The sequence below is a fragment of the Cryptomeria japonica genome, chromosome 3 (genome assembly GCF_030272615.1).
Source record: "Cryptomeria japonica chromosome 3, Sugi_1.0, whole genome shotgun sequence".
NCBI lineage: Eukaryota > Viridiplantae > Streptophyta > Pinopsida > Cupressales > Cupressaceae > Cryptomeria > Cryptomeria japonica.
Window position 1 is genome coordinate 917,854,682 of NC_081407.1, and position 72,089 is coordinate 917,926,770.

The 72,089-nt window shown below is 33.6% G+C and overlaps 2 protein-coding genes and 1 pseudogene across 2 annotated transcripts; 1 reads left to right on the plus strand and 2 right to left on the minus strand.

Moving 5' to 3' along the window:
- The first annotated feature begins 15,056 nt into the window (after positions 1–15,056).
- Positions 15,057–15,524, plus strand: LOC131079634 (glucan endo-1,3-beta-glucosidase-like). The gene has a single exon (XM_058017674.2). It carries the CDS (start codon positions 15,057–15,059, stop codon positions 15,522–15,524), a length of 468 nt encoding a protein of 155 aa, XP_057873657.1.
- Positions 15,525–36,445: 20,921 nt separating this feature from the next.
- LOC131077080 (glucan endo-1,3-beta-glucosidase) lies at positions 36,446–37,982 on the minus strand. Its single transcript, XM_058014537.2, has 2 exons — positions 37,826–37,982; positions 36,446–37,569 (listed from the first exon to the last, which is right to left on the minus strand). The coding sequence occupies exons 1-2, from the start codon at positions 37,914–37,916 to the stop codon at positions 36,623–36,625; spliced, it is 1,038 nt and encodes a 345-aa protein (XP_057870520.1). The 5' UTR covers positions 37,917–37,982; the 3' UTR covers positions 36,446–36,622.
- A 23,082-nt stretch (positions 37,983–61,064) lies between these two features.
- Positions 61,065–62,506, minus strand: LOC131077752 (glucan endo-1,3-beta-glucosidase-like; annotated as a pseudogene).
- Positions 62,507–72,089: the final 9,583 nt, after the last annotated feature.

Here is a 72,089-nt window from a genome sequence, read left to right on the forward strand (position 1 = left end):
GTGCACTGGGTGTTTGCACTTCATGTTTCCATTGGCCCGCAGTGATTAAATCATCTTCTAGTTCAACTGCAAGGGTTTTGGTAGCATTCAAATTAGCAACCCTTTGCCTACGAATCAAGAAACTTATTTCAAAGGGCATTGAGCTAATAAAAAATCATTTGAGATTATCATCTGAAGGTTTCTGGTTGACCGGAATCTTGTGCAGAATTTTATCAAATCTAGCAACAAAGTCTCTCATAGATTTGGGGAGTTCCTTTTTCAACTGAGATAACTAAACCAAAAGGGAGTGCTCATCTTTGGCTACCTTGAATCTAGCTTCAAATCTTGTTTTCAAATCTTGTCAGGTCGCTATCACATTATTTGGCAAATGATAAAACCAATCTGCTGCCACTCCTATCAATGTTTGAATAAACAACCTAATAGCCACATCTTCATGTTGAACCGCTATCACTCCATAGGCTACACTGAAAGCATTCAAATGCTCATCCATAGTGACCATCCCATCTCCACTAAACTTAGGCAGATGATCTCTAGCAACCTTTGGCAAGGGGTTAAGGTTCAAGCCTAGATTCAACTGGCCTACAGTTGCCCCCCAAGGGTTATTGGTTGTCATTGGAAGTATAATATTAAGGGGAGTAGGGTTGAATGAAATGGGTATAACAACACTGTGTAGGACCAATGCCTGACAAATTGGAGACGTAGGTGATAATGACAAAGGAGATGGAGGTCTACTTTTTGCCTTTCGTTGGGGCGAGAAGGTGGATTGGAAACTTAGATTCTGCAATTCCTCAAAAATAGGATCAAAAACCCCCCCTCTCCTCTGGGATCTAGTATATGGTCTGGTGTCCAATGTGGAATAATCAAGGCAACAAACGTCTAGGAATATTGAATGGATTATCAGGGACACGAATAAAGAAAACCCTAGGAACCACTATTCTTTCAATTTCACTAAGAAGAGCACTGATTCTATCATATTCTGCTCAACTTCTTCTATGCCTCCATACTTGAGTATCCAACTCTGAGGTAATGTTACTTTGCTCCTCTTGTACCCAATTTAGATTTGGTTGTAGGAAAGGAAAGAACCCTTCAAGAGGCAATACCATTTATAGAAAACAAAGTACACTATAAAGACGATCTGGTTTTACCATCAGTTATTCTCTTTGTTCCCCAGCAGAGTCACCAAAAATCTGTTGGTAAATAGATTTGTCTTTCTTATCTAATTAAATTATAGCAGTGTGAAACACAAGAAAGCAGACAAAATCTTCTACCAATCAGTTGGAAAATCATTTAATTGATTAACCTCTGAATTTAGGTACAGCGCCCTCTAGTAAATATTCATTTGGCTCCAAATTACATAAAATCAATGGAATGCTTTTCACCAGAAAGCACTTAAAGGCAATTGCATACACCAGTCAATACATAATGAATGCAAGTAGTGATTCATATATAATGTTTTATATAAAGCCGATAGACTTCATACGATCACTAAAACAAAAAGAAAAAGCCTTCAGAAATGAACTTAGCCAATAGTTTTCTCCACATATAGAAAGTATAACAGCCCCTTCCTCAAAATAGAATTACACAGAAATCAAATTTTGAAATCAAACACACAGATTTTGAGACATAAAATAGCTGTTAAATAGATTCACATTCACAGATGATCCTCAACTTCCTTCATACACAAAATGTATTTAGCTAGCTTTAAAGATAGTCTTTTTCAAAAACTTAGCGAACGCTTTCAAAGTTATTACATCAAATACTTATAGGTCACCAGACCCAATAGACTTTTAACCAAAGTAAAATTAACTCCTAAGAGTTAATGAAAATCAACCCTAACGGCAATAACCAAATTTTAAAGAAAATAACTAGGCTTCCTGGCAAACAACTACCAGCAGCACTAGTCATGCAGTCTGCTCTGCTTCGATGTGATCGCTCGGGTTAGTGTCTTGAATAGACACCATCACCACCTTGGTCGCGCTCCACTCTCGGTGTACTTTTGAAAACTCCTGAATTACTGTTACGTGCGGCAAACTAATATGAATAACTCTCTGCTTCCAGAGCTCCTCTTTCCTCTTCACCATTTGTACTTTATTTTTGTGAGAGTCTAGATGATCGAGGTAAACGGTGAGCATTGATTCCACCTTAGAGATTCCTGTGAAATATTCCACAAACAAAGATTTCTCCATCTTGATCTGTCTGATGTGGCTGCTGAACTCGTTAATCATCTTCGTGGTGTCCTCCAACATTTCACCGTCTTCCTTAAGTAGTTGAACATCCACATAGCGTAAATCCTTCTGCATGGTCACTCTCAAGGCTATTAATTCTCCAAACAGGTTGGCTGACTCATTATAACACTGCTCAATAATCTAATTGTGCCACTCAATACTCTCCTTGCAAATGAACATGATATCTTCATTCAAACCTGACACTTGGTTTTCAGCTAGAAAGTTCATTAGCCCATAACGTTGAATATCCCGCATCTACTTTGAAATCACAACCCATTTAGATTTCTCCTTCTGCCATGAGACCAAGTCAGAATCTAAGGCTTTAGTAACCTCATTTGCATCCTTAAAAATCTAGACCAAGTCGGTTATGTAATTGGTTGCCTGGCACATGATTGTGGTGAGCCATTCTAAGAAGACTTCAGCGATCATCCTGTTCTGTTGAACCTCATCTAGGAATTTTTGATTGCTAGGGGACTTTGGACTAAAGGGACCTAAATGTTGGGATAATAGCAACGGGCTATTCTGCAAAGTGTGGATATATTGAGCCATTTGTGTTAAACTTTATTTCAACTCAGCCTTGTCCCTCTCATCCTTCCAGGTACGGGAGATGATTCGTTCGGTGGAAGTCTCTAAGTGCTTAACATCCACGGCTCTGGTTTCGATTCCCAAATCTATTCGTTGAATAGCATAATCTGCCTCTGAAGCCATAACAGCATCTTTGTTGGGCTCGGGTCTAGCAATATCGACAGTCTAATGCTCTGTGTTTTCATCAAAGTCAATCATTTCCTCTATTTTTAACTTTTTGGGCTTCGTAAACCTTCCCAAACATTTTCTTATGACGTCCTCCATTGATACTCAAATCAGAACTACATTCCTTTTCCTGGTGATGGAATCATTTAGCCATTTTGGTGCTAGGGTTAGGTCTTTTGAAGGCATGGATGGAAGCCCTACTGAGAAGGGAGACATGGTATGGTCAATGTGAGACTGAAACTCAAGAGTTCTTGAGTCCTGAAAAATAGTGTCTATGTCAATTGAAAGCTTGTCCGCTTCAGAAATAGGGGATGTCATCTTGCTCGATGTTCCCTCTGGGTCCAGATCAAGAATAAAGTGAGAAACCAATAGTTTGAAAACCTTCTTGGATCTCAATCTAGTAACTCGACCAGCAAGAGAAAGCTCAAACCTAATATTAAGTTTCTCCTCCTTAATCCTTCCCTATGCTTTTCCTGCATCAGAAACAGGAATGTTAGACACAACAAAAATTTTATTTGTAGTACTCTTCTTCCCACTTTTTCTTCTTGAGCTGGTGGCTCGTGCTGGGTGAAAATGGTGACCCCTAAGCCAATTTTCTGTTCTTCGGATTACACCCAAAGTGCGTGTCTGAACACTATCGCCCATCATCTTGTTCCAATCTATTTCTAGAAGAGGTTCATCATGAACCCGATTCATAAACTCGGAGTCAAGTGTGTCCTCATCGTCACCGGTGACATCTGAGGTATCCATGGGTAACATCATATCATGAATTTTCTTCAAAGTTAGTCTTGACCAAATCCTTCTCTATACTTCAAACTCATCCCAACAACCCTCCCAATAATCTTCCAACTGAGGAACATGTTGATCAGGTACCGCTTTCTTTACATACAAAGCAATAAAACCCCTACTATCAAAGTTATCCCTCTTTACAAAAGACTTCAAATGGAACCTTTTAAATTCATGTTCAAGGTTCAATGCATCGGAAACTGATCTACAGCTATAATGTCCAAAATCAATGGGGAAAATGTTGCTTGTGTCAGAGTCCTCACCATAATCTTTGGCAACGTAAGCAAGTTGTCTTGATACTTCGATCAATATGAAAGAGTTTGAGACATACCTAGGAAGTCTAAAGGGTTCACCCTCAAATCCTCCAACTCTCAAATAAGTGAAATGGTTGAACTGTATGAAGAAACTGCCATATATGTTGACGAGTTCAACTGCTTTTGCAGACATTCTTCTATGCAAATTTCCCTGTAACTCAAAGGTCAGCCTTCCAGCAAAAACATCATTCCAATGAAGATAATCATCAACATGCCCTTTCAAACTTAAACTAGGATGATAATCATAAATCCTCATGCCTTGAACCCATTTTACATGTGACAACCCTGACCACTCTCTAACACAGGCAAGCATGTATAGCAGATAGGATGACATATAAAAATTGGACATCCCAAGATAATTAATCATACCCTCATGCAATCTCTCCACAATAACATTTCCCCAATCAATGAACCGATTTCTATCTAGTGTAACCTGGATGAAGAAATACATCTAGTCTTCCCAATTAAAAGAGTGAGAATTACCCTTCTCAGCAGTATGACTAAATCTTGGATTGTTGGAATTAAATGTTCACGAGTTAAAGGTCTCGGAAGCCCTCTATTTGGAATTTTACAAGCCAATTCTAGGCAATCACTGTTCTATAATATTGCTTCTTCTTAGAGAAGATCCCATAAGATTTACCTATAGTCCAGTCTTCATAGGGTTCCTGGTGTGGAATACTCATAGCTGCCATTACCGTCTGTCTATCACTAGACAACAAGACTTCACCATCATTTCTCCTTATACACCTATTACCCTTGTTGTAATGATTCATGCATTCTAAAACTAATTCTATGTAGGAAGTAGCAATGGGGAAGGCGGCGGCTTCTAATAATCTGCTCTAAGCCACATCTTTCATCATGTCTATGGTTGAATTCTTTACTCTTTGCAGAAAAACCTCCAAATCTAGTTGAACCATGGCTGTGTCACCCAACTCCAGTAAAGAGCTTACTAGGGAAGATGAGCTCACCAATTTGGGTAAAACGGGCCTCATATTTTAATTCGTGATTTTCCCCAAACCAATCTGAGGCGAAGAAGGAAATTGAAAACAAAAACAAGAAGCTAAAGAACAACTCGATCTTTTAAAACAAACTACAACAATTTAGAAAATTATTGAACATACCTTACTCTGCTCTCTGTAACCCTCTATCACTGCCTAATTTTCTTGCTCCGTGAACTCCTTCTCAAAATCTTCTCGCGAAAATAATAATTCTGACGAGACAACTACTGAGTTTTAAAGCGGAGAAAATCTTACCCATCATTATTGAAGCTGCCTTCATTACCCCTTTTTCGTGTGAAGTTACTTTGAAATGATTACGTTGAGGTACACCTTAACCATTAAGCCACTTCTCTTCTGACATAGCCGATCTTCATACATACTTTCCATAAATGGCAGATTTCAAATTATTAGAAAAAGAATATTCCTTCCCTCAGCGGCCGTCTATCATGTTCTGAAAGTCCGGGCCAACACGACGTGGCAAGTCACATGCCTTCCAAAGAATACCTAAACATAAAACTCAGAGCCTTGCGCAACCATCACAAAAAGACATTGACAAGATGAATGTTGAACTTGAACCTTGAACCAAAAAAAAATTCAAGTTCAAGGTTCAAAGAATGTGAAATGCTAACAAGACTAACAAAGCTTAAAGTTGCGTGGATAAGAAAGACACTTGAAACAACGCCCGTTGAACTTTGAACCTTGAACCAAAAAGGTTCAAGTTCAAGTTCAAGTTCAAGTTCAACGCAGTGAAACCTAGCAAGGACCAAATGACAAGAGCAAAATTTAAGCAAGTTCTTGACCGATGAACAAACAAGCACGACTTCTTACAGGGACGCATATGGAATGCAAATTGTATATGGACCCAACACAAACAAAAGCGAATCAATTTTTTGAAAGGTGGGCGTGATACGAAGACAACACTACTAGAGCTTGTATATTTGGATGTTTCTAGGCCTACCGAGGTAAGATCCATTGGAGGAGCTAACTATTTTGTCACCTTTATTTATGAGTTTACAAGGAAATTATGGATTTACATGCTCTCTATGAAATCTAAAGTTTTTTCAAAATTTAAAATTTTTAAGGCTTTAGTTGAAAATCATATTGGGCATAAGATTAAGTTTCTAAAAAAAAATAATGGTGGAGAATTTGTTCACAAGAATTTGATGGTTTTTCTATTGATAATGGGATTAGATGGATTAAGGTTGTTCCTTTCACTCCTCAAGAAAATGGTGCAGACGAGAGGATGAACAGGACAATCCTTGAAAGTGAATGTTGTATGTTATCAAATGTAGGTCTAGGCAAGGAATTTTGGGCAGAGGCTTGCAACACAAAAATATACCTGATCAACCGAAGTCCCTCATCTAAATTAGATTTTGGTATTCCTGAAGAGGAATGGCAGGGGAGGAGGATTTCCTACTCACATCTTCATGTTTTTGGATGTGAAGCCTTCTCGCATATACCCGAGGAGAAAAGAACTAAATTGGATCCCAAGTCACAGAAGTGTATTTTTGTTGGGTATGGCGAAGAGAAATTTGGTTTCAGGTTGTGGTATCCGGTTCATAGAAAAATTATTTGCAATAGGGATGTTATTTTTTACATGAGACTTCTTTTCCTGTGCTGCAAGTTCCAAATAAATCAGAAACTGAGTATGTTCCTCTATCGGTTTTTGGAAATTATCCTTCACCAGATTAGAATAATGGTGGTTTACATCAGTCTTCCCATCAAGTGGGAGCTCCAATGCTTATTAATCTACCATTTGATTCCAGTTTATAGTCACCTAGGCAGACTCTCAATGATGAAGAATCTAATAGCACCTCTATTGCATCACTGTTTGGAATAGGGCCAACTCGGCTTCTAACCGATTCCTCATGAGTTGAAACAAGGGAAAATAAAGAGAACCATGGATCTGTTAGTGAGCAACTTTCACGGTATAGCGACAAGGCATCTCCCTCTAGGTTGTTTCTTACCCCACGGCCTGCATCTCAAGACATGGTGGTTGGTGGTATCCCATGGCTTTCATCATAGTCCATGTTGCTTAAGCAACCTTCACTATTAGCAAGACAACTAACACAACTTCCCCTCCTCTCTCCCTCCACGGGCTCCCTACAGCAGCGGTATTCACATGCTGTGGATGGTTTATTCATGGCAGACCACTTATGTGGTCTCAATAAAATAAATCATCTCCTCTATATGCCTTTGACTGATTTCCCCCAAAATTTATAGGTTATGAGATGCCATTCTAAGAAGAAGTGAGCCCACCTTGTTAATCTCTGAACAAACAAAGCCTACAACTTATAAAGAAGATTGTAAAACTGTAAATCATGATAAATGACACATTGCAATGTGCGAAGAAATGGATGCATTATTGAAACCAGACATGGGATTTGGTGCCACTTCTGACAGAAAGGCATTACGTAATAAGTGGGTGTATAAATTGAAGGATGAAGTTGGTGGTCGAAAATAGTTTCGAGCAAGACATCGATTTTAAAGAAATTTTTTTGCCTATAGTCAAAATGACTACCATCCAAGTAGTATTACGATTGGTTTGAGCCTGGGATCTTGAGCTTCAATAATTAGATGTGAGGATGATATTTGTCCATGGCGACCTTAATGAGGAATTGTTTATACATCAACTTGAAGGATTTATCAAAAAGGGTTAGGAACATATCTATTGCAGATTGAAATGGAGTCTGTACGGGCTTAAGCAAGCCCCAAGGTAGTGGTATCTTAAATTTGATAAGTTTATGATTGATCACAAGTTTACTTGTTGTGAGCCTGATCCTTGTATCTATCTATAAAAGCTTCCCAATGGCAAATTTGTTGTACTTCTCCTTTATCTGGATGATATGCTAGTGGCCAACACAAGCATGAAAATTGTTCGTGAGCTTAAATCTCACTTAGCTAATGATTTTTCCATGAGATTTAGGGGTAGTGAAGAAAATCCTTGGGATTACCATTCTTCGAGATAGGAAAACAAGAGAACTCAAACTATCTGAACAAGACTACATTAAAAAAATATTGGATAGATTTCATATGGCAGATGCTAAGTCTGTATGCGTCCCCTTTGCCTCTCATTTTCAGTTGTCTTCTCAATTATGTCCAAAAACACAAGAAGATAAGGAGTGTATGGACAATATTCCATATAAATCTGTAGTTGGGAGTCTTATGTACGCTATGGTGTCTATTCATCTAGATATTGCTCATGTTGTGGGAGTGGTGAGCAGATTTATGTCTAATTCGAGAAAATCACATTGGGAGCCGGTCATGTATATTTTATGGTATCTCAAGGGTGCTTCATATTTTTGTTTATGTTTTGGGAAGAGAAAGGCACACTTGCAAGGGTTTACTAATTCTGATTTTGTTGGGGATTTAGACAAACAAAATTCTACTTCAAGTTATACTTTCACATTTGTTGGTTCAGCGATCAGTAGGGCCTCTAAATTGCAACATACAATTGCTCAATCAACTATAGAGGCTGAATACATAGCTCTTTCGGAGGGAGCCAAGAAGATGGTATGGTTGCAACTCTTGTTCAGCGAACTGGGTTTGAAACAATCAGATTTTACCTTGTTTTGTGATAATCACAGTGTCATTTTTATGACTAAGCATTAGACATCTTATCCATGGTCAAAACACATCGATGTACGTAGTTATTATGTTCAATACATGGTCAAAGAGGGAAAGTTTGATGTAGAAAAAATTCACATCAAGGATAACCCAACTAATGTGCTCACCAAAAATGTTAAATGGGAGAAGTTCGAGTTCTGTCGAGATTCTCTCGACCTTTGCAACATACGATAGCAAGACTGAGTGGAGGAATTGCTTTGTTGCAGCAGTTCATTGGCCTTCAAGTGGGAGAATGTTGGAAGTAAAATCCAATTGACTTCTCCTTTACTTCTCGCCAAACATTGGCCTTTGAACTTCTCTCATGTAGCTCTTTTAAGAGTTGTTTTGTATATCATTTATGTTAGCTTTTTTTAGTGAATCCAAGATGTTGAGTATGTAAAATCAGACATGATCATAATCAAATGATTCCCCTACTTTGTGTAGGTCCCAGGGACAACTGAGAGGGGGGGGTGAATCAGTTGTCTAATAAATTCAAACCAAAATCTTATTAACCAACTTAATGCTTAATACCGGTAAGACAGTTAAATGTGCCGGTAAACAGTGTTAACAGGAAATGTTGTACCGCTAAGAATTAATGCATGAAATATAAGCACAAAGTCAACCACAACACATGACAAAAATATTTGTATGTGGAAACCCTATAAGGGGAAAAACCACAGTGGGAAACCTTACCCACAATCAGATGATACTACTGCAGATAGTAAGTGTACAAAGAGGGGTCTGCACATGTAGAAAGGCCAATAGCCTAGAGATCACTACTCAAACAGAAATGGGAGTCACATTGACTACAGTTGGATGGTTAAATCCAATGAGAATGTACTGCACAAAATAGCATCTTCATATGCTAGATTCAGTATCGGTGTAATGCTAATATGCTTCTACAAAAACCTAACTTCACCTTCAAATGATGTCTTCGTGTATATCTCTGCTTGATCTCACATATATCCTTCCTTAAATCTTTTTCGCATTCCACATTTGATCTTACAAATAAGATCTTACATTTATACCATACCCTAAGACCAATTTTAGTAGGTCGGCTCTACAAGATATTACAATAAAACATTTTACAAATAATACAATATCCGATGCAATAACCAATTGAACATGTCGGCTTAATGCTTTTATAACAATAATAAATCATCTCCATAGTGTGCCATGCTGATCTGGAAAAGATAAACCTGCCAGTGTAACCCTAGATAACCTGGACCTATTTGCCGGTAAAAGAAAATATGCAAATAAGAATATACCAATGATATTACTTCAAGGAAAAGTGTCCACATGATGTCTTCAACATTACCAAGTGTCTTCCATGTCATTGCAGGTACCGGTGAACATTATATCCTGCCGGTTAACCATATACCGGTGATTGTTTGAATAGTTTACTGATTGCCGGTGAATGTTGCTGGATCTCCAAAGTAGGTGTATTTAGCAGGTGTTGACATCAATGACAAAACCATACCAAAATACCAACACTTTGAGTGTGGATGTAGGCAATCTGTCAAACCACAATAAAATTGTGTGTTTCCTTTTGTCTATGTCAGTGAATTCTCTATTTAACTTCTGTATTTCTAATTTGCATTCAATCCTAACATTTTACACCTCAGAGGATATGACTTGAGGCTCGGCTGCAATGGCAATTTGTGGGGAATGAAGTATTCACAATTATGAACATGACATCTCTGCTAATCCTCATTCTATGATATCTCTCTTTCGGTGTCCAACAACTTTAATGACTATAACACTCATATTTCTTTCTTCATATCTGAAAAAAGTAGTAGATAATAATACTTCATAGAAAATTATTCCATTCTCTTGCGTAGGGAGTAAACGTCATGACTGTAACGATTGGAAATGTTCATCCCTTCCATCACGACAACCTCTATTTACATCTCCATTTCTATTCCTTTTTATGTCTTTTCTAGTATTGATGAAGTGACGAAACTATTTATTTGGTTCAAACTTTGTTTCCACATTGACCAACTATGTATATGGGTAAAACTAATGAATGACAAACTAAATTGTTCTCCAAGTCTCTCGTATAATGGGTTGGCAGTTGGAGGAATGCCTGAAGTGGACATCATCATACATATGAATTTATCTCATCGCTTAAAAATGTTCAACTATTTTGAGATGGGCTATTTTAAAACATGATCTAGTTTAAATGGAAAAAGTCATTGGTCCTCAGAAAAGGATAAATAGTTTTGATTTGTTAGTATGTATTAGGCATATAATTACTTTGATTATTTGATTTTTAAAGTGAAGTGTTTGAGATGTGAGATTATTGTTCTTACCTACAAAATTAACTTGCATGATGGCACCTCTCTCCTATTATTGTGGGGTCTTAGACTTTGTGGATTTGTCATGAACACCTCATTTTCGCAACCCTTTCCACAAAATATGGAAGAAAACATCTCAAGAAAATATCGACAATGAACACTCACGAGTCAAGTCTATTACTAATCCTAAGATGGCAAATACTCAACGCAACTGGTCATGTTTAGGCCGCAGCACTTCCAAACAAATTCTTATATAGCAAAACAACATGGCATCCTTTTTGCATTTTCTCGATCTCAGAGAAAGAATATAATCGTTATGGCTCTTCTCAGGCATGATAAATTTATGTTTATTATAATCTCTTGTATTTCCATCCTCCTTAGCTCGATGCATGCAGGTGAATTACATATCAGTTTACTTAGCAATATTTACTTACAATTTCATATGCAGAAAAATATATATTGAAGCAATTGTCTATTCCATGTGTTGGCATGTGATATTGAAGTCTCATTGTCATTGAACTCAAACTTCACTAGCATGCACCGACCATGCACTGTAGTGCAAGTATTTCTTCCCATCCTTAGTTATAAATCTAGACAGTTGTTTAGAAGTAGTTTGCATATATAAATAATAGTAAGTCAAGCTTCATTTCACTATTTATTTGCTAGTCATCACATTGAATGAATTTGCATGTAAAGGCTATGACTTCTATAAAAAGAGAGGCTTATTATTGTTTTAGATACAACCTGAGGAGAAAGACCTATGTCAGAGACACTTGATGTAATCCATTGAACTGTGAATAAAGAATTTTGTATGTAAAATATTTTTTGTTCTTCATCTCTATTTCTTTGGTGTAATAGTGCTCTGTTTCCTTTGTTTTATTTGGTTTGGTGTGTTTAAGATTCTTCAAATTGGTATAAGAGCAGAGTAGAAGATCCATGGATTGTTGAAGTCTTCAGTAAAATCATTCTAAGTTTTTTTCATTGTCGAAGTGTGCAAAAATCGTGAAAGGAGAAAACCTGATTTGAGAAATCGTGAAATGGAGATCGTAGTTCACAAGTTCTGGTAAAGCGAAAGGAGATAGAACAGTTGAAATCAAATTTTTATTAGCTGCCAAGAAACAACAAGTCACAGTCCAAAGTAAAAGGTGAAGGTAGTTTTGTTTTTTAAGGATAATTATTATATTTTAGAATCTTTTAACAGAAAGTGTGTAGCTATTTGAGAAGCTAACTTAACAAGTCTTGAGGAAGATTTCAAACTCACTGAAGTTGTATCCAGAGAAAGGATTGCAAAAAGAAATAGGAATCGCCTATTTAGAGGTGTAGATTTTGAATAAGAAGATCGATTGATATGAAGGAGCATGCAAGAAGCCCGATTTGAAAGATCCTGTAGAAAATTTTAAAAAATCAGATTGATGTTGAAGATCAAGTAGCATCAGTTGGAGGAATTTTTAGAAAATAATTGGTGTTTGTCGTTGTTCAAGGAGAGAAGCCACTAAAGTTGCAGATCAAGACTAAAAAGTGTGTTTTCTTGATTTCGTGAAGGAAATTATTAAAGCAGTTATAAAATGTGAGTTCAAATCATTTATTAATGGGAAAGTCCAGTAAAAAATGAAGAAAGAAAATATTTGTTTGGTATGTGAATAAGATTGTTTAAAAGATGAATTGGTGAAATTAAAAGAGTGTAATTCAGAATTGATAGAAATTCTAAGGCAATTGAGAAGGGATGTCTATGAAAGTTCTTGTGAAAATGATACTCTTGAAAATGAATTGTTGAAAGTTAACAGGGCAAATAAAGATTTGGAAAATAAGTTAAAATTATTGGAAAATGAAAATGAGATATTCAAATCAAAACCAATAGTGTATGATGTCGCATGCAATACAAGTGAGTTGTGTCTGTTTGATATGGACAATGTATCTAAAGTTTCATCACAAAAAGAGTTTGAAGTTGAAGGTAAGGATATGTGTAAATCTCTAGGTGTGATTTATGATTTTAATGACAACTATTTTTTTGAAATTAATGTTGGTTGGAAGATGATGTAGAAAATGGGTTATAAAGGAAGAGGACTAGGAAAGCATGGGAAAGGAATTCAAGAGCCCATTCAGCCAATTATGGGACCAAATTATGAAGGTCTTAGATATGGTAAGAAAGATAAATCAGAAATTGCTAGTGTAGACACCTAAAATTGTCCTGTTTAATTAAATAAATATTTTTATTTATTTAATTATTTGATCTTAATTCATCTATTAATTAAATAAATCTTTATGTATTTAATTAATTCACTTTATCCCTTTCAATCATTTTCTCATATAAATGAATATTATTATTTATTTAAATTATCCCTTCCTAATTAAATAAATGTTTTTTATTTATTTAATTGATCCCACTTCCTCTATTAATTAAATAAATCTATATTCATTTAATTAATTCATTAGCTTTTTCCTCTATGACACATGTCACTTATCTCTTAATCCTTTCCTACCTACCCCCTTTATCATTTAATTATTTCTTCTACTTACCTTTTAATCCTAGCTGACCATTTGTTTGTATACCTCTTAATCTGATCCTTCCATTTCCTAAAGTGTCTTCTATATAATAGGATGCTTCCTTTATTATCAACCCTAATGACCTAATCAATCTTATGCAATCAAATCTTTCTTGTGATCAAGCTATCAACCATAATTTGTTCTTTGTTGAGCTCTTGTGCACACATAAAATCTGAGAGCAAATATATCAAACAAGATCAACAGAGATAGGAGACAATGGAGATTGAAACCCTACTTGACATGTGAATGGTAATATTATTTTTTTTAATGAATTTGCATGATCTTAGGTATCTCTATTACTATTGGTGAATGTTTCATTTTAGGACCTAGATTGTTTGTGGTTTGTTCTTTATGGTTTTACAATACTTTATCATCATCACTCTTCATCGTATACAACTAGTATTTCAAGGTCAAGAAAATCAGTTGTGCTTGCATTGTCATAGAGAATGACACAAAGAAAAGAATTGTTGGGATCTACATCCATACAAAATCATTTGTGCTTGCATTTCTATAGAGAGGGACATAAAGCAAAGAATTGTTGGGATCTACATCCATGCAATATTTTTGGATTGAAGAATCATTGTGATAAGAATTTGTTGGTACAAAGAGTCAAAGATTAAATGCTTGAAAATGCATTAGCGATGGAGTTATGGATCAAACTGGCAAATAGTTACAATTATGATCAAAAATTTGTTCGGGTATAAAATTTCATATGTGAATATAAGTAATCATCAAAGGTTTGAATGTCTGAGTCAAAGGAAAATATTGTCTAGCAAGACATCTACAAATAGTGAGTTTGCAAGAAGTTTCAAATTGAGGGTTTGAAGGACTATCCTAGCAGTTGGAAGAACCCAAAAGAAAGGAAAGATCTAAAGATCAAGAGATGGTTAGAAGTTATCAACCAAAGAAAATATTGGATAAAGTCTGAAGACTTGGTTATGGATATCCTAAAGAGACAAACGAAAAGGTTGTAGTCACTAGCAAGAGAATTTGAATGTTGAAGCATTAATGGTCCAAATTAATGGGGAGTTCGTTAAAACTTTAAGATCATATTGTGAGTCTAAGCATCAAGGAGGAATATGTTGGCATGTGATACTGAAGTCACATTGTCGTTGAACTCAAACCTCACTAACATTAACATGTACCGACCATGCACTACAATGCAAGTAATTCTTCCCATCCTTAGTTATAAATTTAGACAATTGTTAGAAGTAGTTTGCATATATAAATAATAGGCTTGTATATATAAATAAAAATAAACCGAGCTTCATTTCACTGTTTATCTGCCAGTCATCATGTTGAATGAATTTGCATGCAATGCATGTTATAGTTTATTGTAAGGGCTATGACCTCAGGCGATGCACTTCAGGCATTTGCAAATTCTGGAATTGATGTAATTGTATGAGTGGACAACAGCGAGTTGCAGGTCGTTGATTCTAGCCAAGATTCTACAAATGGGTGAGTTAATGAAAGTATTAAGCCTTCTACCCTTCCACTAATATCAAATACATATATGTAGGAAATGAGGTTTTGGGAATGGCAGGGTATGTCCCATATCTTGTTCATGCAATTAACAATATTCAAATAACGTTTGAAAACGCCAATCTGCAAAACAACATCAACGTCTCCACAGCCCATTCCACGATCATCCTTGGCACCTCCTTCCCTCCGTCAAAGGGAACGTTCAGTGACATAGTGAAAGATAGCATGAACTTTATTCTCCAATTTCTTCAAGACCATGGCTCTCCTTTCATGGCCAATGTCTACCCCTATTTCAGCTACGACAACAACAAGGATTCCATCAGTTTAGATTTCGTTCTTTTTAAGTCCAGATCTCCCATGGTGACAGATGGAGATTTGTCCTACACCAACTTGCTTGACATCACATTCGATACTCTTCTCTTTGCAATGGAGACCATGGCACATGCAAATGTGCCAATTGTGATAACTGAAAGTGGATGGCCTTCTATAGGCAAGGATGTGGCAACCATTGGGAATGCCTAGACTTACAACAATAATCTAATCCAATATGTATTGTCTAACGCAAACACACCAAAGAGACCTGGATGTGGCAACCATTGGGAATGCCTAGACTTATCTCTTTTCAATGAGAACCTGAAGGTTGGCAATGAGATGGAGAGAGATTTTGGCCTTTTCTACCCTGATGAGCAGCTCTTATGTGTCTAAGTGTTGTTGAGACATCATTCAATCATTTGTAGTCAAGCACTTTCTATAAAATTAAAATGTAAACAGTAATTAGTAAGTGAAGTTGATCAATAATCATATACTTAACTATTATCCATTGAGTCATTAATCATTTTATTTGAAATATAGGGTACAGGGTTATCATTGAGCTAACATACATTCGTCCATTTTTCTATCTATTTTTGGTCAATTTTTAACATCTGTGAACACTCTATGGTGTAATTTTCCCAACTCAGCATAGGCCAACCATAGAAAGCATTGTGTTTGACACAATTGCATGTCATAATTTTATGAAAATAAATAAACTTTTAACGTTCTTACACATTAAAACTGTTTTTTTAATTGCAAATAATCTTAACGTTATATTTTATTATTCATTAATTACATGTATTTATCATATTTATTATCTATCATTTGATATTGTTTATTTCAATTGTTATCATTATATATAATTAATCAATTAATAAAAGAATATTTTATTATTTAAATATTAATGTAATTAATATTCCACTTTTGATAAATAAATAAAATTTCAAGTTATTGATTAGATTGACTCGTTCTTCTAATAGTAATTTTTTTTCATTAAATATATTTGATGAATTAATTTAATTATTAATTATAAACTTAAGAGTTCAAAATAATAATTTTTCATAATAACTAATCAAGCCATCTTCTCCAACTCTTCAAGTTCACTCCACAAGCAATTAAATTAACTTCTACTTGTTGAGCATAACCATACTATTCATTTGATCTCCTAGAAAAACCATAAATGCTATCAATACCTTCATAATTCATATGTCTAATCTTTAATGCAAGTTTATTCAACCAAAACTCAATATCATGATAACATAATGTTATTCTACTAAGTAGCATCCACATGCCCTAAAGGGAAAGTCATCACATTACAATCATTCTTGAGGTTCGCAATGAAGTTTGGTAATTAAGACACATTTTATTTATTTGTATTTTTAAGTTCAGGTTTTTTTATTGTTTTCATTTGCTAGTTTATTATTGCAGTGAACCTTATGTGAACATGCTAACCTATTTGAAAAACTATGGTGTGCATAATTGTTTTAGTATTTTTTATTTAGCAAGATTTGTTTCCTTTTATGTGGTTATCAAGATAATTTTTTTAGGAGCCTCCTAGGACACAATAAATTTCATCATTGGATCTAGTTATGATTGGAGATGAATTTTCATAATACAACATCTTATATTTCTTAGGAACCTTTTGATATTATTGTACAACACTTGATGACTAGGTGGTAAAAAAATTGTGTAGCCATAAAAATAATTTATGCCCATACCACTCATACCATATGAACTATGTCATACCCTGACATATACTCAACATCTACTTTTTGTTTAACTTTTAACAAATATTTATTGTTAGTATTATGGTGCCATTCAACGTTGTAAATCATATGCATCTAATTATTTCAAAATTGTCATTGTAAATGTAAACATAAGCATTGAAGATCAACTAGTTGTGATAAATTATTTTTACTCAGGAAGTAATTAATTACTTCCTAGTAATGATAAGTTAGTTACTTATTTGTACTAGTTAGTATATTCATGTTTACCATGAAATTGACTATGGATTTATATGGATAACTCATAATATATTATTAGTGTATGAAATTTCTGTGAAAATCTATTATTCTTGGTCTCTTACAATTGTAAGAGAACTCACTATTGTTAGATTGTAGGTTATGATTATTTATGAACATGTAACAACATCTTATGATAGATATCATAAGTCTATATGAGAAATAATGATTCTATTTTTCATCCTATAAATAAGAATCCTAGTATTGGATTATATAGATTTTTACCATGGTATATCGGAACCTTGATTTGACACATGTTAACAATTTGTGGTGGTATTTTGGGCCTCCATAAGTTTATATAATGATGGATTGAGATGGAGAGATTACAAAAAGTTTATAAGTACAAAGATGTTATTGGATGAGTCTTGGGAATGAGAGAATTTTATGTATTATAATCTTTGACTCTAGTAATAAGGATTTCCCCTACTCTTTGGTTTTGTCTTTTTTATCCAACATCCTCTCCATATAAATATTATTATGTGAGATAATATTCTAATGGTTATTGAATTAGGAGCCTTTGTTTTTTCTATCTTATTGTCATAATATCTTCTTCTTTTTTTGTCAATGTAGAGAGGCATTATATAATGGCAGAAAGGGGTGGAGTGTGATAGTGTGAGTGTGTTAATATGAGCATGTTCACAAAAACTCTTTCCTTTTATTTTAAATTTGATAACCATTTATATGTTAGAATATTAATATTAACTACAAACATAATAGTATCAAAATAAATACCACATACAAATAAATATATACCCTCATAAAAACTATAAGTGTTAGATAGATCTATAAAAATAAAATTAAAATAAAGATATTTCCCATTTAATAATTACAATGCATATCAAATATTATTTTTTAAATTATTAGTAGATAGTAAGTAATTTTGTTGAGGCCAATGCTGTCCATTTAGGGATACACATGGCTAAAAGGGAAGAATTTAGAAAGGTATGGCTAGAATTTGACTCACTTAACATTATCAACTATTTGAATGGGCGTACGGATCCTAACTAGACTATTGCCAACTTGATCAAGGATTGTTGTGATATGATGAAAGAGTTGGATGAATTCAAAATATCTCATGTATTTTGGGAAGGCAATAAAGTGGCAGATTTATTGGCCAATATGGTGGTGGGCTACGTGGTGGCAAAATGGTGGAGCAATCGGGACTCTTTCCCAAAAAACTTGTGTGACCTGGCATATGATGATACTATCCACTTGTGGTAATTAATGAAGAACAATCATGATTTGATTAAGTTGTTGGGCAAGTGGTTTCCTTTCGATTTCCCTATTCGAAGATCTAGAAACTTCCCTTGTGCTTGGATTTTTTGTCTTCTTGTGTGGCCCCTGTTCTGCTTCTGTTTAGAGACTTGTCTTGTGTGGCCGATTTCCTACTTCTATTTGGTGATCTGGACCATTATCGGTGGGGACAACAATAGGAAAGAACAACCCACTTTTGATAAATGGATGAAAAATAAGGAGGTGTGGCGGTAAATTGTTGATGGGGGGATGGTTCCCTTCTTGGAAAGACTCCATGGCCCTTCTCCTCTTCTCACGTAAACATTTGTCAATGGGTGGAAGAAAGGGGTTTTGAGGGATTATGGTGCTAAATTTTAGGTGGATGAAACCCTGGTGCCTACATTTACGGGTTTGGATATGAATGGCGGAAGATTTTAGAGATACCTAATGGCAGATGGTGGCTACAACAGAAATGACCTAATGGCTCCCTGGGTGAATATGGTTGAATTCATTATGAGGTACATTATGCTTGATGGCAGATATGTCAGTATCTTTTCTTATCATTTTACCATCTTAAATCACTTTAGGAATGACAAAGTTATTTTGATTCCATTCTATCTGGTTTCTTCTTTGGAGAATAGTCTAGAAAAACATGTTGAGAATCTGAATAATCTAGTCCTCCATGAAGGGCTTATGGTGCTCATTATGGAGTACGCCAAAGCCCATGAAATTGTGCCCTCTCTCTCTAAGAAAGGCCAAAACCCTAATAGTGATGTTCAAGATGTCTCTGATACGAATATGGAGATGGGGGATACTGGGAGTGCCAAACCTCTTGTTGACCCTGATTACAAGCCAGTTGAAGAGGGTGAGATGATGGTCACTCCAGGAACCCATAGCAGCAAGACCCCCCAGATGGGATGCAAGTAAATATAAATCGACCAGTAAGATGGTTTCTCAAACTGAGCCTTATTCCAAAAAGAAGAAGTTGGTTGCTAAAGACTATGGTCCTAAGACCTTGGACCAGGAAATCAAATTGGACATTCCTCTTCATGTCCAGAAGGAGAAGCAGGGGACTTTGCCTAAAGATGTGGATAGTGGCTTACAGAAGGAAAGTACTCTGATGAATCTGGTGATTGAAGTGACTAGAAGCTAGGAGAACTGCTGGAAGTGGGTGGGGAAGGAGATTGATACCCTCAAAGAGGGGATTAAGGAGATAATTGATATCTTCACTAGTTTTCCTGAGCCTAACAAAAAAGAGAAGCTCATGATTGTGACCCAGAATCTTTCCCATGATGTGGAGGCTATGAAATGTAATCATGAGCAATCTATGGAGGAGATCAAGAATAACCTTAAGAATCTAGTAGACATAAGCAAGGAGGCTATGAGAAATATTATGGAGGGGATGGAAAAGATCGATGCCATGGTGGCGGAGTACAAATCCAATCCTATTGACAGTGATTATCCTGATGACAGTAATAGAAAGAAAGATCTGGGTGGTGAAGACTTTGATGTGGGTGGCAATAAAACTATAGGCCCTAGTTCCAGGACCAGAAGAAGGAGAAACAATAAGGGTATGTCCAGGTTCATTATGGAGGACTTGGAGGAAATAAACAAGGTCATCATCCAGAAGAATAAGGAGATGGTGCACTCACTAAATTGAGTGTTTGTCTGTGCTTTGTTTTGTTGCCTGTTGTTTCTTTTTTCTTTTGAGCTCAGTCTAGGGTGTTCCCCTGTTTTGCTATTGGTTTCTATTTGGTTGGTTGATGGCCCGTTTCTGTAAAACACTTGGTTTTGGGTCCATGTAAAACCTATTTATCTTTATCAAAAACTAATTTAGTTAAAATCTATATTTAATAAATTTTAGTTTTAATTATTTATTTGAATAATGGTAAGAATTTTAAAATTTAAATATAACAAATAAAATGTAAATAATTAAATTTTAGAAATTAGAATAAGAAAGTTCTATTACTAAAAAAATAAACAATGTAAATACAATATTTTTTTGTTATTTGTATGTTGTAAATATGATTTAAAAGTAAAATAATATAATTTTAAGGTAAATAAAATAGTTCCAATTGATATCTCTTAGGATTTCTTTAGATAGATGTATCTACGATATCTATACTAGTTGCATTAATTTTATCTGAGGTGGTTTTTTAAGCAAGTTGATGTGGTTGATTTTGACATCATAAAAGAGTTGAATATTTTGTGGTATTTAAAAGATTAAAAAAATATAATTATAGATTTAATACATAATGTTAATATTATAGTAGTCAAAGTCTTGAATCTATCAATTTTACTACTATAATAGAGATTAAATATTTTTCAACATTTGCTATCAAAGAAAAAGGTCAGTACATGGCTTTCATGTCAGTATGTAGTTGCATGTGTTTGAATGTGATTTTCTTGTACTTGCATGATCTTACATATTTCATTAATGTGTTTTCATATTATTGCATGTGAAGGATTCATAGTAATTTAATTTTTTTTGTTCCTCCATTTTGGTTTTTAGGAATTTTGTGACAATTTTTAAAGAAGGAAATACATATTTTTTTAGAGATTGTGAATTGTAATGGATTTTCTATGTATCAACATGGTTTTGTATATTAATGAGATGTAGAAGCTATGGTGTCCACCTTGACTTCTAATATTGTCAATGGGAACTATTTTAGGCCCTTAAATCTTATATTTGAGGACCTTTTGATTTTTGGAGTTGGTCACCTATTTATTCATGAATGGTCATGACTTTGAGATCCTATTTGGCAATATGTGACTCTTCTCTTTCATTCTGGCTATGTTCCCTTTCCTTGTGATTGTGTGATATGAAAAAATGTTCATATTGGGTGGGTTATTTTTATCCATTAAATACATAGAACTATCTACTATTTAGAGTACATTATGGAGCACTTATGTTTGCTTCATGGTTTTAGCATCGGTTATAAAAATATTGGATGATTAGCATCTGTATTCTTGTGGTTGATAAAATGATATATTTAATAATTTTTAAGCTCCTAGAAAGCCATGTTTCTCTCTACATTTTGTAGTTTTACTATTTCTAATTTAAGTCTATTGTTTTGTAGAATTGTGACTATCCATTATTTCATATGACATATTTGATGTCAATGTCAATATGTGTTAAGTGGTTTTAAATTCATGAAGAAATGAACTATCTAATTTTACACATCCACCAAAATTTATGAGTTTGTAGATATATTCAATGAGTGTTTTCAAACACTTCAATATTAATTAGATGAAACAATTATAGAATTATAGGACTACTTGTTTAATTCTTAATTATCTATGGTTACTCTTTTGTGGCTTTATCAACAAATAAAATCTAGTAAATCTCATGGTGTTTGAGTCTTGGAAACTTACATGTTGCTGCTAGTTACCTTTGTTTTGTTATTTTTTATTAATGTAAGTGGTGAAGGGCCCCATCCTATTATAAATTAAAACAAAAATTAGAAGAAAAGACTATTGTGAGAATAAATGGTAGAGTTACACTTAGGTTACTCAAGTACAACATAGCAAAGTTGAATTAACTTCTCATATTTTTGGCTCTAAAGCTAAGGATACTTTTTATTTCATTATACAAGTTTCCAAGATTAAAAAATATTTCTTCAAAAAACAAGGGGAGAAATGCTTGCAGGTTCCTTGGAAGCAACACATGAGTTGGATAAGCAAGTCACCAAACCTAGAAGGGAAACATGGTAGTTTGGAGAGATGGGGTTAGGAACCATGGAAGAGATAAGGCCGATTCTCAAAATAGAACTAAAAGGAGACATAGAAGCTCCCATAGAATAATCTAACATAAAGAGAAGAGAAAGGGCCATCGAAATATGAACAAAACCAACCATTAAGACATGGGACACCTTGGCAAGGGCCACAAGAGCAAGGTAATGTAAGCCACCAAAGTACGAAAAATCATCATAGATGAGGGTGTAGAATCTATAGGAGAGTTAAAAGTATATTATAAATCCATTGGAAATACCATGAGATGTCCCTATTCAGTATCTTTCCATGGTGTAGGAGAGGAGTGAAGTAGAGAACCACGAGGGACAAGAACACATCAAGTACCTAGCTATAAAACAATGTCTACACCTAAGAGAGATCCATCTATAGTTTAGGATCTGTCTCCATTGAAAATCTCCAACCTTAAGATTGATCTCAAAACAAAAAAATTCAACAACACATTTCCATGAATCTAGACTGATAATGAAGTATTCTATTACTCCTAGTTTCACATTGGATTTATTTTCTAGTTGCAATACAACTTCCCTAATGTTCAGTAGTTGCAGAGTATTCATTATCCTTGGTCATGATATATATGCCTACACCAAGATCAATCAAACTATTCTTGGTATAGGTACCATTGATATGCACATAAAAAACAAGACTAATAGGATCTAAATATTTAGGGACTACCAAGGTACTGAACATGATATTAGAAAGTTGTCCTATGGCATGTATAGTATAATGATCTTTCTTATTTGTCCCTGAATGTTTTAAAAATTGTTCCCTAATGTCCTTTTTATAAATTGGTACATCCTTAATAGCTTGGATGAGGACAATATTTACACAAACATTCTTCTACTTCCCTAGAATGTCAAATTTAGCCTTAGAATGGTATTTCAAGGTAGCCAACCTCACTTGAAAAGGGGTTTCTTTGTTTCTTATTTCAAGATATGGTTGGATCTATTCAATATTAGATAGTTCTATGATTTGAGGAGATGTAGGACTAGCAAGAGTCTTTCCTAAGTATGGGTGGACAACATTGATTTCAATTGCATAGATTGAATACTATATGGTCTCATTAGATTAAGCTTGTTGAACAAGATTGTTGTTCAGATTGGTGTAGGTTGGGAAAGAAATTGTGGTGCACATGGTTGTGTAGGAGAAGGTAAGTTATGATTTTCCATTATAGCTTGTTATTAAGATAATGTATTAGGAATGAGCATAGGTTGGTAGGTCAATTATTTTTAATGTTGCCAGTAATACATATTGGGTTGTTTCCATTAATGGTTTCCTATCCATGGTTATGATCATATATTCGAAGGAGTCTACCATTGATTATAGTTTGTAAATTGATATTGATATTGTTGTGGTTATGCCCCTTGTCTTGGAATCTATTTTGATGATGCTACCTTAGCATGGTTGATTAGGCATAGTCACATAAATGCAATTTTCACTTCCACAGACACATTTTTTATATGCAGAAGTGACAATACTCAACCTAGATGCAAATTTTTATCTTATACGTTGCAGGATATTACAAAGGTGCACATATGTGACATAAACACAATTATAGTCATAAACATACACATATTCAACACATACACATTCACGCATCATAGAAACACCTTAAACTGACGTAGATGCATTCAAAACACTATCTACCACTTCCATGATTTTTCTTAACCTACCTTCCTAGCCTAATAAATACACATTAAATGCAAACTAACTGAGCAACTTTGAGATACACACTGGCTCGCCCATGTCTATAGGCTTCTCAAACTATGAAATGTGATCAAATCAATGCAATCTGATTGCCATGATCTCCTAACTACTGACTACTCTCCTCCTATGCTCACCAAGTGCTCTGTGCTCTAGATCTATCAAATATTGTGGATGCAAATGAGGATACTTTCCCCTATGGATTATATATATAGGCTATGGAATCATAATTGGTTATGCTCACTTCCCATCTTCATTTTCTTGCTTGTTCTTGATCCTATTGAGTCCAGTTTTCCCCCACCTAACCCTGTCATCTTATCCTTATCCCTTTTAGCCTTTCTTTCTTTTCAAGAGACTGTTTGCAATTTTTTTTGAGTTTTTCATCCATTCTCTTGAGGGGTAATACCACTCCCATCCTAGGGAAACTTTGTATTAGTTTATCTTATCTTCTTTGAGCCAACACAACAAGCTACATTGTCTCATAGAGCTCAGCAAACTGAAGACAAGTAAAATTGTCCTAGCCTAATTAAAAATATATTTTATTTATTTAATTATTTTATCCTAAACCTTCCTTGTACCACTTCCTCTATTAATAAAATGAAATTTTATTTATTTAATTAATTCATTATCTTTTCCTCTTGATGATACTTGTCATTTATCTCTTGATTTTGTCCTAACTACCTTTCTAATATTTTATCATTTTTCCTGACTACCCTTTAATCCTACCCGACCATTTATCTATTCACCTCTAAATCTTATCCCTCCATTTTATAAGGTATCTTCTATATAAGAGGATCATTTTACTCTTATCAACCCTAATGACATATGTGATCAATCTTCATCCAGTCAAGTGACTACACAACCACAGTCCATTATTTTTTGAGCTCTTGTGCACACATAAAATATAAGAGCAACCATATCAAACAAAATCAATGGAGATAGAAACAATGGAAATCAAACCCTACGAAGCATATGAATGTTATAATCTTTCTATTTTCTTTTGATTTGCATGTTTTAGGTTCTTCATTGGTGTATGGTGGATTCTTGATTGTAGAACTAGGTTCTATGTTGCTATATATTTTATGGTTTTGCAATATTTTAATCATTCCATTTTCACTATATACAATAGTTGATCTATACATGGAGGTTATTTTGTTAGATTCTATTGTAGATGTCTACTACAAGCATACAAAATTAGAATATTTTCATCCTTTTGGGGCCATAACCTGGGTTAATGGACTTTAGTTTTTGACTTCCACATATCGTCAAAAAGCTGTCAAATCTTCTATTTTGATCTATTATTAATTATTCTATATTTTTTCCTAGATAATTTTAATTCAATATTTTAATTTTTTTCACTTTATAGCTGATGTTTTTCCTTTGTTTTCCATCTAATTATTCAAGTAGTTTCCTTGGGGGCACTCATACAGATTGTTGTCTTCTTGATCTTGATCATCATCTTAGTTTCATAGGAGGTTCTTCATTCAACACTATAGCAGTTATCATTTGATAGTTTTCTATATATTCTTTGTGCTTTGAGGATGTTCTTGAAGTTTTTATTCTTTTGGAACATTTTCTTATAGGATTCTTAGTCATTTATTATTTTTTTAGTAGTTCATTTTTCTTTTCATGCATTGTATCTCTCACTTTTGGAGAGGGGTTTTTTCCCATGCAGTGTTTCTCCATTTAGAGAGACTTCATTAACTTGTACAAGGGTATCTAATCAAGCCTTTTTTTGTTGGGACCCATTTCTACATTCATGCATTCAAAGGCTTTTACTCACCCTAAGTTTCACTTAAGGGGGGTGTTAGAGAATATTTAGCTATTAGTTTCTTTTTTGCAACTAGTTATGCTTTTTTGCTTAAGTTCACTTAGGAGTTCTTCTTAGTTGTGCACCTACTTTAGCTAGAGTTAAACACTATTTATCTCCTCATGCTTGCACTTTAGTTCTCCTAAATTTAGTTTTGTGCTTTCTTTATAAGCATCCCAGTGTACAATTCTAACTCATCATGTAATTATATATTCTTTTCTTTTGAGTAATATAGCCTTTTTTATGCATCTCTTATAAATGTGGAAGGTGTTTTTATTTTGTATTTGATCTTGTAGGCTTGTGTTGCAAAATTCAACATGGTATTTGAAATTTGAAACTTTAACATGGTGTTTGAGATTTGAAACTCCAATAGGACTTATTTAGAAAATTATTGATTGCAACGGGATGGGTTTTCATCACATTGGTGATTAGTTATTTCTTATTGGATATTTTCCATGGGAATTTAAATAGGAGGACCAAGAACATATATTTTTTTATATCTACTTTTTCATATCTTCTCAAACACCGTCAAGGCTTAATGATAAAAGACATACTTGCAAGATAAGGCTTTGTAACTATGAATTCAATAATTATATTGAAGAAAAATTTAATTAGCATTCTTTCATATTGTATTCAAAAAATCCTTCCCATAGTAAATGCTAAGAATGCTTGTGAAAAATCTAAACAACATGGTAGTTGTTCAAAATGTTGTGCTCAAGTTTTAATGCCACAATCTTATTGTTATAAAAACTAACTTGACCAATTCAGGTGTTGAAACATCAAAACAAAAATTCTAACTATCACAAACTTATGAAATTCTTAATAAAAATAGCCCCTTTTGAAACAATATTAACCCTTGGACTTCATTTAGGAAAATGCTTCTCGATGTTACATTGCAATATTTATTAAAATATATCAAATAAACTTCATGACTCTCAATAGTTCTTGTGTATTTTTGCAATTTGAAACTCTTAACCAAGTTTCCTATTAGACACACTAATTTATTTGGGAGTATTTCTATAACTTGAAACATGTCCAAGTAATTGTAAAACGTAGGAAGAGGTCAGGATTACATGTAAATTATTTGAAAGAGTGATGTAATGGTAAGATGATCCATATCTTGGTGGCATATAGTATGGTTGTGAGTAATGATTATGAGTTATCTTCATGACCCAAGTTTACAAATCTTATTCAAATGTGATCAAAGATTACTCTACAACAACTTAATGACAATGCATATCAAATATTAATGGAAAGTATGTGATGTTTCTTCTACTAATAGATTAGCCAAAAAACATGAAATATTACTAAAATAAAAATATAAAAAATTATATTATAATGATTTGATAAAATAACTTTACACAAAATCATATGCCTCTTCAAAGGTAAAAGCTCCTTCAATTAAACCTCAATATAATATAATTAATTAGATGATTCATTCAACTACAAACCTTTTATTCGTAATAATTCTACTTAAAGAACTATTATTTTTCAATCATTGAAGATAATTAGATTTAGAAAAGGGGCAAGGTACAAAGTATATTGATTCAAGAGTTTAGTTACTAGCATTAATAAGATAGTAACTAATTATAAATAAACAGTTAGCTCCACGGGTCCTAACTATTATGCCTCTAACCTTATTGCGTGTATTGTATTAAATGAGTAGTCGACTTGAGGCTACCTTAAAATAGGCTACATAAATATTATTATAATCATATATATGTATTTTAGCTATCCTAGGAATCATATTTAAGTATCTAAGTCATCCTAGGTGGTATCCAAGGCATAAGTATTGAGTTCTTGTTGAAGACAATTGGAGGTTGCCCCCTCAAAGTGGAAAATTATTATATAGCATTTTCATCATATTTCTTATTATATTAATGTTTTGCAAGCTATTCCATTACAAGTGGTATTAGAGCATGATCCTGGCACCGTGAAGGTGAGGCTTTTTCATCAATTTCGGAGTTCATTTTGGAAATTCCATATCTTTCAAATTTGAGTAATTTTTTTAAAATTTTAAAGATATATTGAATCATATTTAGTCCAATTATTAGATGAACTAGACTAGAATTGATAAAGTTATTTTAGAATTATTTTTCCTACTATAATTTTTTGTAAAGCACATATGTCATAGATTTGAGTGAATTTCTACCTAATTCTTAAAGAGGTTTTTAGAAGGATATTGAAGAGTCTATAGTCTAAGAAATAGAGAAATTGGAATAGAGATAAGTAACTTATTGTGAAATTATGGCTTCTAATAACTTCACTCTCAAGGATACAAATAAGCCAATTTCGTTGATTTTTTTTTTAAAACACAATATAAAGGATTTGCAAAAAAATAAAAAATTAAATTATAAAAAAGAACAAGTGTAAGAAGTAGAAGAACAATAAAAAGAAAAATAAGTAGAAGATTAATAGCAATAGAAAGAGAAGAAGTAGAAGCAAGAGAATGAGAAAGAGCACGTAAGAGAGAAGGAACAAGAGAAAGGGTAGAAACAAAAGAAAGAGCAAGAGAAAGAGAAAGAGAAAGAGAAAGAAAAAGAAAAAGAGAAAGAGTAAGAGTAAGAACAAGATATAGAACAGAAGGAAAAAGAAATGGAACAAGACATAAAATTAGAAAAAGAAGAAGAAGAAGCAATAAAAAGATATGAAGAAGAAGAGAAAGGTAAAGTTAACACTAAGGACAATGCTTTTGTAAATAGGGGAACAACATTCTGCCTCTAGCTCTATAGTGTGTATTGTGTTATGAGTAGTCGACTTGTGGATACCTCAACTCTTAAATAAGTTACATAATAAATGTCATGATCATATATATGTATTTAGGTGAGGTCCTAGGAGTCATATTTAAATATCTAAGTTGGTCTAGTGGTATCCAAGGCAAAAGTATGGTATGCATAGGAGGCATAGGTTAGTTATTATAATCATCTTGAGTATTGAGTTCTTATTGAAGACTATTGGAGGTATCCACTTTGAAGTGGAATAAGAGGTTTCCCCCTTGAAGTGGCATATTATTATCAAGTATTTTCAATATTCCTGTTATATGCATATTGTGCAAGATATTTCATTGCACCAACATGCCCCACCCTTATAGATATTTTTCATCAAAGCCCAAAATACCATAATTATTTTTGCAAGTGGAAGAGAAGTTGAAAGTTGCATATTTTAGGTACAACCCATGTCATTTGGTGAGGACAATGATAAGGGTAATAGATACTTCAATATCTAGCGTATATAATATAGATACTATAATAGTATATTGACAAACAATAATATATCTTGCTTCAAATAGAAGATATGACAAAATATGGAGATTAGCGGAGGAAGGGAGGTCCAACTTGTAAGCAATTGAACTCTTTCTTTGTAGAACATTATAGGTTCAATAAAAATTGGTAGAAATTTCATAATGAGTCTTTATCTTTAAAGTGTAAGATCTAAAGAAAGAACATACCGAATTTCTATCTTCCTTCTCCAAACTCAATTAGTTGAAGTAGTATCAAACATTCTAATTGTATGAAGCTCATATGTTTGAAATTGCAACTTTTTGGAAATATAATTATTACATACAACTCTCATTCATATTGTGGACCTAAATTGACAAGAAAAACTATTCAATTTGAACTCCAAGTCTAAATTTCAATTGCATATCCTAGTGTTGCATGAATTTTTTTTTACAAATGATAAGAACAAAGATAATTAATAACCTTTAATGGAGGACAAACCTAGACAAACCCAATTATTTTTTAAATTCGATAGCTCATATTTCAACAAATCACCATATTGACCACTTTATTTGCACAACACAATAGTGACATGACTCTCGACACCTTGAAAGGTGTAGATATTTGAATTTTTTATCCTTTTCAAAAGAGGTGAGGTCTGTCTACTAAACTTATGTTGGTTGTGCCAATTTGGCCATTAACAAAATTGACATTAGAAGGAGTGGCTAGAATAAACCAATCAAAGTAGACCATATATAAGTTCTTTCTCACCCAAAAGGTTTGAGAGAGTCCTTAGATCCACCCCAAACAAGGGAAAAAAATTCATATTAGGGTTTCCAATAAGGCCTACAAGTGCTAGAGGAAGAAATCGTCAACAAGTAGTAAACCCAATGCTTGAATTCCCTTTGTCCCACTAGTTGTACAACAACCAATATTGTTAAAAAAGGAAATCATATTTTTTTTTAATATGATAAAATATTACATGATCCTTATGATGCTCTTACATTAGAAAGAGCTCTCAATATTGTAAAACTAGATAATAGATATAAAGATTAGACTATAAGTTGAACTTAACAAAAAAAATTCTAATTATTAATACATTATAATATTGAAACGTTCCACTTAAATTAAAAAAACTAAATAATCAATTTTAATCTTGATTTATTCATTTTGTTAGATAATATATACACTTGTAGAAGATATGTTGGTGACTAATTTGTACTCTCTAATGCCATAGAATCTCAACCAATAAGTAAGAAGTTGGTTATTAATGTAACATTAAATTTACATTGTTCATCTTTTGAGACCAAATATGACTAAAATTACCACCTCATTCTTGGTCTTAGACCTACATGTTAATGATATCATGGATGAGAGAAGACTACATGGTAGATATGACTTTTGATAATTAGTGCAAAGATATATGTCTCAATTGTCTTTTTAGACCTTTTTGATGTTTTATGGTGTTGGATAACATATGCTTGACGAGATTATTATTGTAACTCTATGAATTATTCATAGTAGTCATATATGTGCTTTCATAAGACCATCCACTTTCAATCATCACAACTGGAATATTGGAGTGTCCTTACTTTTTCATTACCATTGAGATAATTATTTGATTACAACAAATAAATCTTGGATTTATCTTAAATATTAACATTGTTAAGAAAATATTTGATTACAAATAATAATTATTTTAAGATATATTGTTTTGTAGTCGACTATTTTTAAAATTAATTCAATAATAACTACAATATTTTAAATATTTTTCTTAATCCAAATAAAATATGAATTAAATTTTTTCATAAAATATTATATTTTTTATAACAAATTGTTAATAGTGTAATAAAAATTTAAAGACATGGATGACCAATGCAGGTTCAAACCTCGTTTGGATGAAAAGGTCGGTTTAACCAGCCACACCAAGAGGATTACTCTAGCCTTGCATGAACTGATTTGGCAACAGAATTGCAAGCCAAGTCACAAAAATAACCTTTGAAATAAAAATATAAAAAAATAAAAGAAAATTTTCTGATTACAAAAATAAAATCAAAAAAAAAAAAAAAATTCTAAATTCCTCCTTGAATAAGACTTCATCTCATCTTTGTGGGTTATCTGAAATGAAATGATCATATAAAGAGCGGAAGCATAGCATTTATTATTTCATTTTACAATAGGCAAATTTTCCACTTCCTAAGCTAAGCTATTTAATGTTTATGTTTACAAACGGCGACCTAAAATTATTGAGAGCGAAAGCATAGCATTTATTATTTCATTTACAATAGGAGGCGAATTTTCCACTTCCTAAGCTATTTAATGTTTATGTCTACAAACAGTGACCTAAACTTATTAATAGCAAAACTAATATTCACCAAGTCAGTCAATCTAAGCCATCTGCTCACAAATAGCGGAATCACTGAGAAAACGATAAAGTTAAAAACTTATATTTCGAAGCAGATTTGAATACGATTCAAACACGGGACATTATTGCTGAGACTTTTTGGACACATGGATTCACAGTTGTATTTTACGCTGAGAAGATATGACTTGAGGGTCGGTTGCAATGGCGACATGTTGGGGATATAGTATTCATGGTTCTGAATACGACGTCACTGCTTATCCTAGTGTTAAGATATCTATCTTTCGGTGTCCAACAGCTCTAAGGACTCCTATTTCTTTCTTCATATCCCAAAAGTAGTGGATAATAATAGTTCGTACAAAAGCATTCTGTCTCTTACCCCAGGAGTAAACGCCATGACTGAAACGATTCAGAAACGTTCATCCATTCGATCACAGCTATCTCTATTTTCATATCTGATTCTATTCCCTTATATCAATTTGCTAGTATGGAAGAAGCGACGAAACTATTTATTTGGTTAAAACTTCGTTTCCACATTGCCCAACGATCTATATGGGTAAAACTAATTAATGACAAACTAGATTGTTCTCTAAGTCTCTCGTATAATGGGTTGGAGGTTCGAGAAATCCTTTAAGTAGATATCCTTGTCCATATCCAAGTTATCTCACTGTTTAAAAAAGCTGAGCTGGTTTGAGACGTAGTATTTTTAAACATGATCTAGCATGTCAAAAGTCATTGATGGTGTGACATTTTAATATGTATCACGTGTATAATTATTATTTGATAATCATATGTGATGATGTTTCAAGTAAAGTGTTTCAGATGTGAGATTTTAATTTAGAACATAGTAATTCAATATGTTTGGTTAGGTGATTTCATTGGATTGAAATTGTGAAACATAGTGATTGAATATGTTTGGCTTAGTGATTATGTCTTATTGGAATTCAATATATGCTGTTGGGAGTATAATGTTAATGGTAAGTCATGTATGACCTACTTTCTATGGAAGCATATTTAAAGTCTATTTATTTTATGTATTTTAAAGAATAGACAGTTTGTTTGAGTCTTTTTAGCTATTGATAGTCTCTATGCTCCTTGTTAAAACTTTATCACTTTTCTAAACTCTATGAAAGTCCTATGAACCCTTACACATTCATGAACACCCTTAGAACCCTCCAAAAGAGTTTGACAGAAGTGGAATTCAAATTGTAGAGCATGAGAATGTAAGTTGATAAGTAAAATTTAAATTTGGATCACAAAGATCTTTCCCTTTAACTTCAATCACTAGTTGTTCAATTACTTGCTCCTTTTTTAATATCTATTTCTTTATTGTGTGTGGGCATAGATTTGATAGCTAAACTATCATATGAAACAATCCTATAGTTGTCTGAAAAATATGGTAACTCTTTGAGTGTTTATAAATTTTATAAGCATGCATGAACTTAAATTTTCCTAGACAACTTTCCTTTACAACCTATTTCATATATGTCTAGTTTAGATTAATACTTCTTGACAAGCGTTTACTAATACAAATCCTAATTCTCATATAATGTAGGTACTTTTTTTAAAACTAGCTGAATTGATGTTCTTTACATAGATAAGATTTTTTTCTTTACCTAATCTAAATCTGTGATATAATCTCATATTTACATTTTAATTTGGATAAGTATTTAGGATGTCTATAGAGGTAAGTTATAGGGAAATAAGGAAATGGCTTCACCTTTGTATATGGAAAACATATATTAGATCAAAATAAGCAAAAAATATAGAAAAAATATAGAGGAGCTAGTGCATTGAATTCAATTACATAAGGGCATAATCAAACTCTACTCATATCTCATATAAAATAAAAGTAAGAAAAAAGAAGATTTGAGAAACTCAAGGGTGGGGCTTGATAGTTCCCTAGTTGCTCAATTCTAACACTTATTGATGCTTAGAAGGAGAAGAGAAAAAAATTGGTCATAATAAAATATGTTGCCCTCACCAAAAATATAAAAATAAATAAATTTGTTTCATATACATTATCTAGAAGCCAAAAATTATCATAGATAATAGATCTAGTACAAATCATAGAAATATACTAGATATGATAAATAACTAGAATTGATCAATTTACTAATGTTGTAAAACTAAACTAAAATATAAATATCTAGAATCAGTACCAATTCCGATGAATTCACTAATGTTAGAAAACCAAATGCCATATTCTAGTGAATGTTGTGGAGTTTGCCTTGTTATAAATTTTATACATGTTGATTATAAGCCCTATAAGTTCCATCTTGACTAACATGAACTCATCTATCTAATGGAAAACTAATCTAAGTTAAAAAGTGCTAAAATATATGCTCACTTTCACCTCCAAGATATCTAAATGAAGTGAGATGTAATGATCCATCCTATGATCTATTCTCATTGTTGAGAAATTAATTCATTCTATCGATGAAGATTTTAAAATATTTTGATTATCCGAATATAAGTCATGGCAAGGATATAAATACCTAAGGAGCGGATTGGGAGTTGCCTTTTAGTGCTAAGAAGATATGACTTGAGGGTCGGTTGCAATGGCGACTTGTTGGGGATGGAGTATTCACGGTTATAAATATCAGCGTGTTATGATATCTATCTTTTGGTGGACTCATATTTCTTTCTCTATATCGAAAAGTAGTGGATGATAATAGTTCGTTTAAAAGCATTCTGTCTCTTACCTCAGGAGTAAACGATTCAGAAACGTTAGTCCATTCCATCACGGCTGTTTCTATTTTCATATCTAATTCTATGCCTTAATATGAATTTGGTAGTATGGAAGAAGCGACGAAACTATGAATTTGGTAGTATGGAAGATGCTAAACACAACATATACCTTTTTCTAAAGTAAGATTGCATGATCCTTGAGATGCTTCTACATTATAAATAGTTGTAAAAATACAAAGAGATATAAAAATCCTATAAGAAAAAGTTGTATTAGAGTGACACAAGAGATAATATTGATAAAGAAAGGGCTAATAATTAGATTGAAATTATGCATAAAATGAAACCTTAAAATTTGATGTATTGGAAGGTAATATGGGAGAAAAATTAGATCAAAATAGAAAAAAAACTAAAGGAATTAGATTATTGAATGATCACATAAGGGCATAATCAATTTCTACTAAGATCTAATATAAAATACAAGTAACAAGAAAGAAAATTTCAGAACCTCAAGGGAGGGGCTTGATAGTTCCCTGGTCATGCGATTCTAGCGCTTGTTGATGCTTAGAAGGAGAAGAGAAAAATTGGTCATTTTAAAATATGTCGCCCTCACAAAAAATCTAAAAAAATAAATGTGTTTATACATACTATCTATCAATAAAAAATTATCCTAGATAATAGAGCTAGTACAAATCATATAAGTATACTAGATATAATTGAACTCTAGAATATGCTTATGTTTATCTCTTCGATTTAACATAAACAACTAGAATTGATACTTTAATCAATTCACTAATGTTATAAACTATTGATCTCTAGGATTAAATATAAATAACTAGAATCATTACCATTTAAGATTAATTCACTAATGCTAGAAAACCAAATGCCCTACTCTAGTGAATGTCTTAGAGTTTGGCTTTCTATAAATTTACACATGTTGATTATAAGCCCTGTAAGTTCCACCTTGACTGACATGAACTAATCTAACTAGTAGAAAAATAATCTAAGTGAAAAATTCCTAAAATATTTTTTGACTTTCACCTCTAAGATATCTATTTTTTTCAAGGTTGTCTTTAGATACATAAATGGGGAACTTTGTTGACTTTAGGTGAATAACAAAGAAAGATCAAAGATGGATTTTGAAAAATGCAAGTGCCCTATATATGTAGATATAGATTTAATTCCTTAATTATATTTAATAATTAAAGTGGGATCTAATGATCCATCCTATGATCTATTCTCGTTGTTAAGCACTTAATTACATAGTGAGTGCCTTTAAATACAATGACCTAGGAACATCCCATATGGAATTAATGTTGAAGTCGACTTATAATGGCTAGAAAGGAATGTGATATGATGAAATTTAAACTTAAATCTTAGGAATTTCTTGTTTGTTTTTGTGCTCCTTAATGTTGACATGGAATAGTTGCAAGTCATTATGAAATGATATGTAAAGATAGAGTGTTGGTCCTAAGAGAAAGAGAAAATGTGTGGAAACAAATACAAATAGAGATGAAATATGGATAAATAAAGTAATAAATATATAGGTATTAGTACAATTAGAATGAAATGATGATAGGAGTGGATTGACATAAGTCAAATATAGTATAGGATTTTACCACTTGTTAATTTACTATTATTATTATATTACGACACTCTCATCAAAATAGTCACAAAACTAAAAAGAAAATAAGATGAATATTCTAATTTCATCATATTTGTTTATTCATTGAATTACACAATAAATCACAAAATTTATAAAATTATTAAATAATAGTTAACCAATACTCTAATACTATACACATATCTCAACCATGTAAGAATTTCACTACTAATATAACATTTATTGATATTCATTTATTAATATGTCTTTTATTTTTATTTTTTTATTGATTATTTCCCTTAATTATGTTGTAGTATCTTTCTTTGATTTTTAATTAGATACAAGAGTTGTGATGCAACTATAAACTATATTAAAATTTATGCACTTTACATTAAAAATTACAAATAAAATCATAGTATAAAATAAAAAATAAAAAAAAACTATATTAAATTTTTTTATTTTAGTTTCTTTATATATGTAATTTTTTATTATCTTTTGATATCATAAATAATGTTAAATATTATTAAAAAAATAAACATTAATTTTAAAAAAAAAATATAATCAGTATTTTATATTGAATTTGTTCGTTCAAATATATTAATCTTTTACAAATTTTTAAAAATACTATAAGATTTTTTAAGGTCTCTATCCTAAAATTGAATTTATAAAAATATTACACAAGAGTGACAAGTATCCTTAAGAAGTGCTTCATTAATACTCTTAATTCTTTAACACATACCCAAACCATGAAATACGGTATTAATATAATATTTATTGAAAGATTTATTTGCTCTCAGTGATGAGGATGGCGACAGGACAAATCCTATTTTATTATAGCTTAAACGTGTTGTGTGGAGTGTAATTACCACTTTATTTATGGCCACGAAGACCTAGACCTAAAAGATATATTGGTTCCTCATCAAGGTGAGAAGTTCACCTGGTATACAGGACTTTTATTGGTTTCAAACAGACCAAAATGGCGCTCGTCCTCATCCCCATCCTTTTGGTTCTCATTGAAAAGTGCAAAAATATATGTCTCAATTGTCCTTCCAGGCCTTTTTGGTGTTCCGTCAGTGGACAAAACATGCCTGATGAGATTGTTGTTGTATGTCCGGGCATTGTCCACAGTAGCTATATCAGTGCCTGCTGAAGGCCACCCACTTTCAGTTATCACAATCGGAATATTGGGGTGTCCCGCCTTTTCCATAGCAGATATAAAAGCGTCCACCATAGCGTCGAACAAGTTCTTATACATTCGACCGCCATCAGACACCACAGTACTTGCCGATCTGAACAACGCATAGTCTGCTGACATTGAATTCCTGTTGCCTTTGTAACTGAAATATGGATAGACCTGGGCCATGAAAGGGGAGCCGTTATCTGAGAGAAACTTAAGTATACCGCTCAGATCCGGACGAAAAGATCCCTGAGAAGGAGGATATGAATTGGACAGCACGGACGCTGCATGTGGTGTGGAGACCTTGATGTTCTGCAGATTGGCGTTACGCAGTGCTGTCTGGATGTTGTTCATCGCGGGCAGGAGATACTGAACGAGTCCCGAATTTGCGTAAACCTCGTTTCCTACCGCAATGTATTTGATGTTGACAGAAGAAGAAAATGGGCGAATGTTGTCATCGACCCATCCTTTTGCTGCAGCCGGATCACCTGCAATCTTCTGAAGCTCATTGTTGCCCACTCCCACAATCACTTCGATTCCAGAACCCTTCAGTGCCTGCAGGGCGTCCCTATTTGCGTCGTATAATCTCACCTTTCCTATATTTCTCGACTTCAGTAGATTCACCACGTCGGTTTTAGAAGGCATACTGTTGGAAAGCATTCCATAGCATACTCCTATCTTCTCACCATCTGGTAAACGGAAAAGCGAGAGAATTTAATAAAACTGTGAATATTATTCAGTTATAGACGGGAGATTTTGTCAATACGAATTCAAACACTTACGTAACATTCAATTGCTATTTTATATGATCATCGTTAGACTAAAATCATTCACTAAAAGGCTAATAAATTGGCAACATTTCTAAACAGTTTTAAAGAGAACATTTCCTAATATATACCCTGATTGCAGCAGTAATGGAAACAAGTAAACAATATAACATCTCACCTGTATGGGTTATGCAGAATGAAACAACGACAAAAAGAGCCAAAGCATAATATTTCCTATTTTCTTGTTGGGATGCCATTCTGATTTCCATGACCAGGCAAATTCTTGAAGCCCAGATAGATGAATGTTTACTAACTGGGATCTGTATTTATAGATAGTATTCACCAAGTTATTCGAGTCAGAGTCTTCCCCGTTTGATGGAAGGCAATTGCGTGAATCAATTGATCTGAAGACTCTAAATTTTCAATTCCAGCTGGCCCAGATCTGACTTGACCGTCGCTTGCAAGGGCGACTGAGTATTCACGTCGGTAAGTCTGACCCCGTGCTTATCCCCGTCTTATGTTATATAATTTAAAAATTAATGTAGATTATAGTTAAATACTCGGCTATTTTTGATAAAAGATCTATAATTAAGTAATGATGTTAATGGGTGGAGATTTTAAAATATATTGATTTTTTTTGTCAAAATTTATTTATTTTATTCTAATATAGTAAGATTCAAGTGTTTATCTATTAATTGTTTCTTTTAATTTTTTAGGAGAAGAAATGTATGGATGATCAAGTGGATGATTAGAAGATTAGAATGAATATAATAAATATCTTTAAAATACTAACACTTGACATCAAATCATACTAAGTGTGTGTTTAATTGGTTAGAGTTACATTTTCTTATCTAAATGAATAAATAATGAGCTTGTGTCTACTAGAATATCCTTGCAACTATAAACACATATTGGAGTAGATAAGGGGTTAGACTAGAGTGCATAGCAATTAAATGAATGTGGCAATCGCGATGACTATGAAAATTAAATAGATAGGATGAATATATAGAGATATGTGGACATATGGATAAAGAGTACTATTTTGTAGAAATGTGTGCATATGAAGTTAGAAAAAATGCTTGATAAATGAGATCAACATTAAACAAGATTTTGCACCTTTTGTCACCATGTATATGTATCACACATTTCCTTAAAATGTAAAATCTTAAATGATCACACAACTCAAAGTATTTAGCACTAACAAGTTTGCATGTAAAGTAAATATTTAGAAACTCAAAGGATTTAGCACTAACAAGTTTGCATGTAAAGTAAATATGCAAGCAATCATATCATATAAAGACATTTGAAAGTTAAAAGTTTGTAAGATAGATTCATGTACATTAATCTCATATAAAATTAAGATTTACTTTGTCATTAAAATTTTGTCTAGATTCAACTCTATATTGTACCAATTGAGGTTACCAATAGATCCCAATTGGAAAGTAGAAGGCCAACCACATAAATCTCTTAGAAACAAAAAAAATAAGTTATATTAAACTTTCAATAAACTGTTTCTAATTATGTGTTCTAGAATTATATACAATTCAAAATTTATCAATAGACAAAACTAATTTTCACTCAGTCAACAAGGAAGAATATTGTCTAATTTGACATCCAAATTTACATTTGACCATATTAATTACAAATCAGAATACAACTATTTTTTTTTTTTTATTAATAAATAATTGCGATCAATCCACAGAAGTTGCCTCAAGTCTGATTCTTTGCCCTTTGAACAAAACTTGAGCGAATCAGATGGAATTTCATTTCGTTCGAAAGACATTTAAGTATGAACAAAACTTGTCTTTTATAGCCGAAACTTCCGGGACAGTTGTACAAATAGACTAAGAAGACCATCGTTCAATTTTATAGTCGCAGTCGACGCAGATGTGATAATGGCGACTGAGCATTCACGTTCTTAACCTTGTCTTACGACATCTAAATTTAATCGCTTGTGTTGGGAGTAAACATCTGAATGAATTATAACGATTCCGTAAGGTTCATCCGTTCCACCACGGCACTCCCTATTTCTCCTCCCAAGCATTTAAAGTTTTAGTCTAGGTCAATTTTTTAAGTTTAACTCTATGTCATACAATAAAAATGTTTATACAAACGTATAATAATTAGATCATAGATAAATAGTCTATTTTGACAAATGGATTTGTGATATTTATAAAGGAAATAAAAAGATATCAATATTTAATTTTAAAATTAAATAATGATGTCTATTGATGAAGATTTTGAAATATTTTGATTTTCATTTTTGGAAAGCATAATCTTGTTCTTTGATAAACCTCTCTAAATCTAACCTTTCTCTATAAATTATTAGAAAATAGGTTTATAGATTTGGTCTAAGTCCACAACTACGATTTACTCATGTAGACTTTTACTCATCCTAGCCTTAACTTGGACTTCTATTATAATATTTCTTTCACCTTGGAGATTGGTTGTATTGAAACACCTTACTCTCAATAGGTTGCAAGGAGATTTCAAACAATCCCTATAACATTAAAAAATATTAAAGACAATCAATAAATGACCAAGATATGGATTCATTATTGGTTTTAGTGTGCCAAGATCCATGTACTTTTTCTATTAATTATTCTTTCAATGCTCTAGGTTAAGAGATTCCTTAATGATGAAATTGTGATTAGAAGATTAAAGTGAACTGTAGTAAATGTCTTTCAAAACTAGCACATGATTTCAAACAATGCAAGTGTGTGTTTAGTTTGCTAAATCTAGAATTTTGAATTTAAACAAGGAGAGGATTAGTGTGTGCCTACGAGGATATCCTTGCAACTATAGACACATATTGAAGCAAATAAGAGATTAGATTAGACTTTATGACAATGGAATGTATATAAGTCTAGGAAAGGTTCTAAAAGTAAAATAGATAGGATGAATGTATAGAAATATGTGAACATATGGATATGCTAAGCTATATTATGTATATCTAGAGGTGAGCATATGGAAGTATAAAAAGAATAGATAGATGAGATAAATATTAAACAAGATTGCACCATTTGTCACTATGTCTATGTATCAAGATAATTCCTTAAGATGGAAATAAAACTAAATGGGAAATGACATTGGTATGCCAATTTCACCATTACATTTTCACCGCACTTTGAGGTGCATAAGAATCTTGACCCATCATGCATATCAAATTATTTAGCTCTCACAAATTTACATGTAAAGTAAAAATTGAGACACTCAAAGGACATAAGCACATGGACTATATAGAATACAAAAGTTCATGTGATATTATGAGTTTATAGCATCTTAACTCCTAGGCATGTAAATAAATGGCCTTGATAATTTCTTTTTTCGTGCAAGGCATTTGACAAGTGGGAGAATGTTGGAAAGGTTTATCCACTTTGCACCTAATATTTTTTATTAGTGTAAAATAGGTTTTATGGGGGCTTGAAACCCGTACAAATAGAAACAAGCTTTAAAGACAAACGAGAAGTGAAGCCACAATGGGTTAGTAGCAACAAAAACAATAGAAAAGTGGGTCTAATAACCAACAGATTAAACAATTTCATTCAACATTTGAATAGTCTTAACATTTTTATCAGTAAAAGACCTATTGATATCAGCTAGCTCCTCCATATCATTGGCTTTGACCCGCTTACCTTTATCCCTGTTGAGAGTGCATGTTGAAGGTTACTAATTAGTTTGGGTCTCGCCTTATGGGATGGACTCCTTCACCTTGCCTTTGCTACACACCAAAAGGGTAAGCATCAGTGGGAAAAGGGGAAACATTAAGAGATTGAACATTTTTGTTTAGCCTCCAAAGGCCCTTCGTACTATTAGTCATGATAGTTCTGCTCACTACAATAATAGCTCTCAGTTTCTCATTGACCTTATCCATAGCCACCTCTAGGCACATTATTTTTTCTTCATGACTTTAACATCCATCACGAGTTTCTAATTGAGCTCAAGCAAGTTGTTCGTGTTGTCCAAGGAGGGGGAGTTCAAGGTACTATGTCCCATTGAAAGATTATTGATTTTTTTTTCAAACCAGAGATCTTCGGGACCACCCAATTGAAGAAACTAGTTTGTCCTTCCATCCCCACCTTCATCACAACCTCTCTAGCTCCAAAATGCATTGGAGAGGAGCCAGTATCTTTACCCACAAGGGTAGCCTTATCCAACTCATCTGAAATTTCAATATGAAAGTCCAAATCTTGTTGGTCCCCAACAATCCTAGTGGGGTTTCTAGCCACTATGTTCTTGGATGCTAAAGTAGCTAGAAGATCATTCTTGTGAGGGTATTTTAACCCTCTAAAATCCTCTAAATAAACTTCCTTTCTTCTAAGGTGTGCTAAATAAGCACATCTCCGTAAGGTTTTTCTATACCCCATCAACAATCCCCTGCAGACTCTCCTGCTCCCTGCACCATTTCAATGGCTTCTTTCCAACACTTCTAGGTGGTCCACAGTTAGCTTTAGTTCTATTTCAAGTCAAAACACCCACAGGAGAAACCTTCTTCTTCTGTCTTGGTTTCACTAAAATAAAAGGGGACCCATCATCTAGTTCAGACTCCTCCACTCCATGATATTCTAAATCAAAATTCCTAATACAATTGATAATAGATTGCCCTAAAGAAAATGGGTCATCACCCCTTACAGAGCTTTCTAGATTTTTACATTCATCCCCCTCACTTGGATTAATCATTACTATAAGGAAAACAATAGATGGGTCTATTTTATCCAAAATTTTAACAATTTTAAAATCTTCTCTAGCAGTGTTATTTTCCCTTAGGATCTACACATGAACCCTCCACCTGAGAGACCTCAGGCTCTTGATTTACTAGATTAGAGCCAATACATCCATTACCAAAGGAACTCTCTACAATTTTCACAATCTAGACCTCCTCATCCACAACCATCTATTTAGTCTTGTCAAGCTCTAGGCACATTAGAAGCAACCTCTTTCCCACTCCCCATTTTATTCTTATTAGACTCTGGCACAATAGAAAAGCCCTATTTCCCATCCACCATTTTATTCTTATAAGAGTTTGAGGCCAACCCCATTTTCTATTTATCCTTCCAAACTTTTTTCATCTAATGTAGCCATAACCGGTGAAACCCTAAAAAGACAATTGACTGGAATATGCAGGAAGAGTAACACAACAAAAGCAACAAGAAAACATAACAAGATTACAAAAATAGATCACATTTTTTCCTTAGAAATTTTGGCAACCAACTGGTTATTATCATACAATCATCATAGAACATCTAATAGTTAATCGGGTTACATGCAAGCTTCAAGCCAAATACAATCCAACTGGGACTCTAAGAATCAACCAGATCAATAAAAGCGAATCTCAATCCTCATTCTCATTTCTACTTCCTCTACCCTTACAAATGATTAAATAGTGCCATATTTATACCCTTCAGAACATCTACGTCGGCCACAAAATATTACATTTACCAATACAGGAAAATGAAACGTGTAACTACGTCAACCCTAAGAATGAAAGAAATCTTTCCGAAAAATAACAACCAAGAAGTGCGGTTCAGAAGGAAGGTCAGTCACATGCCAGATAACATTAGACAAGACCTAAAATAGATCCACATGCCAAGAACTACTCTGGTAAATAAGGAAAGTTAACCGGTAAGCACAAGAGCTGTCCTGAAACCCAAAAACAGTCAACCGAGAGCAATAACTAGCTAGAAAAGAATCCAAATGGATTGAAAATATGGAATTAAGCACATGAACCAGTCTGGAAACTAAAAATAGGATCTGCAAATAAAAGAAAGTAACTACTAGTATCTACTGGTAAGAACACAAAAAACTGCAAACTGAACTGAACAAGAACTAAACTAAAAGGAATATTTCTGGTTGATACAAGATTGCTCATAGACCAGGGATGCTCCTACATCACATCTTAGGGGCGGCCTAGGAAGGAATATTTTTATCCCAACGGCTAGATTCCTTACAAATTAAGCACACAAAGGGTAGGATTTAAAAATTGATATATTGAGTCTATGATCCCAGTTTAGAGTTCATATCAATAGTAGAAGGAAAATCTATAGATTGACATATACCCTTACATATTCTAGCAAAAACCAGGCACTTCCTCATAGTAGTCATAGCATCGATGGACAACAAATTCCCCTACGCACTGGCTATTCCTCTAAAAACCTCCTCATTCCAATATTCCATAGGGAGACATGACAAACTAACCCATACAAGGATGGTCAAAAGATGAATCATGAAAATACAAACCAAGCTCTCATCTCATAAGGGCCAAGGATGTCTTCCGAATCACCCATGGGCCACCACAAAGAATGATAGTTAAATCCTCAAAACATGAAAAGGTGAAAGAAAAAAACGTTTAGGCAAGGCCAAAACATCTACCTACCCTTTTACCCTCCACTTCCTTTGGACAAATGATCGAATTCGAATGGACAAATATGAAGAATACATGTATTGTAAAGATTAATTGTTGGAGACAAGTGAGTGTTTTGGTGTTGAACTCGATATGGATTATTTCTCAAGGATTTTGTGAGATTGTGATCGAGGATTACACATCTATAAGAGTTAATAGAAAATTTGATGGAGCTCTATGTGTTTAGAGATTAATATGGATTGTTGTTGAAAATTTTGGTGTCTATGATTCAAGAGTTCTAGAATAAAAACTTAATAATTAAACTCAGAGATACACCATTATGAGGGTTGTGAGGTAACATGATGGATCTCCACTTGATCCAAGATTTGTTTCTTCGAAGAAAATATTATCTTAAAGATATATATTTATTTTATATATTCACCAAGTATTGTGATGAAATCCTTAAGAGATGGTCCTTTGGCTAGGTGAAATTTGAGTTTTCAATGGTACTTTTGTAGGGAAAAAGTCATAAGGAGAGAATAATAGCGTAGATTATGTTGTACATATTACATTGTTACACCATTATTTAGGTTATTTCTATTTAATTAGTTATAAGAACTGCATTATGACTTATAAATGTATCATTTGGTCATCAAATAATTGATTCAAGTCTTAAACATTCCTCATCAATATATTCTACTAGGATAATTTTATTGTAATCACCTAGAGATTAAATACATCTATAGAGATTTGGGACCATGTTTTGTATATAGTTGCATCACTGAACCTAGCTACCTATTTAGTTAGACATACATGATTTGAGTGTAGGTAATCCATAACAATCAAAACATAGTAAATTATCATATCTACACAAAATTTCATTCCAATTTTTATTTATTATGTCTTAAAAATATTTATTTGATTACCTTATCAATCTTAGTAAGACTCGAAGTATAGAAGAGGTATATTTTCCTCATGTTCATTGGCCTTTTCTATCACTTCAATTAAAGTATAGGTATTTTTCCTATATTCAAAAGTTTGGTCACCTTGATAACCCAAGGTGCAAGCCTTACGGTGAGGATGAGTATAGAAATAAGAACAAAATTCTCTTATCAAGAAAATATCTTAGTGGTAATAGGGATCAAGTATGTAAACCATGTAAATCAGCTAGTAAAGGTATAAATCGATCAATTATATTTAACGTAAGTCCCATGAAAGTTTAATTTTATAATCTCAAGTTTTGTTTTGATATAAAAAATTTCTCATACATGCCAAATTTACAAGAATAGGTAATCTTATCTTATGCTAACAAGTATTGATATATGATATATGCATAAAATTAATGAACATGGATGATATAGTTATAATGAATATAGTTAAAATTTACCCTTAGGAAATTAGGATATGGGAACATAATTATTCTGATGTATATAGGAATAACTTATGAGGATATGACAACATCAAAATTGAAATGATCAAGAAAAACTTAACTTTTGATTTATTTAGGACCCAGGATGATGTTCACAACAATCTACATAATTGATCAATAAATACAACATAAACTATTATATAAAATACCTTAAATACATAATATGAGGATGGTTCCTTCCATTTTGTTCAAATAGATTATATTCCTTCAACTACGAATATTGTTGGGATAGTGTATAATATTTTATTTGTTTATTATGTGTGTTGCACTTAGGTGAATCTAGATGGACATGCATCACTAGGAGTATCACTCTTGGGGCCACTTTATTTGTTGTATTGTAACATTGGGAATTATAATTAATGTAGGTGTCACATTGATATATTATATAATATTTATTTAATATTTGAAAAGATATTTAATAAAGTGAAAATTACCTAATATTAAATGAGGGGTCAATGGTATTGTGTTCACATGGTTTTTTGGCAAATGGTTTTACTTTACCCTTTGGTTGTATTTGTGTGAGCTTGATTCTATTGTTCACATTATTGTCATTGATGTCAAGGATGTCAAGAGGTTGCAGAGAAATAGGTAGTAGTCATGCATAACACGTAGGTTATGTTGTCATGCATGTAATTGTGCATAACACGTCATGTTATGCTATAGGGGCCTCAACTAGATTCATTATCTCCACGTGTCGCTAGCAATATAGTATTACGTGCTGGTGAGGTCTACATGTAAGACCTCTTTGGTGTGTCAGTTATCGCACTCAGCACTCGGTAGTGAAGTCTTCAATGTTTGACTGAGTTCTCAGTGGGTATGGTGAGCTATGATTTCCATGTGGTAGAAGTTGTTTAGTTCACATGTGTCCATGGGTCTCATGGTGTGTTCAAATGAAGGAAAGTGACCATGTGGGATAACACTTGAATGAAGAGAAGACCATCCACAACTACCCCACAATGTTGAAAATAAATATGCACTAGTTGTGCGGGCTAAGAGTTTCATTGAGGTCGAAGACCCCCCGATATCCCGTGGTGTGATAAATAAGAGATCATCGGCAAAAGAAAACTGGGTTCCCCTGCTATCCTGCACTTAACAAGACCTAAAAGAAATAACTATGTAGGACAAGAAAATTCAAGGGGAAGTGTGTCCCTTGCTATCCCGCACCATGCAAAGTGTGTGCATGGTGTCCATTCGGGGTAACATCAAAGCAGTCAAAATGGCCTATTACACTATCTCACAATATTCTAGTGAGTGTCAAGTTGGTCCTGCGAGATAAGAAAGTAATGGAAGGATAGAGGCTTCCCGCTATCTCGTGCCATCATATTGTGAGATGTAATGATCGTGTGGGGTAGCGCAGGTAGAATCGAGATATGGTTCATGCTGTCTCACACCATTCAAGATGGGCATACAATGGTTGTGCGGGATAAGATAGTAAAGTGAAAGAAGGATCCCACTATCCCACAACATACAGAGGGATGGACGGAGGACCCTGCGAGGTAAATGAGAATGAAGAGAACAATGAATCCTCTTATCCTGCATGGGTTATGAGGTCATGCTGAGAGTCGTACAAGCTAACAAAATTAAACGAGGACAAGTCCCCCCTATCTTCCGATGTGAAAGACCATAGGATAAAACACTTGCGGGAAAGATAAATTGAAGAACATTGCATCCCGCTAGCCCGAGTGTTTAAAGAGGGCTCGTAAATGATGATATTGGATAACGAAAGGAAAGAATGAGGTTGCCTAATTATAGTCGATAGTCCACGTGGTGGTTGGCCATGGTTGACTAAGTGACTTGGATGTCATTTAATACAACTTTTGATGATATTTGTGCATGTTGATAGGAACAAGGTTTTTACGTAGAGGTTGACCGACCTTGGCCGTGTGATCTAGACGAAGAATATGAAGATATGAGGCTCTCTAATGGATAGAGAAAAAATTAGATACATAGTAGTCAGTGACGATGGAGGTAGTTGTCGATCTTTTTAGGGTAGGTCGATAGAGGATGGAAAAAGCATAAATGGCGACCGAGTTGTAGATGGACGAAGGGCTTGAGGTGAATGATAGAGGCAGAATCAAATTGGTTGGACAAATTGAGCTTGCTAAATATAGAAACCTAGTATTGAGAACTTTCAGAAAATTAGAGAAGAGCCATTTAATATGGATGGTCGATCCAAGAAACAAAATCTAATCTGCCACAGACTGAATCCTAGAGAGACAAATGAATTTATTTTAAATTGCAAATTTGGAGGGAAAAAACATTCTTTCACGTAGACCTGATTCTACAGGGCTGTAAATTTGATCTGACATTGGTAAGTGTGGCTCTTGAAAAAAAGATAGATGGGGAAATAGAAAGTTATCAATAAGTCAACTATGAGAAGTGTGTGTTGTAGTGTTGCTACCAAGAGAGAGTTTTGAATAGAGTAGTATTGCTGCCATGAGAAGATAGAGATATCTATAGAGGTAGAGAGAGTAAGCATAGAGAAAGAAGAAAGAATACACTGAATACACTGCAAGTGAATCTCTAATAGAAAGTAGAAGAGAATTAGTAAGGGGAAGAAGAAGAAGAAATAGAGGAAGAGATTCAGTAGGTAGGGAAATTCATTCTCAAGTAATGAGAAACTTGTAAGTGCTACAAAATTCATTTGTAACAAGGCTTTATCACTGCATTGTAAATTCTTATAAATATTATAAATATCTTAGTTAGTGCTCAGAGCAGGGGTAGGTGCTCCTTTCAGTAGGTTCTCATAAAATTAGGGGTTGTTTCTCCTTGGGTTGGTGCCCTAAACTTTGTAATCTATTATTTACTATAAGGTTGGATTGGAGCAGTAGACTTCAACAACCATTATCACCAAGGTTTCTCCCACATTGGGTTTTCCTCATATATTCTGTATTGTGGTTTAATTTGTGTGTGTATATGTTGTTAATTAATTTTCAGTTTCAGTACTTGCACTCATAGTTAAAAGTTTTAAAATATACTAATTCACCCCCCTCTCAGTGTCCATTTGTGTTCTTCAATTGGTATCAAAGCCCTAGGTTCCCTTACTATATAGCTTCCTATAGCTTGATTAGATCCTGTCGTGTGAACACAATGGCCAAAAATAAATCCTCCTCTAAAGCCCCTATGTTTAATGGCACTAACTATACCTTCTAGAGCATAAGAATAGAAACTTACTTGTCCTCTTTAGGCTTTGATCTCTGAATGTTAGTAAAAAAAGGATATAGTATGCCTTAAGTTCCCACTACCAACCCTGATGCAAAAAGGGAATATGAAAACAATGCAAAAGCTAAGAACACAATCTTCAGTGGCCTATCTAATATAGAGTTTGTCAAATTCATACACTGCACTTCAGAAAAAAGAAACACAGGATAAGCTACAAAGCATATATGAAGGCAATATCAAAGTAAAGGAGGCCAAATTACAAAATATCAAACGTCATTTTGAAAACCTGAAAAATGAAGAAGAGAAAATTGCTGAATACATTAAAAGTGTGGATGAAATTGTGAATACCATAAGAGGAATCAGAGAAGAAGTAAAAGATGAAGTTATTGTCAAAAAGGTACTCAAATCTCCCAATCCAAAGTGTCTTCCATTAAAGAAGCTAAGGATCTGACCACCTTCTCTATGGATGAATTGTTTAGCTCTCTATCAGCCTATGAGATGAGAACAATAAGCGGAGAACCTTCAAAGAGAGAGGTTGCCTTCAATACCACACAAAAAGCAAAAGAACATGCCTCAAATGAGAATGAAAATGACTTTGATGCTGCTATAGAAAACTTTGTAAGGAAGCTCAAAAGAGGTTTAGGAAAGTACAAAGGTAAGTTGCTATTCAAATGTTTCAACTGTGGCAATATTGGACACTATTCTTCTAAGTGCCCTTATGGAGAAAAGGATGAAGATGAAAAGAAAAAGATGAAGTTTTTTGACAAGGAAAAGATGAATAATTCTTATAAGCCAAGGAGAAGAAGTTTTAGGAGAAAAAGAACTCTTTACACATTTGAGGATGATGTTTTTGATGAAGAAAGTGTCTCTAAAGATTGATGCAGTGAAGGTGAAATAGAAGTCAATCTCTTCATGACACGAGGATATTTATTTGTTGAACATACTATTGATGATGAAGAAGAGAAAATTGAAGTTGAAGCAGACCTTGAGGGTGAACTTGTGATTTCACTAGAAGAACTTAGAAAAGTGAGGAAGGAATATAAAAAGTACAAGAATGTTGTTGAAGAACAAGATCTACTAAACAAATCACTTGAGGAATCAAAGACAATAATTTCTAATTTGAGAATCCAGTTGGAAGAAGCTAAAGGATGTATGAAGTTAAAAAATCATATTTAGAAAGGAAGGATAAGGAGTGTCAAAAATTGGAAGAAGATCTTGTAAATTTAAGAAGAGAATTAGAAAAGAACATAGATAAACTCAACATGAGGATTAAGTATGATGGCAACACTAAAGCATTAGACAAAATGTTAAGTAAGCAGAAGCACACCAAGGACATTAATGGTGTTGGTTTTGAGAAGGGACAATGTTCTAAGAGTAAAGATTCATTAGGTGAGGAGATACACTTCACCTCTTCAAGTGAAAGCGAAGTCAAACAAACATTCACAATCAACAAGCTCAATGAGAAGAAGACATATGTTGTGGCTACAAAGAATAAGTCAATGAACTAGCATGTTGATCCTAAAAGAAAAACCAATGCTAATGATGGAGGCTTCACAAAGGTCAATGATACTAGAAGGAAGAGCTCAAGAAGACCGAACTATGCTGCTTCAAAGAGACCAATGAGACACAATTTCAATAATGATTGGTATGTACCTCAATTCCATGGATACTGCTATAAATGTAACACTTATGGTCATAGAATTGTTGATTGTAGGCTTATGCATAGATCTCCACCTATTTTTGAAAGTAGAAATCAATTTTCTTCTCTTAGGGAAATGAATGTTGTTTGTTATCAATGTAATGGGTATGGTCATAGGAGTTATGAATGTAGGAGAAATGTGTCTCAGTCCTACAATATTTTTTCAAATGCATCATTCAATGTAAGTGTTAAATGCTACTATTGTCAAAATTTGGGACATATTTTAAAACATTGTAAGGTAAGGACTTCTAAGAAAAATAAGGTTGTATCAACCTTGTAAGCAAGAATCAATCTTGATCAGGAAACTACAACAAAGAGAAAGAAAGAATCAAAACAAGAATGGGTAGAAAAAGAAAAGGAAAAGACTAAGTCAAGTTTGATTGTCAAAACTACCCTACATGTAGAAAGAAAGAATCTATGGGTAGTAGACAGTGATTTCTACAACCACATCCCTGGTGATAAGAAATTTTTTATAAAGCTTAAAGATTGGAATGGAGGCTTAGTGAGGTTTGGAGACAATTCATCCATCAAAATAAAAGGCAAAGGTACTCTAAATATTGATGGAGAACTAAAAGTACAAGATGTATACTATGTGGAAGGTCTGAAACATAATTTTCTTAGTGTAAGACAAATGTGTGACAAAGGATATAAATTCACATTTGATTAAAAAGGATGTGAAATCAAAAAATAAAGTAATGGACAACTAGTTGTTGAAGGTAAGAAAACAAATGGTAATATATACAACTTGAGGAATTATTTGAGTCTCAATGCATGACATGACAAGTTCATGAGAGTTGGTTGTGGCATGAAAGGTTAGGATATATTAATTTCGATAATTTGGTCAAAATGAGCAAGAAAAGATATGTAAGGAACATACCACAAATTATCAAACCTAGAAGAACCTTCTGTGATGGGTTCCAAAGAGGTAATCAATGAAAGGTCAACTTTAAGACAAGAATACTCAACTACAAGACCCCTTGAGCTTGTGCATATTGATTTGTGTGGGCCTACAAGAGTAAGAGCTCTAAATGGAGAAAGATATTGCATGCTTCTTATAGATGATTTTTCAAGGATAACATGGGTCACCTTCTTGCAAGACAAGTCACAAGCATTTGAGATATTCAAGATCTTCAAGAAAATGGTTGAGAAGGAAAGTGGATATAAGCTGAAATGCTTGAGGTCAGACTATGGAGGTGAGTTTACATCAAATGAGTTTGAAGACTACCATGAGAGACATGGAATCAGAAGACAGTATTCAGCCCTTAAGACACCACAACAAAATGGTATTGTGGAAAGGAAGAACAAAACAATCAAGGAAATGGCAAGAACAATGTTAAATGAACCAAATATTCCTGATGTTTATTGGAAAGAGGCAGCTCACACTATTGTATACACATAAAATAGAGTGTAACTAAGGGTGAACAACAATATGACATCTTATGAGTTATGGTATGATAGGAGACCCTCAATCAAGTATTTCAAGGTGTTTGGGAGAAAATGTTTTATCAAAAGAGATGAAGATGGATTAGGTATTTTTGAATCAAGAAGTGATGAAGGTATATTTTTAGGCTACTCTAATCATAACAAGGCCTATAAGTGCTTCAACAAAAGGCTAAAGAAGGTAGTTGAAAGTGTACATGTGAGAATTGATGAAGATCTACGTAAAGGTAACCCAACCACAGTAACTCAGACTGAAGTTGTTGGATATTATTTATCATTGATGCTAATAGGATATGTTGTTGTCATTGATGTCAACATATTCTTTGTATTTCTTCGGTGGTTACCAATTGGGAAGATCTTATGATCTGGTTTATTGTTTTGTTTTGTTGATCACTGTTTTGGAAAATTCAGTATATCCTCTGTTATATTTTGGTGTGATTAGATATTGTGTTGTGTTTTTGAGATATTGCTTGGGATGGTTTTGTCTATCTTCATTTTAGATGGATTATGATTCAATGCTCCACAAGTTATATTTCTTCATGACAGTTGTTGATTGGTTGTGTTCTTTAGCTTTCAAACGTTGACCAATGAATATTTGATAAGTGGTGTTGGTGCAACTATTCTTGATTATTCTAATGTGCTTTCTGGTGTTTCCTAGTCATGTCCTATTTGTTTTGATGATCTACATTGATCATTGTGTGATTTTTTGGTGGTTTCTATCAACCAATGATGATTTTCGTGTTATGCGGTTTTCTTGGTGGTGTAGCGTGTTGCGGTTGATCTTGGCATAATTTTTGAGGGTGTTGCACATTTGGGAATTTATTTAAGGTCCATGTTATGCTATGTAAACCATTGTATTGGTCTGGTGGTTGATCTTTGTATTGCATGTTATAATTTTGTAATTGAGGGTTGAGGGTTTAGCCTACCTTGTTATAAGGTTGATGATTTGTATATATAGGTGATATATTCATGTAATTTAGGTTTTGAGGTTGTGTCTGTGTTATTAGAGAGAGGTTTATGTGCGAACAAGTGATTTATCCTTTGGTGTAGTATTGAGGTGACATTAGTGTTGTAGAAAAGATATTTGTTCTTAACCAAAACTGCAATCAAGCATTTGGAGATGCTATTCTTTCAATTCATTTCTTCTGGATCGTAGTTTGAATCTTGTTCTAATTCAGTGAGATTTCCTTGAGGGTTGTAGTTGTCCGAGCCATTATATTTGAGCAGTGGATTCTAGGTAGTGTGCCTAAATGCATGTGCATTCCCCATTGTAATATTTTCACATACTACTACAAAGTATCAACTTACTATGCGTAGGTTCCCACCGTGGTTTTTCCCTTAACCAGGTTTTCCACATCAAAATCTTGGTGTTGTGTGTTGTGCTTTCAATTTTCTTATCTTTATTATTATTGCAATTTATCATATATGTGTTTTGTGATTTTGTATTCTAGTGAAGAATGATTCACCTCCCTCTGAGTCTTCCTTCTTAGCTGCTGCTAACAATTGGTATCAATGTTAGATACTTTGGTAGAAGCTTAATCGCTTTAGAAAATTCGAGATGGCAGCTCAAGGTGTTATCTTTAAGAAGGACAGTCTGAGACTTGATAGGAGTAACTATTCTATATGGAAGGACCAGATGGAAGTGCACTTAAAATTTCTTAGTGAAGATTATTGAAAGATTACAAAGAATGCCTATATTGTTCCTCTTGAATGGATCGTCTATTCCTAATGCGATCAAGGAAGTTGGATCAAGTCTTGCACTTATTCTTTGAAAGGAACCAAAATTCTCTATAGGTTTGACCTCATAAAAATATCCCAAACCTTGAGATCATTCAATTGTGTTATTAGATTGATGTAGAATAGGTTCAAATCCAAGTCACAATAGTTTTTTGCATGCTTGGTGGGAAAAGAATAATTAGATTTATATCATACAATTTAAATATTTACACTATCTTAAATAATTCTAGTCATTGGAGATATGTATAAACACTTGACAAATATATATATTTTAAAATTTTTAACTAGTTACATGCTTTGCATGACAAGAGTTTAAACAAGAGTTTCTTCTAGGTGTAATACATTTTAGTTTTTTGAATTACCAGTATTTAAGTATTCAATTTAGTAAAAGTCAAAGTATCTATGTTTGCAATAAGAGATAGAGATTCCATATCACCTTCTCTTAGATCCCATTCTACACCTCCATTGGATAGATTTCCTTAACAAAAAGATGCTTTCTAGTGATAGTTCTAGGATATTATTTAATAAGATTCCTATGGAAACCCAAAGGAACTATGTATTTGTGACCTTCAATGGAGGGATATTATTTTTCGTAGCCAACAATGATGACATACTAATGGTAGCTCTAAAAAGCATCCCATATATTATAAAAAAAATCTACTACCAAGCTCATTGAACACATACAAGATATATAAGACATTTTCTCTATTCATGATATTAAAGTAGATAATATAGTTGTAAGGCTCCTTATTTCCTAATTGAAAAAGAAGTTCCTACAATGTTATAGAAGATTGTGACCTAGATCAATTCATAATTTGGATAAGTTAGGCGAGAAGTTGTGCCAACATTTTGAAGAAAAGAATGATCAATTTTTTTAATGGAACAACTAACAACCATCAAAAGATCCCCCATGAAGTCATTGTTTAATTAAACCTTAGTTTTCAAAATACCTAAGATATTATCCCACCTCTGATAAATCCTTCTCGAAATAATGCTCCTTATATTACCTAATTTCTTTGAACAATGTCATAGTTATCATGATCTAATCTATTGGAGCGATGATGCTACTTGATACCCATGACATCATGATAAGTGAATTTCATGCAGGATGGATAAACAGATCCTAACAACCCAATTCCAATATTTCCAAATCTATTACACCTAATTCACTTATTCTTTCCACTCTTCTTGAGACTCGAACTCTGAGATCCACTTCCACCTTTGATCTTTCAAATGACATTTAGGACCTCAGAACATTAATGAAAAGTATTATCTTGTGATTTAACCACTTTAAAAAGATACAAAGCTACTAGAACATTGAAAATGTACAATAAATAATAAACTTCAACTTATAACTAGGGACAAGATTAAATACCAAATAGAAATCAAAGTTGGGTTAGGGTTATCAACCCAGAAATTATCAAGGTGTCCATCTAAATATTCCTTTATAGGTCAACCATCCATTGAAATAGATCCCTACTAGTGGTACATAGAAATTCCTCGTGCCAATCAAACATAATATTTATTAGGAGGTTCAAAGGTGTTACCCTTACGATCAACCTTATATAACCTACTTGCACAACTGTAGTGCAAGGACAAGCCTTAATGGTGTAAAATATCTTAAACTACAAAGAACTTTTATTAGAGGTTGTAAATCTCAATATTTAGCTGCTTAGGGAGGTTCACATTAAACTATAAATCCTATTTTTCAATCCTAGAAGACCTTTGTGTTCTCAATCATCCATGACCATTTTATTTTACATCTTAATAGAATTGTTGACAACCCAAAGTCAAGAAAAGGCACTTGGAAATCATTCCTACACACACTTTAACATAGAAAGAGCCTCATTCCATAGAAAAGTAGTCAATGGTGCTTCGTTTAAAAAGATGTTAAACTACCAAGCCTCCTACTATAAAATATGATCCATCTTCCTCATGCGCTTGTCACCAAACAATAGAAAAATGAAAGTAAGGACCTTGGATGCCTTGAATGTACATGTCAATAATAAGTCCTGTAAACATATTATAAAATGTTCAAAACACAAAATTGAATGCATCCACATGGTATAAATTATTTATTCATTTATAGAGGGACTTGTTACAAGATTCTTTACAATTATTTCTAATAGTTCAACTAGTTGTTGAAGAGGAGAATAATCCAATCAATCTTGTTTGACCCAATGAGTAAAAGGTGTTACAAGATACGGTTTCTTTTGCACCAAAAGATTGACCTATTAATGCTCGATACAACTACTAGACTTATAGAATCCATAGGAGGCTATTAAACCATGTCACGAATCCCCATGAGGGATGTTGGCCCACTGCAAACAATCCCCCTCCCAGTGTCACTCGCCACAACTTGCGTGATTCAAACCTGTGACCAAGCTCTAATACCACTTGTTACAGGCTAGGGTTTTCGTTGCACCAAAAGATCAACCTATCAATGCCCAATACAACCATTAGATTTATAGAATCCATAGGAGGTTGTTAAACCATGTCGCGAATCCCCACGAGGGATGCTGGCCCACTACCAACAAAAGAGAGGTAAGATGGACAAGCCATCCATTTTTCACTTATGTTTGATTATTGAAATATTTTTAATACACAGTTTCATGATATAAACTCAAGTGCTAGTATTTTTGTAATATCAAAAAGGAGAGTAGATGTATTAAGAATAAAATAAACAACTATCTCTAAATGTAGCTTGTAGCTATATAGAGCTTTAGTTAATATAGTAGTTGTGACCAATGGGCTAGATATAACTCTTCATGCTTTCCCTAACTAGAATATAAGTAAAGATTTATGAATTATTAAGTTTCTTCCATTTGTTAATGGTTTTCTCAAAGGGATTTCACATTAAAGTTTGGTGTTTACTTATCTTTTGATTGGTCTCATAGACTCTAAGATAAATTATGCAACAAGATCCACTTTAGAGTTGAGCCTATGTCAAATTATCATGTGGAGAGATGCACTCCCACCTTTTCCAAGTAAAACTACATCATATTTAAGATGAAGAGGAATGTGATTCAAGGGCCTAGTAGGTAGGTGGTGACACTAGTTGGCTATCTATTTTAGGGGAAGACTTATTTTTTTTAAATAGAGAGGATGAAATTGCAAATGAGAGAGACACTGATTCATTGTTAGAGATATTGTTAATTTTGTTACATTCTACAACATTTCTCCATTCATCAGCGAAATATCAATCAGATATTTATTTTGTTTAGGGATTATAGTTTTTGATTTGTGCTTGTCTTTTTTGTTCCTATTTTTTGTTTTGATTTTGTTTTCTATAGATGAATTTTTCAGTTTCTTGGTTTGATTTGTATCAACTGGCCACATAAAATTATACATGTTGGTACTAAATCAAGCTATAAGTTCCATCTTCACTAACATGAACCTATTCTAACTTGTAGAATTGATCTGATTGGTAGAAAATTAATCTAAGTGAAAATGTGTAGAAATATTTTTTCACTTTCACCTGTAATATAATTTTTTCAATGTGATGTCTAGATACATAGATGAGGAACTTGTTGACTTTAGGTGAATAATTCATAAAGATCAAATATAAAATTTCAAAAATGCAACTTTTATATATTAATATAATGTAGGTTTAATTCCTTTATCGCATTTTATAATTGAATTGGGATCTAATGATGTGCCCTATGAAATATTTTCACTATGAAGAACTGAAGTGCATACTACATGTCTTTAAATGCAATGGCATAGGAACATCTGATATGAAATGTGTGTTGAAGTTGACTCATAATGGTTAGAAGGGGATGAGAATGATAAAATTTAAATTTAAAGCTATAGAATTTGTGATTTATTTTGGTTCTCCTTAATGTTGAATTGGAATGGTTGTAAGTTGCTAAAAAATTACCTCTAGGGATAGGGTGACAATCTTAAGACAAATAAATTGTATGGAAACCAATACCAATAGATATGAAATATAGATTAAAAAAAGTAATAAGCATATAGGGATCAATACAATTAGGATGAATGATGCTAGGAGTGCAATGACATATGAGTCAAACATAATATTGATTGATCAATACTCTAATATTATACACCTACCTGAATGAAGTAAACCGCAATTCACTAATAATATAACATTTATTGAAATTCACTAATTCGAACATATTAATTTATTCATTTAATTGTACAATAAATCAATTTTGTAGTAGATCCGGTAAAGTTTAAATTAGTTCCTCTGAAAAGTGAAATTGCTTTATTAATACTCTAATGCCATATAACATGTTGGAAATGTGAAGCCCAATGGTCACATGACCATTCACATTCTCAACTCTTTGATTCATAAATAAATATGAATGCATAAATAGATATGTGCACTCCATGTGCCTATGTATTGGTGTATTGATTAATAGATGATTCTCCCTTCTTCTAAGTGGATGTAGCCATTAATTGGTGAACCACGAAAAAATTTGTGTTATGCATTTATGTTTGTTTTCATCTTAGTTTAGTTATTTTGTATTCTATTTCTCTACTTGTTTTAATTTAATAATTGGTATCAAATCTTGGTGAGTGATTGAGTAGAGATGGAAGAAGATGATGAGGCTGATTTTGTGATGCAGGAGCATCCCTAGTTCTTGGCAATCTTGCATCAACCAAAAATATTTCTTTTATGTCTGTTTTTTGTTTTGCAATTTTAGCATTTCATTTGGCATTTTCTTGCATTGGTTCATTGGATCTTGTGGAGTTGGATTTTTCTTGAGGACATGATCATATTCCTTATTCCTAAACCGCGGAGCATTTGGATCATTTTCTGACAAGTTATTGATTTCAGATTCTGAGACAGTTTTCTAGCACCAGAACTGTTTGGACCTATTTGCATTGGTGAATCTACTAGATCCTTTCCATAGCTTGCGGATCCTTGTGCATTGATTCTAATGTTCCTTGGCATGTGGCCGACCTTCCCTTTGATCTGCATTTCATCCTTTGGATTTTTCGGAGGAATCTCTTTGGCAGAGGCCGACCTATTGGTTTTACACATTTGATCTTGTTCTTCAACATTTGGTTCCTTTTGGGCCAATTGGATCTTCTTGGATCATATAAATCATTGTAATTGAGCATCGGAAGTTAGTAAGAAGGAAATAAAATAGAATATAGTAGATAGATCTGAGGTTTGGATGTCCAGGAGTGACTTGTTCTATAATTAAGAATGTTTGTAGCAAGCCAGTGAGCCAAATCTTGTAACCCAGATGTTATCGGTTATCTGTAATAACTTTTCATGATCTAATAAATTTAGTTCTACATTGCCTCCATCATAGTTTCTTATTTCTATTATGATTACTCTTGTTGCCCAGTCTGTATTGATCTCTTTGAGGTCCCTCCTAACCAGTGACTGCACCATTTTTTTATTGAACAATTTCTTGACAATTTAGATTTGGTTGAAGAGGAAGACGTTGAGGTAAGTGAAAATGAAATTTAAGATTATGAGACTGAGAATCAAAAGGACTACCAAGAAAACCAAATTGTGAGGCTGAAGGAAGAGAATTTGTTACTCACAGACCAACTGATTATATGGTACAAAAAATGAAGGTTTTGTGTCATATGATGAATTTGGAAAAGGACAACTTCAAGAAAGAGTGGGAGTTTTTTTAAGAGACCTTACTTCAGGCATAAAAAAGTGATGGGAAGGCCCAATAGAACTTGATAGAGGACTCTTTCCTCACAAAGATGCATCTCTTGTTCATAGAGAAGATTCTCCTTGGTGGAATGAAAATATAGGTTCTTGCGCCCATGTTGTAGGCTAATATGTATAGACCCGGAGAGCTCGTTCTATCAAACGATGAGAGGCTAAGATTCTGGTGGCATGAGGGGATGCTCGTGGATGGCCCAAATAAAATATAATTTGTTGCAGATGTCACTAATGACATGTTGCCATTTGAAGTGATTCTTTGGCTAAAAGAGGACTAGAAGGGGAATTGAAATGACAACATTATGGAGACAGTGCTGAGCGATGTGAGTCTTTTCCACATTATTGAAAAAGATGCCCCTATAAAGGGATCTAGGGAAGGTCATGGATGATGGGGGAGATGATAAACTGTTGATTCATGAGGAGGTTAGGCCTAAGTCAAAAGTTGAAGGGGACACAATAGAGAGAGATGTTGTAGCAACTAGGGAGGATGAAGAGATGACACTTGACCCAGAGGTTGTCAAGGAGCTTGATGTTGGAGATAAGTTGAAGGTGTGGAGAAAGCCTCATCTACTGGTCAAGATGAAATACACCATCTGAATCAGATTGTAGGAAATGCTACAGCTAACAAAGACCCCTAGGGCAAGGAATTGGTTGTTTAGTGTATGAAGATGGAGGAAGAATTGTGTGCAGTTGAGCATGCTTTAGGGTGTGCAATGATAGAGTTGCATCTAAGAGAGGAGGTGGAGTAGGAAGAAAACAATGGTAGTGGTGTGGTGGTGGTGGGTCCCATGGTTGTTCCCCTGTTTGTTCTTTAGGTGGCAAATACAAGGGTGATTCTAATCCAAAATCCCAGATGCCCAACTCAAAGAAATGATGGAAATATATTATAAAATATCCTATAAAATGTTAGTGTAGTTGTTCTACATCTTAAAAGAATTGTTGCAAATGGAGGTTGGACCCATGGCTATAGAGGTGGTGGCGAGTGAGCGAGGGCTCTGCAATGGATTCAACTATTTTGTGTTGAAGCAGACAAAGCAAAATAACTACGATGAAAGGGATCTAGGTATCATGTTGATGATTTTAGAAGGAGGATTATTGTGGAGTATTCAAGGACTAAGAACAAACTTATTTCATTCGTTGGCTCCCACATGGATGAAGTGCTTGGTAACCCCGAGGAATCAAAATTTCACCCATTCTACTTGAGCATTGAGGGTGATAAGCTATGGGGTTGTGGCACAACTGACTACTTGGGTCACATTGTGCTTATCACAGAGCTCATGCGACAACTAGGAGAAGTAAAGCCAAATTTGAAGTCTACTATAGTGGTTGTTTTTTTCTGCACCTTGAGGTAAATCCCATGGTGTGTAAGGAAGATGATAGGCCTTTAGATGTTTTGTGAAGGGGGAGAACAAGAGAAGGTGACCGTGATGGAGGAGTAATTTTGAACCTGCAGAAAGTAGTATTTTTGGTTGTGATTTGATGGTTGAGTTTGTGCCTGAAAAATTAGTAAGAGAAGACGTTTTTTACTCTGATTTATTTTGGAGAAGATTGATTTTAAGTGTTCATAAAAAAAGTTTGGTGAAATTAAAATCTTCTATGGGTCTGGTTGTAATGTGAGTTTTGGAATGGAAGCAAGGATGTTATTGTGCATGGCTATACTGGTTGGCCTTCATGGGTGAGATTGTTGGGAATGTGAAGCCCAATAGTCAAATGACCATTCGCATTCTCAACTCTTTGATTCATAACTGAATCTGAATGCATAAATAAATGTGTGCAGTCCATGTATTGGTGTATTGATTAATAGATGATTCCCCCTGCTTCTAAGTGAATGTAGCCATTAATTGATGAACCACGTTAAAACTCGTGTTATCCATTTATATTTGTTTTCATCTTAGTTTAGTTGTTCTTTATTTTGTTTCTCTGCTCATTTTAAATTAACATAACATACCCAACAAAGAAACATAGTATTAATATAACATTATTGAAATACTTATTCGCTCTCAGCGATGAGGATGGCGACAGGACAAATCCTATTTTATTGTAGCTTAAACGATGGCGCGTGGAGTGTAATTACCACTTTATTTATGGTCACGAGACCTATACCTAAAGCATATATTGGTTCGTCATCAAGGTCAGAAGTTCACTGGGTATACAGGAGTTTGATTGGTTTCAAACAGACTAAAATGGCGCTCCTCCTCATCCTCACCCTTTTGATTCTCATTGAACAGTGCAAAAATATATGTCTCAATCGTCCTTCCAGACCTTTTTGCTGTTCCCTCAGTGGACAAAACATGCCTGATGAGATTATTGATGTATGTCCGCGCTTGTCCACAGTAGCTATATCAGTGCCTGCAGAAGGTCACCCACTTTCAGTTATCACAATTGGAATATTGGGGTGTCCAAGCTTTTCGATAGCAGATACAAAAGTTTCCACCATAGCGTCGAACAAGTTCTTATACATTCGACCGCCATCTTTCATGACAGTATTTCTCGATATGAATAACGCATAGTCTGCTGAAATTGAATTTCTGTCGCCTTTGTAGCTGAAGTATGGATAGACTTGGGCCATGAAAGGGGAGCCGTTATCTGACAGAAACTTTAGTATACCTCTCATATCCGGGGCAAAAGTTCCCTGAGAAGGAGGATATGGGTTGGACAGCACGGACGCTGCGTGTGGTGTGGAGACTTTGATCTTGTTCTGTAGATTGGCCTTCTGGATATTGTTTATCGCGGGCAGGAGATACTTAGAGTAAACCTCGTTTCCGACTGCAATGTATTTGATGTTGACAGAAGAGGAAAATGGGCGAATGTTGTCATTGACCCATCCGTTTGCCGCAGCCTGATCACCTTCAGTCTTCTATTCCAGAGCCCTTCAGTGCCTGCAGGGCATCCTGATTTGCTTCGTATAGTCTCACCTTTCCTTATTTCTCGACTTGAGTAGATCGATTCACCACGTCGCTTTTAGAAGGCATACTATTCGAAAGCATTCCGTAGCATTTTCCTATCTTCTCCACCATCTAGTAAACAGAAAAAGGAAAGGATTTAATAGAAGTGGGAATATTGATCAGTTATAGACGGCAGATTTTGTCCATATGAATTCAAAGACTTACGTTTTGCAGAACAGCATTTAATTCCTATTTAATATGATCATCGTTTAAAAAAGAAAATATGAAAAAATATTAATAAGTCGACAGCATTTCTATAGAGTTTCACAGATAACATTTCTTGATAAATACCCTGATTGCAACAATAATGAAAACAAGTAAAGAAGATATCAAATCTAATTTAATCCCTAAATAAGAAGTCATCTCACATGCATGTTCTTATGCAGAATGAAACAACAATAAAAAGAGCCAAGGCATAACATTTCTTATTTTCTTGTTGGGATGCCATGCTGATTTGCAAATAATTAAAGAAAACAAATTCAAGCATGAGAATAGATGAACGTATAATCATATCATGCAAGATCAGTAATGTATACATCATAAGGATTTGTGTATTTGTGGGTGAAAGTAATTGCATATGTAATGATAAGCATGCAATCAAATAGCGTAAGATCAATAATGTATCCATCATAAGAAAACGTGTGAGTACAATGTAGATTTAGAAACAAACAGGTAATTATATCATATAAAGACATTGGAAATTTTAAACTCTACAAAATAAATCCACGTTAATCTCATATAAAAATTAATATTTAAAATTAATATTTAGAATTTTATACAAGACTCAACTTTGTATTGTAAAAATAAATACCACATTGAAAATTAAAGACCAACCACATAAATCTTTTAAAAACATGAAAAACTTAATTTTAACCTTCAATAAATTGTTAATAATTAAATGTTCTACCATTATACACAGTGCAACATTTATAAATTACAATATTAATATTCACTTTGTCATCAAATCAAGGTATTGTCTAACCATACATCTAAATATACATTGATCGTATTAACTAATTAAATAAAAAACAGATTACAACCTTTTTTAATTTACAGACGTTGCCTCAAGTCAGAGTCTTTGCACTTGAATCAAATAAATGTGAGTACGAACAAAACTTGTCATCTATGAGATCCATTATTTTGGAAACTTTCCGAGACAGTTGTAGAATAAGCTACGAAGACCATCGTTTAAATTTTCAATTGCAGATGGCACAGATGTGACAACGGCACGTGGGCATTTATTATATTTTTAAATAAAATTAAAAATATATTTTTTAAGACGAGAAGGGCCAGGCTAATTTTTTTTAGTCTTGGTCAATACGATAATAATGCATATACAAATACAAATTTAATAGATCATAGATAAATAGTAAGTTTTTGACAAGTGGATTTGTGGTATTTAAAAAGGAAATAGGACACCAATACTTGGCTCTAAAATCAAATAACAATGTTAATTGATAAATATTTTGGAATATTTTGATTTTCAGTTTTGAAAAATATAATCATGCTATTTGATGTGTCTTTAAATCTCATTTTTCACTATAAATTGTTAAAAAATGGGTTTGTAGATTTTGTGTAAGTCTGCCACTATGATTTAGTTCTCTTGATCCGAATAATGGATTCGGGTGACAACACCTGAGTGAGAACCTGCGGTATTCTAAATTTTGTTTACATGAACAAGAAAGCATAGAATTGAAGCAAGCCAAAAAAAAGTGACCTATTCAATTTGAAAATCCAACATATATCAGTCCAAGGGATTCCAAGGGTCACCAACAACTCCTTGAGAATCGAAACCCAACAGTCACATGTTGTTTATTTACATAATAAAATCTAAAACTATGAAATTTTAAAAAAACTATATAAAATTTTGTCCTAACTTTAACTAGTCCTAACTTTCTGCACATGAATTGAAATTACGAGCCATTTAACTCGTTGGAAAGGTCTCCAAGAGTTGGAGGTGAAATCGTTAAAGAAATTGCCTACAACAACATTCTAAAGCATAGGCCAATCTTTCAAGTGCTAAAAATGCCCCGAAGGCCTTCAAAAATGACAATTACTAATGCATAGAAAAACTAAAAAAAAACATATAAAAAATATTTTTCCAATGTTTCAGATTTGCTTCTAATCATTACTTTGCCCTTGGAAAGCAATGGGCCCCATTGCATCAACACTCTAAATGAAATGAGGAAAACATTCTTGAATATGCTCCCTGGTAAACCACTTTCCTTGTTGAGCAATCTGCCCTGCTCGAACCACTTTGTACAAGTAAATCTGCTGTTGTTTGAGTGTTTTCACCATGGTGTCCACAATCTGATTGCATTGGAATGGGGTAGTTGCATTTGGATTCAATTCTGTAGTGGAGATTGATTCTTCCACATCTGCAACATCTAATAGTGGAGGAAAATATGGCTTCAAGAGTTCCACATTGAAGATTGGATTAAGACCCAAAAATGGAGGTAAATTAATCTCAAAAGCATTATCACCAACTTGCTTGATGATGGTGTATGGCCCATGATGTAGAGGACGAAGCTTCCTATTGGCACCCTGCAATTGTTCCTTCTGGATATGCAACCACACCTTGTCCCCGACTTGAAAATTATGAGGAGTACAATGCTTACCATGTCTCTCCTTATATTTCTTATTGGTGTGCTCCAAGATTTCATGAACTTGTTGTTGCAGATGATGAATTCTATCAATGAATTGGGCTGCCTTATCTTCCTCCTTACCAACACGTGGAACTAGATCAGGTTGAATAAGTGGTATGACAACATCCATGGGTGCAAGTGGCTGATAACCAAGACAAACCTCAAATGGGTTGTGGCTAGTTGAACTATGAATTGCCTTGTTGTAGCTATGCTGAACATATGGAAGACTTTCATCCCATGTGCGGGGATGTTTTGAGTGGTACATTCGTAGGATGTGTATGATCATTCAATTCACTACCTTTGTTTGGCCATCTGTTTGAGGGTGGAAAGCAGTAGACTTTGTTAATTTTGTGTCCATCCTTTCCCATAGTGTAGACCAGAACTTACTAAGAAATTTGTTGTCCCTATCAAAGATAATGGTATTCGATAGACCAAAATGAACCCAAATGTATTCAAAGAAGAGCTTTGCAGTGTTCTCTGCAGAAATTGTTTTTTTACATGCCACTATTACTGCCATTTTTGAGAACCTATCTACCACAATATACACACAATCATGGCCTCTTTTGGTGGTAGGAAGACCAAACATAAAGTCCATAGAAACTGAGTGCCAAGATTTTTCAGGAATAGGATGTGGTGAATACAACCCAAATTTAGCAATAGCACATGCAGTACAAGCTTGAATATATGAAATAACATCATTTCACAATTTGGGCACACAGATTTTGCTAAGGTGGCAAAGCATTCCATCCTGCAAATAGAAGTCATTCACTTGATGTCCCTTCACCAATTGATTATAAACATCTATAAATTCAACATCGTTCTCATACAAGCAAGCCTAGGCTTCAGTTTGATGACCACATGAGTTCAAAACCATACTTATGGCTGCAATTGGAGGCCTGCTCAGACAATCCGCTACTTTGTTAGTGCTTCCCTTCTTGTGGCGAACATTGAGGTGAAATTGTTGAGGATATGTTGACCATCATTGATGTCGATCATTCTACAACTTCCCTTGTGTTTGCAAAAATTGAAGAGGTTTGTGATCTATGTGAATGACAGTCTCCTTACCCAAAATGTAATGTTTCCACTGCTTACAGGCTTGAACAATGGCATATAGTTCCCTGTCGTAAGTAGCATAACAACGCACTGTATTAGAAAAAGTCTGACTATGATATGCAACTGGATGACCATGCTACATGAGGACTGCCCCTAGAGCATATTCTGATGCATCTATTTGTATTTCAAATGACTGTTGCAAGTCAAGAAGAGATAAAACTAGTGCACAACATAACCTTCATTTTAGCCCCTCGAATGCTTCTTGTTGAGAACTTGTCCATTTAAACTTTTCTCATGTCTCCCCTCTCAAGGACTGATTTAAAGGCCAAGACAAATGGGAAAATCCCAACACAAATCTGTGATAAAAGTTTACCAACCCGAGGAAACTTCGTAACTCTGTGATATTTCTAGGAGACGACCAGTCCTTAGTCACTTGTATCTTCTTCGGATCAACATGGACACCCTCAATATCAATAACATATCCTAAGTATCTGATACTCTGCATACTGAAGGAGCACTTTTCTTTGTTTGCATAAAGCCCATGATCTTGTAAGGTTCAGAGAATTTTTTCCACATGTTGCAAATGTTCCTCCCAAGTTTTGCTGAAGATGAGCATGTTGTCAAGATATACCACAATGAAGGAATCAGTGAATGGTCTAAGTATATCATTCATCATTCTCATGAATGTCGCTAGAGCATTTGTTAGACCAAAAGGCATCACTAGCCATTCAAATAATCCCTCTTTAGATTTGAAAGTTGTCTTCCACACATCGACTGATTCAATTGGTACTTGATGGTACCCTGATTTCAAATACATTTTGGTGAAGAATTGGGCCCCTCTAAGCTGGTCCAAGAGGTCATCTATCAGGGGAAGTGGATACCTATTTTTTACTGAGATTTTATTCAACTCCCTATAGTCAATACAAAGTCTCCAGGTTCCATCCTTTTTCTTTGCTAGAACAATGGGGTTGCCACAAGGTGATGCACTTGGATAAATATGTCCCTTCTCAATAAATTTGTGTATTTGCCTCTTAATCTCATTATTATCTAATATTGACCTATGGTAGACTGGTTCATTGGGTAATGGAGTTCCTGGTATCAAAGCAATAGTGTGTCTCACTTCGTAGTGTGTTGGTACCTCAGTTGGTAACTTAAACAAATTTTTATATTTCATCAAAATTTGATCCATTGATCTTTTCTACAGTGTCGTGGTGTTTGTGATGGCATGGGAATTAGAGATTGATTTCCTTTCTTCTTCAAAATGAATCATCAATAATATGAATGTTCCCATTTTGGCAACCAACCTCTTACATTGCTTGACACTAATCAAAGAGGTAGTGTATGCAGGGCTTACCTCTGGTATTCGGTATTTCTTCTCATCTAATCTAATTGTCACGTTGTGAGGCCTGCACTCATAAACACCATGTCACTGGTACATATATGGTTGTCCCAAAAGAACATCACAAACATCTAAAGGAGCCACATCATAGATTACCTCATCTTTGAAAGGCTTTATGGAGTATGAAAGGCGACACTGCTGGTGCACCTAGATATCTCTCCCTTGACTTACCCATCCCATTGAATAGGGTCGGAGGTGGGTTGTTGTTTTCAGATTAAGTCTCTTCACAATCTCTGCTGATATTAGGTTCTTTTGACTTCCTCTATCAATGATAAAGTGTAGGGATTTTCCTCCGACCCACATCTATGAATGGAACAATCTCTCCTCATCCTTCCGGGGCAATATCTTTGTAGTAGCTACCATGGCATATGGATCAACCTCAATGATCTATTCATGACTTTCTTCTGTCCAAGTTTCTACCACCTTAGATTCTACCTTGTCCTCATGCATCTCCATCATTAAGTTTTTTATGGTTCTTGCAATCTTTTGTGTTATGAGAGGGACTCTTATGGAATTCACACCACATATCATTTTCTTGTGTCTTCTTCATGTTGCATGTTTTTTTTGTTGGAGAATTGGGAGAGGGTTCCTTAGAGGTTTGTTCCCATGTAGTTTTGACACCTTCACCCTTCCATCTGTTGTTTGCGAAACTATCCCTCTTTCCTTTTTGTTTGAATTTCTCCTCAATTTTGGTAGCAAATTTATATGCACTAGGTAAAGTCTCTATGTTCAGGAATTCCATTTCGGTTTGGATATACCTATGCAGTCCACTTTGATATTTGAAAACTCGGTGCTTCTCACAATCTTTGATGCCAAGCTTTGCTCCTAAGGCATGAAACATATTAGTATATTCCTGAACAGTTTGGTTCTTCTTCTGTCAAAGCAATTGCCACTGCATATATTTCTGTTCATATGTATTAATAGGAAAATATTCTTTGTTTATGTGCTCCATAAATTCTCCCCATGTGGGCTTTTGATCAAAAATAAAAGTACTACCATTTTCTACTGCCTTGGATGCTAACTTTGCTTCCCACGAATCTTTCACATGATTTTCATCTTTGAGGAAAGTGAAAGTTATCTTCTCTTCATCTGAGAACTGATTGACAGAGAAATACCCTTCAAGCTTTGAAACCCAGTCATCAACAACATCTACATTGATCTTTCCTTGAAATGTGGGTATATCGAAATTCACTTGCACCTTGAATGGCGTATACCCTGTGAATGGTGGGTTTTCTTGTGACCCACAACTTTCTAGCATTTTCTTGAACTGCTCCATCATTTCTTCATGTTGTTTTGTTAGTGCATCTGCAACTATTCTTTTAATGTCATCATCAGTGTGCAACTTAGCCATCTACGATCGTGTGAGTCTCAAAGGAAGGTAGTTTAACAGATTCCTTGTTTTCAACCCCAATATTTGATATGTTGATCACTTGTGATATGACATATAGGAGCAAACTTTCTCTAATACCATTGATCCGAATTATGGATTCAGATGACAACACCTGAGTGAGAACCTCCAGTATTGTAAATTCTGTTTACATGAACAAGAAAGCATAGAATTGAAGCAAGCCAAAAAAAGTGATCTATTCAATTCGAAAATCTAACATATATCAGTCCAAGGGATTCCAAGGGTCACCAACAAATCCTTGAGAATCGAAACCCAACTATCACATCTTGTTTATTTACATAATAAAATCTAAAACTATGAAATTTTCAAAAAAACTATATAAAATTTTGTCCTAACTTTAACTAGTCCCAACTTTCTGCATATGACTTTAAATTACGAGCCGTTTAACTCGTTGGAAAGGTCTCCAGGAGTTGGAGGTGAAGTCCTAAAAGAAATTTCCTATGGAAATATTCTAAAGGACGAGTCAAACTTTCAAGGGCTAAAAATGCCCCGAAGGCCTTCAAAAATGCCAATTACTAATATATGGAAAAACTAAAAACAAATATAAAAATATTTTTCCACTGTTTTAGATTTGCTTCTGATCACCTCTAGAATTGAACTCAACCTAACCTTAACTTGGAATTCTACTCTAATGTTTCTTTCAGCTTAAAGATTGGTTGTATTGAAAGACCTTAGTCTAAATAGATTGAAATGAGATTTCAGTTTAAATCAATCCCTACAATATTGAGAAATATTGAAAATGACAAATAACTGCCTAAAATATAGATTCATGATTGGTTTTAGTGCACCAAGATCCAAATTGTTTCAATTTATAATTCCTTGAAATCTCTAGGAGAAGTCATATCTTAATGAGAAAATTATGATTAGAATATTGAAGTGAATGTAATAAATGTCTTCAAAAAGGAGCACAAAATATCAAACAATGTAGGTGTGTGTTTAGTTTGTTAGGCCTGACATTTTCAATTCAATTAGGATAGGATTAGATTGTGCCTATGAGGTAGTCCTTTCAACTGTAGTCACATCTTGGAGAAAATAAGGGATAGATAAGAGTTGACAACAATTCAATGAATATAAGTCTAGGTGTGGTTATGAAAATAAAATAGATAGGATGAATGTATAGGAATATGTGAACATATGGATATGTTAAGTGGTATTATGTATAGAGCTCGATGTGCATATGAAGGTAGCAAAAGGATAGATAAATGAAGTCAACATTAAACACAATTGCATGGTTCTCATCATATATATGTATCAAGACAATTCCTTAAGATGGACAAAAAAATAGGAAATGAAATTGGCATATATGCAAGATAAACAATTAGATTCTCACCCTTCTTTTAGGTGCATAAGAATCCTATATAATAATTCATCTCAAATAATTTAGTACTCACAAATTTACATATAAAGCAAATATCAAGATAGTCAAAGGATATAAGAATGGGAGCTATATAGAATATACAACAATTGATATTTTTTCACTATGTTTTGGTGGTATAGTTAGCTGGATGAGTAAGTGACAAGTTTTGATTTATTTAACCATTGCCAAAATAATGTATATTTTATTATATCATGCTTTTAAAGAATTCACCTAGCTTAATAGATTGTGTTCATATATTGGACTAGAGGAATTATCTATTACAGCTCATTGTGGAAAAGTTAGATTGGTATATGTCTAACAAAGAACCAAAATTTTAATGCGAGGATAAAGAATATTGATGTTCAATGCCTTTTTTAAGATATGGTAGAGGATGTGAGGGTGATGCTAAGAAATATTGTCAATTTGAATTATTTTTTAGGTGTATTGATAAAGCTAATGAGCATACATAAGTTCATGTGGTACTATGAGTCTATGAGCCTCTCAACCCCTACCAAGTAGATAAAATGTTCTTGATAGTTTTTTTTCTCTTGTTTGGCAAGTGAGAGAACATTGCAAAGGTGTCTCCATCTTTCACCTAATGTTAATATTATAGAATTTGTGGTTTTCATGTCTAAAATGAGAAAACATAGTTTTTTGGCTAGTAAGCATAGGTTTCTACCAAAATAAAAATTCTTAGTTTTTGAGCACTACCTAGAGTGGTGCCCATTCCATAAATCTCTATGATTTTTTCAAATTTTTAAAAAGGGTCCCACTTAGCACTTTGGATCAAAAGCTACGACCCTTGCAAAATTTTGTAGGAAATGTAAAAGGTTTTTGGATGCATAAAAGAGTTAATGGATAAAAGAGTTATAAAGAGGAGTTACACGTACCATTTGGTGATTCTATGTCTTATTATTTAAATATTTAGGTAGTGATTTGATGAGTACTTTAATGGAACATATTTGAGACTATATTTTCATGATTGCAAGTGTGTTCTTTTACCCTAATGTCATATATCAATATTGGATGACACTATTTATGACATTAAAATATTATTTATGCATGTGAACTCTAGTAATCATGTTTCTCATCCTAGATTATGTACCCTAGTTTTTCTATATAAGCGAGAGGATTTATTTTTCACTATAAAAGGTTAGGTTTTATATACTAGTATGAGAAGATCTCAAATAGGTTGACTTATATTTTCTCTTTTTGGTATCAAAGCTCTATTAGTTTACATATAAAGGGTGTAGTAAACTTATTTTATTATATGTAAATTTTACGCTATCAAAAAGTCTTTGAAAGTTGATACATAAAATATTGAGACAGTTTACTACTTATTAAGTATAGAGGATGTGTTTTTTATGTCAAATCCAAGTGCATCAAACTCATTTAAAAGTTATAATTTTTATCATTATAACTTGATTTTTATTTAGATTAGATAATTTATTATATGATTAGACACTTATCTAATGATACAAATATATTCCCTCACTCAAAATAAATAATAATAAACATTTAAAATATTTTTAAAATTTATTTATTTTATGATCATTATACACAACCTATTGTTGTAAATCTCTACTAAAAGTATTGTGATTTTGTGACTTTAAAAAACCTTAAAGGATCATGTATGATGTATTCTACTAGGTTAATTATTTTGTAAGCACCTAGAAATTAAATATATCTATAGAGATTTGTGACAATATTTTATCTATAGTTTCATAATTCAATCAAGCTACCCAAAGTTACAAATATATGATTGAAATGTAAGTAATCCTCAACAAACTATAGCAATAAAAACATATTAAAGAGTCATATTTTCATGGGGAACCATTCTATTTTTTAATTGTAAGACTCAAACATTAGATAACTCTTACATGCAGGCCTTAGGGTGAGGATTAGTATAGAAATGAACAACAACACCTCTTATCAAGCAAATATCATAGGACCATAATATGGATCAAGTACCTAAACCACAAAAATCCATTTTTATAAGAGTAAATCAATCAGTTATATTTCAACATAAGTCTAATGAATGTAGATTTTTAAATTTCAAGTTCTTATTTAATCTAGAAAATTTCCATAGATGCTAAATTAACAAGATTAGGTGATCCTATCTTATACTAAAAAGTATACATTTGTGATATAAGCATACAATGAATGAAG

Excerpts from the sequence above, each read along its gene's own strand:
- LOC131079634 (XM_058017674.2), top strand. The coding sequence starts at position 15,057 with ATGGCAGGGTATGTCCCATATCTTGTTCATGCAATTAACAATATTCAA.
- LOC131077080 (XM_058014537.2), bottom strand. The coding sequence starts at position 37,916 with ATGGAAATCAGAATGGCATCCCAACAAGAAAATAGGAAATATTATGCT. Across the intron at positions 37,570-37,825 it reads ATTCTGCATAACCCATACAG|ATGGTGAGAAGATAGGAGTA; the intron begins GTGAGATGTTAT and ends TCCGTTTACCAG.